The 72,089-nt window shown below is 42.1% G+C and overlaps 1 long non-coding RNA gene and 2 pseudogenes across 2 annotated transcripts in view; 1 reads left to right on the forward strand and 2 right to left on the reverse strand.

Moving 5' to 3' along the window:
- Positions 1-1,267, reverse strand: part of LOC145421595 (zinc finger protein 277-like) — a 7,372-nt pseudogene extending 6,105 nt beyond the window's left edge. Inside the window, exon 1 of the transcript XR_013902976.1 lies at positions 1,240-1,267. The product of XR_013902976.1 is annotated as a zinc finger protein 277-like (transcript). The remainder of the gene's footprint in view (positions 1-1,239) is intronic.
- A 25,976-nt stretch (positions 1,268-27,243) lies between these two features.
- On the forward strand, positions 27,244-34,607 carry LOC145421596 (zinc finger protein 277-like; annotated as a pseudogene).
- An 11,199-nt stretch (positions 34,608-45,806) lies between these two features.
- On the reverse strand, positions 45,807-47,220 carry LOC145421599 (uncharacterized). Its single transcript, XR_013902977.1, has 2 exons — positions 46,950-47,220; positions 45,807-46,326 (listed from the first exon to the last, which is right to left on the reverse strand). It is a non-coding gene; the product is annotated as an uncharacterized LOC145421599 (long non-coding RNA).
- Between the last annotated feature and the right edge of the window lie 24,869 nt (positions 47,221-72,089).

Genomic DNA, 72,089 nt, shown 5'->3' on the forward strand with positions numbered 1-72,089 from the left:
TCATTAAAAATTAATAAACTATCATCTTGTCTTTATTTTTAGTTAGCACAAACACTTCAAGCTGTAAGCTAATGATAGTTATATAAGACCAGATGCTGCCGGTGCAATAAGCAGTACGCTGTACGTCCAATGGATGATGATCTGATTAGTCGACTAATCGCAAAAATAATCGATGACTAGTCGACTATCAAAATAATCGTTTGTGGCAGCCCTAATGCAGACGCTGCACCGGTCCGTCGTGGTGAAGAGGGAGCTGAGTGTAAAAGCGAAGCTCTCAGTTTACCGGTCGATCTACGGCCCTACCCTCACCTATGGCCACGAGCTGTGGGTAGTGACCGAAAGAACGAGATCGCAGATACAAGCGGCAGAAATGAGCTTCCTCCGAAGGGTGGCTGGCCTCTCCCTTAGAGATCGGGTGAGAAGTTCGGCCATCCGGGAGGGGCTCAGAGTAGAGCAGCTGCTGCTCCACATGGAAAGGAGCCAGCTGAGGTGGTTCGGGCATCTGACAAGGATGCCCCCTGGGCGCCTCCTGGGTGAGGTGTTCCGGGCATGTCCTACCGGGAGGAGGCCCCGGGGCAGACCCAGGACACGCTGGAAAGACTATATCTCTCGGCTGGCCTGGGAACGCCTTGGTGTTCCCCCGGATAAGCTGGAGGAGGTGGCTGGGGAGAGGGAGGTCTGGGCCTCTTTGCTTAGGCTGCTGCCCCCGCGACCCGGCCTCGGATAAAGCGGACGAAGATGGATGGATGGATGGATGGACACTCTACTCCAGACCAGGTGAGTCAAAACCAAGCGGAAGCGAGAATGTACAGCCTGGCATGAAGAAGCATTTCCCTCTGATCTACAAAAATCTGTCTGTATACAATTATTTTCATCACCCGTGGGGACAAAACTATGATCTAAAAGTTAAAAAAAAATTAATGAATTAATTAAATAACTCATTAATCGAGCTCAGACTTTACACGCTGTTAAATCCTGAATAAACTTCGCAGCTGTCAGACTGAGGATACTGACTGAATATAGAGATTGCTGTATAATCAGAGTTAGCAGCCCAGCTATTTCCTAGCCTGCTAGCTTAGCCGGGCGGGTTCCCGCCTGCTTTTCTGATTTTTTTTAGCCTTTTTTCTGCTGATTGTGAATTCCCACAGACTCGGAGAGTCACCGACACCCAAAGCTTTGCACGCAGACCACCAGATATCAGCAATAAAGCCGCGGACACGTTTAAAAAGTCACACTTACCGTCTTTACTCGGCTCGCTGGCGGCCATGTCTGGTGTCACGTGGTGCAAATAACACAAATCGAACCAATCGGAGGCCGTAAAATGCCAACGAAGCGCCTTCGCGGACCCCTGGTAAAACGCGAATTAGAAAAGGTGCATTCAAGTGGTTAAAGGAAATATGAAAACTTACGTTTCGAAAGCTGAAGGTTAATTAATGTGAATGAAGTTGACTAACATGTAACATTGGACGTTGTTGCATATAGGTGCTGTGCTTTTTGGAAATCGAATTTCCCAGAGGAACCCACCCGAGGGATTAATAAAGTTCTATCTTATCTTATCTTATCTTATCTTATCTTATCTTATCTTATCTTATCTTATCTTATCTTATCTTATCTTTAGCAAAGAATATAAATCACATGAACACTCAGATCCTCCAGATATACCTGAGCGTGTTCTCTGAACATGAAAGTTTAGTGTTCATAAATCCCCATTTATTAACATTGCATTAGCATATGTTTCCTCTCCTCTATTACAAATTTTTAAATGAAACGTTATTTGTGAATGTGTACCATGTGTACAGGTGTAAGGTTCCTTAAAATAAAAGTCTGAAAATAACATTTGAGTTTCTGTACAGGGGGGGCACAAGAAGGCTGGATATGGTGCAAATTCTTAAATAAATGACCCAAGTTTTATACGTGAAGTCCGTTTTAAGGTGGAGTGGCTGCTGATGACACACAGCTCATCATCCAGCTTGGATTCGGGAATTCACTGGAAGCATGTTGTGGTCAAAGACCACTGGGGGGCACAAACAGCTCAGTGTTCATCCTGCAGTCTGACTCACTCTCAGGTTTGGTGCTGTTATTCTCAAAAAAACAAAAAAAACAAACTATAGATAAAAGCAATGACAGCAATACTGCATAAATTATAAACCTTTCTCCCTTTAAGCACAGAATGAAAATATGAAAACACACTGTCAGCTGTTTTTATTTTTAATATTGCAAATACATACATGATGTGATGTCATGCCATGGTGATAATCTCATATATGACATGTTATTATGACTCTGTAATCACCGAAAAGTGCTCAGAGTCAGTCTTTGTGACTGCAGTTTTTTAGTCCAGCATAAAAACCAAAGTATTTCACAAATACTTTGAACCAGTATATAAAAAAACATTTTGAGTTTTAAAAGTTCATGTTCACTGGCGCACACACTACCAGACACTCCTTCTCCATGCTTCATGGTGGGAACCATGCATGTAGAGACCATCGTTCACCTTTGTGGAACCAAAGATCTCAAATTTGGACTCATCACACCAAAGCACAGATGGTCTAATGTCCATTCCTTGTGTTTCTTGGCCCAAACTAATCTCTTCTGCTTGCTATTTGACCATAAAGGCCCGATTCACACAGTCTCCTCTGAACAGCTGATGTAGAGATGTGTCTGTTACTGGAGCTCTATGTGGCATTTATCTGGGCTCTGATCTGAGTAGCTGTTAACTTGTGATTTCTGAGGCTGGTGGATGAATGTATCCTCAGCAGTGTTGGGACTAACGCGTTATTAAGTAACGCGTTACAGTAACGTTATTATTGTGGTAACGAGCACGGTAACTAGTTATTATGCCAAAATCAGGAACGCGTTAGTCGTTACTGGGATTTAGATAGGGTCGTTACTCGTTACTTCGTGTGGTGGCTATCGCGGAGCTTCCACAGATTCAGTAACATTAGCAAGTGGTGGAGGCCAGCAGGTGGATGAAGGAAAAGGGGCGCAGAAGGAGCAGAGACCCGAGGCGGCCGCCGGTCCGAGTGTGAACTGAACTTCAGGTAAGAAGTTATGACCTGCAGTCTCTCTGGGTCAGATATGAACCAAGTTTAGGTGGAGTTTATTTTCGTTATTCTGACTTTTTCCGTACTGCGTGCTAGCTAGCATGACGGAGTTTCTATACAGCTGGGTGGTGCTATGATGTTACTGATGTTGAACTTTATTTTGTTCATAAGTTATTAGAGTTGCCAACCGTCCCGTCTGGTATTCGCGTTTCTTATTGAGCTGAAAAGGAACAGTTTGTCCCGTAATTCAGCTACAATGAAAAAGGCACAAAGCTGGAGTTATTCTGTCTTTACGCTGCACAGCTGCCTCTTCTTTCATTCTCCCCCCTCCCTCTCCCGTTTCTACTTCAATCATGAAACTGATCAATGATCAGCTGATCGGCTCTCTTGTTTGTTTATCGCCCACTTTGCGCCGAAAGAGGAAACCAGCGGATGTCGCGCTAAACAACAGCAGCACGTTTAAGCTTGATCAGCTGTTGTTAGAATTTATTTAACATTAATTTCTAGTATCAGCTGATGTTTGCTGGAGCCACAGCTGTAAAGCTGCTGGTCATGATATGGTTTGGTTATCTGGTGAGAGGGAAACATGAAGATGAAACCAGGAGATGTCCTTACTGAATCATCAGAGCTGTGATGGAGAAACAGGTTTACCTTTTAGGTGACATGAATGAGTTGAAGGGAAGTTATGAACTGTTTCTGAGAGACAAATAACACCAGGGTCCTTTTTTTAGGTAGCTGACAGCTGGTAACTGTGCAGGGGCGGGTCTAGCAAAGTGTTGCCAGGGGGCCAGGTAGGACATTAACAGGGAAAGGGGGGCACAAGGAAATACTTTTCTTTCTTATTCTCATTTTACTACATGCATTACTGACTATATTAATTTCTGTGTGGATAACACCGTACCTACCAGGACTGTACAGTGTTTCTCCAACAACAAACCTTGGATTACCCCAGAAATTAAAGCTGTCCTCAAGCAGAAGAGGAGGGCCTTCAAATCCAAAGACAAAGAGGAGTTGTAAAGGGTGCAGAGAGAGTTGAGGAGACTGATAAGGAATGGGAAGGATAGCTACAGGCAAAATATGGAGAACCAGCTTCAGCAAAACAACGTTGGTGAAGTCTGGAGAGGCCTCAGAACCATCTCAGGCCACAAACAGCAGAACTCTCTGCCTGGGAGGGACGTGAGGTGGGCAAATGAACTGAATCATTTCTTCAACAGATTTGACTCAGCCATGAGGCAGTCTCCAACATCGGCTGCAGACTCACCCACCCCCACTGCTGCTGTTCCACCTCAGACCCTTCACACCTCCTCTATTCACCCTGCTCACTCCTCCCCACCCCCAACAACAGCATCCAATACACACTCAACACAAGGCTCCAGCCTGTCTCTCTCAACCACCCAGGTTAGGAGGGAACTGAGGAGGATTAATGGCAAGAAGGCAGCGGGCCCAGATGGCATCAGCTCGAGGGTCGTCAGGTCCTGCGCGGACCAACTGTGTGGGGTGATGGAGCACCTCTTCAACCTGAGCCTGAGGTTGGGAAGAGTCCCACAGCTCTGGAAAACCTGTGTTGTACCAGTGCCAAAGACTTCACGCCCCAAGGACCTCAACAGCTACATCCCACCTGATGAAGACCCTGGAGCGGTTGGTCCTGGCTCAGCTTCGGCGCCTAACAAGCTCATCACTGGACCCACTTCAGTTTGCCTACCAGCCTGGCATTGGAGCGGATGATGCCGTCATTCACCTCCTACATCGTTCCCTCGCTCACCTGGAGACCGCTGGAAGCACTGTGAGAATCATGTTCTTTGATTTCTCCAGTGCCTTCAACACTATTCTTCCCTCGGTTCTGAAGGACAAGCTGGAGAACTCTGGAGTGGACCATCACCTCACTACCTGGATCCTGGACTACCTCACCGACCGACCACAGTATGTGAGGACTCAGGGCTGTGTGTCGGACAGGGTCGTCTGCAGTACGGGGGTCCACAGGGAACGGTTCTGGCTCCGTTCCTCTTCACCATCTACACTGCAGACTTCTCCCACAACTCCACCCAGTGCTTCCTGCAGAAGTTCTCTGATGACTCTGCAATAGTCAGCCTCATCACTGATGGGGACGACAAGGAGTACAGAGGACTGACCCAAGACTTTGTGGACTGGTGCCAGCTGAACTACCTCCAGATCAACGCCAGTAAACCCAAGGAGCTGGTGGTAGACTTCCGCAGGCACAAGCATTCTCCACTGCAACCACTGAACATCCAAGGTATGGACAAATTCAAATTCAAATTTTATTTGTTACGTACACAGTCATACACAGTACGATATGTAGTGAAATGCTTGGACAACTGCTCGTGACCTAAAGGAAACAAAAAAGGAAAAGGCTATGAATAAGATAGGAAATAAATATGAAAAATTAAAAAGGGTAAATTTTACTAGGAAGGAATAAAATATAAATTAAGGTTAAAAATGAAATAACTGTACAACACAAATTAGAATGAAGGGTAGATTTAACTGGGAAAGAATGAGATAAAATATATAAATTAAAGTTGAAAATAAAATAACTGTACAACAAAATACACAATATAGAACTATATAAGAATGTATAAAGAAATATAAATAAATATATCCACAATAACAGCAGCTGTACAAGTATTAACTGGAAATGAAGAATATAATGACCAGTGTTGTGCAATCCACATTTGTAAGTGTCTTGTGCAGTGCAAATATGCTTAAAGTGATTTAAGTGATGAAGTGAAAACAATGTCCAGAATGTCCAGTGTGTGTGTAAGAACCAGGACTCTGTATTCCTCGTCCACGCGTAAACGCAAAAAAGGAGTTTTAAAAAATCTCCGTTTTCGGTGATTCGAGACGCCGTTTACATGTGGACGAAACAGCTGCGTTTCCAAAAATCCCCGTGTAGGTGTGGACGCAGCGTAAAAGAGTTAGTAGTTTATTTCCTTACTACCTGTAATTTATTGCATATTACTTGTATTTGCTTAATTTTTTACTAAATGTTTGAGGTGTGAAATAAACCGCAATGGAGCAAAATATGGGCGTGTGTGGTTGGAGGATTTGTGCGCGCATGCGGGGAGGGGGGTCGCGAACATTTTTCTTGTAAACAAAGGGGGGCCCAGCAAGGCTGGACTGGGACAAAAAATCGGCCCGGGCATATGAACTAGAGACCGGCCCACCAGGATAAAGATTGAAAATGTGACGTCATTCAGGGGTAAAACCGCAAAGGATTCTGGGAACTTGTGGCAAGAGGTACTAGCGCACGCAGGCTTTCAATTGAACTCAGTTACACAGCGATAAAAAGAAACCCAAAAAATGTCAAGAAGCTGTTGTATTATTAACTGCAATAGCCGGTCGCATGACAGCCACGGGAAGCCGACGGGTAAAGAGATCGTTGTTTTTTTATCGGATTACGTCGTTGAAGAGAAATTTTTTAAGCCATGTTTCCGAAGTAAGAGCCGACGGATGGTCTGGATATACCAAATATAACGTCCCAGAACACTCCAGCTCACAGGTTAGTCTGCTCCAAGCATTCCCACAAAGGTCAGAGTTTTTTAGTTGTTAATGCGTCATTTTTCTTAACATAATTGGTGATATATGTTACCAGCAAGTCTGGCGCTGAACAGAAATGGTCGCGCTATGCTCCTTTGTTTATTGTGCATAAATAGTGAATTGTCCTGACACAATATTGCGTTTCGCTTCTGTTATTACCATGGTACACTGACAAAAACATATACTTTTATTCACAGGATAAAACAGTTGTTTTGTATCACTAATTGTCCAGTGCGATTACAACATACAATATTATTGTCACTGCTACATTTCTGTGATGCTACCAGAAATTATTTTCACTACTAATTAATTACCGCTGAGCTCAAAGGTCCTATTAATAAACGGTTAACGAATGTGTGTTTATGACGACGATTTGTGAGACTGGTAAACTTATGATGTGTACGATGGTCTTGCGTTCTACACGTGCATTTCAAGGTCCTGTACCCATCCGTCGGTAAACTGTACCTGGGCTTGTTGCAGTGACCTGAAGTTACTAAACTTCATGAGTGTATGCACTCACTCCAAGAACCGTGTAATTATAAATATGAGCGTGGTGAAAGTTGGGCAGCACGCTAACGTCTTTTGTCCCGTGTGCCCGTAAGGGTCTGACCTAGGGTTGCCAACTCCCTGAAAAATAAATAAGGGACACCTCGTGGCCAGGGCCGGGCAACCCAGTTCACCCTTCCCAGTGTGGTGAATTTTGTAGCTCTTTTTTTTGTGTGTGAAATTATTTTTTAACCATTTGACTTGAATTTGATTTAAGCAGATGCATATTCTTTGTGATATGACCATATGGGAAACAAATGATCATTTAGCCATTTATTTTTAGCTCAAAATGAAAACATTAACACAGTAAAACAGGTCTCTTTCTTAAACAGAAGCCTGTCATGCTTAACTTTTGAGAATATAAGTAAATCTTTCTTTAAAAGAACTGTCCTGCTTAACTTAAAATTATATAAATTAATAGAAAACAATAGAACGAAAAATATTCTTGTAACAGTGCACATATGCATTTAGTACAAATGGCTTCAGTTGAGGTATTATTTCAGCTTTTCTAATGCTAATCAGCTGCTCCTGTTTGTAAACCCACTTGTTCCCATGATTACGCATCATAACTCATCATCATTATTAAAATATGTATTACTTTTATGTATTAGTCATCTATTCGTTGTAATCATCTATCCTTGCAGTTGTTTATTACACAAAATAAATGATATTATCACACTTCTGGCCACATAGCGCTGATCAATCAACCTTTATTTATAAAGCACTTTTCATACACAAATGTAGCACAAAGTGCTTTACCTGGTTAAAAGCAGCCCACCCCACCCCGCCCTCCAACTCACTGCCAACACAAACAACACGACACAGGAACCTAATAAATGAAAAGAATGAGTGTATGTTTTACTGCACATTGTTATTATTATTGTTGTCCCCTCAAAAAGTCCAGGGACTTCTCGTGCCTGAAACATCTGTCCTACTTGGCGTTTCTGTTGTTTTTCTGCGTCGCGTTGCCGAGCGACACCTGCCGTATGGTGGAGCCGAACTGCAGCAGAGTTTCCTTCGCGTCCGGGCTCACGTTCACGAACATGCAGCACTGAGGAGAGAAACGAGAGGTCGCTGCAGGAACTCACTGCTGTCAAACTTCCTGTTTTATCCTCATTTCTGACTCTGGCAGGCCCAGGCTGTGTCCCAATCCAGCGACCGCACGCGTACTACGTACGGCGCGTACTATAAGTACGAGAAGTGCGGAAGTGAGAGGCTTGTGAAATGGGACGGTCTAGCCTTCGTCGCGCTGTTCAGGTTGCCTAGCAACCATGATACTAACCGCGAGAAACGTGTCATACAGCTTTGTGTGACAGAAATGAAGGAGAACATATTTTGTTCATCTGAGACCAAAGGACTGTAAACATGATTGTTGGGCTTCATTTCTGTGCTGAACAGTCATTTAAGATTAGCTAGTAAATAACAATTAGCTAACGTTGTTCATGAGACTGAAGTCATCTCACTGTGGTAATGTAAATATAATATGGCCAATATTATATGTATTGTCAGATTATTATGATATATATATATATATATTACAGCAGTGAGCTTGAACTCTGGGTCAGAGATTCAAGTTGCAGTTATTTATATTTCCTATCACCTTAAATCTTCACTCAAAGACAAGTATCTGTGACAGTGTATCTACAGATGTATTATACATAAGAGACAAATATTGTTTGTTTAATATGTTAGAATTATTACATTTGGCTCAATGCTTACATATATGAGTACATGATGACAATAATCACGACCCCACAGAGCGGGACATTCGCTTCAGCCGAAAATCTTAGAGGCGACCCAGAAAGCTGCAGGAAGAGCAATGACACATCCGGCAGCAGTTAAACCTACTTTAAGTAGGTTTAGACCCCACGAACCAGGCGATTCTCTTTCTGTTGTCTCTTGTTCATGTACCGCTGGGCGCTGAAGATTTTCCACAGTTTGTCTGAGTTCTGCCATCTCTTGCCTCAATTGTGCGTTTCCTTGCCCGAGTTGTGCGTTTTCTTGATAGAGTTGTATGTAGTTTTCACTGAGTTGTGTGTTTTCTCCACTGACTTGTCCGATATATTGACTGAATTCTATGCACGTTTCACTGAGTTGTATGTGTTCTTCCCTGAGTTCCTCTGTCGTACGCTGCAGTCGATCTGACTGATCACCGTTTCCCTGTGACATTTCTTTAAAGGTTTAAAGCTCAAAAGTGTCAAAAAAGTTAAATCTCTGAATGATTTAAATGCAAAGGTCAGCTTTGTCTAAACTGTTAAAGGACCTCCTCTATTTAAGGACTTAGTGAGTGTAGCAGAGAATGTGATGTCGCCGTGACGTCACAATGACGTCACAATGACCGTTCATTGATCTGAGCATGCTCAGAATGATCCACAGCGCTCCTTTGATCCTTTGATCTTCTCGAACGATCATTGTGACGTCACGGTGACATCACAATGATCCTTTGAGAAGATCAAAGGATCATTGTGATGTCACAGGGACATCACATTCTCTGCCACACCCACCAAGTCTATAAATAGAGGAGGTCGTTTAACAGTTTACATCAGAAAGAGCCAGTTGTTTTAGACAAAGCTGACCTTAGACAAAGCTGACCTTTGCATTTAAATCATTCAGAGATTTAACTTTTTTGAGCTTTAAACCTCCAAAGAAATGTCACAGGGAACGTCGAATAATCCATCTGGAAGCAGAGATCAGTCAGACCCAGTGCAGCGTACGGCAGTTGAAATTCTACAAATTGTTGTTAGTCAAAACTTAGACATCGCTGCATTAAACACACGCCTCACGGAAGAAAACAGACATCACAGGCAAGAGATCATTCAAATCAATCAAGAAAACGCACAAGTCAATCGAGAAAACATAGAACTTGGGCAAGTGATCACACGCCTCACGGAAGAAAACAGACATCACAGCCAAGAGATCATTCAACTCAATAGAGACAACGCACAAGTCACTCGAGAAAACATAGAACTTGGGCAAGTGATCACACGCCTCACGGAAGAAAACAGACATCACAGCCAAGAGATCATTCAAATCAATCAAGAAAGCGCACAAGTCACTCGAGAAAACATAGAACTTGGGCAAGTGATCACACGCCTCACGGAAGAAAACAGACATCACAGCCAAGAGATCATTCAACTCAATAGAGACAACGCACAAGTCACTCGAGAAAACATAGAACTTGGGCAAGTGATCACACGCCTCACGGAAGAAAACAGACATCACAGCCAAGAGATCATTCAAATCAATCAAGAAAGCGCACAAGTCACTCGAGAAAACATAGAACTTGGGCAAGTGATCACACGCCTCACGGAAGAAAACAGACATCACAGCCAAGAGATCATTCAACTCAATAGAGACAACGCACAAGTCACTCGAGAATACATGGAACTTGGGCAAGTGATCACACGCCTCAGGCAACAGAACGAAGAACTGAGGCAAGAGAGAAGACGACTCTGTGAAGAGATCAGACAACTCAGGGAAAGGAACGAAGAACTCACAAATGTCGGATGGTTCATTGTTCTTTCTGCAGCTGCTATCTGGGTCGCCTCTAGGTTTTTCGGCTGAAGCGAATGTCCCGCTCTGTGGGGTCATGATTATTGTCATGAACCCACAGAGCGGGGATGGCTTGCGTGTGCTTGCATGCACACGTCCCATCGACAATTGTGGACCAGTTACCCTTTAAAAACAGTAATGATGTTTTCCAGCCACAGTCCACCTTCATCCTGGCGTTGTTCCCGCTGGTGCAGGGTCCGCTCCTCAGCAAAGGTTTCTCCGTTTGGTTCTGTCCAAGGCGTCCTCAGGTGACGCGTTGATGGTCTTAATGTCTTCCTTGATTTTGTCCATCCACCGTTTTTTCGGTCTGCCTCAAGGCCGGCGCCGTCTGGGTCGATCCTTAATAGTCGTTTTTGCTGAGTTCTCATCGCTTCGAATCACGTGTCCATACCACCTCAGGCGGGATTCGAGCATCTTTTAAACTCGAGCCACAGTCCACCGACCTGTGCTCTCCTTTATGTTTGATTTTATTTTGCCCCTCACCTCCCAACCAGTCATGGCAGAAGACCGCCCCTCCCTGAGCCTGGTTCTGCCAGAGGTTTCTTCCTGTTAAAAGGGAGTTTTTCCTCTCCACCGTTGCCAGAGTGCTTGCTCATAGGGGATCATTTGATTGTTGGGTTGAATTTTTGGATTTCATTTCATTGGCTTGAACTGAAAAACCTAAAAATTCAGCTGAGGGGTTCACATAGTGGAGAGCACTACATTTGTTAACTGCACTTTGTTTATTTGTGGATTTTGTAGTTCTTCCTACTACAAAAACTACAAATGAAAACAAGGCAGTTAGCAGCAAATGAAAATAAATAAAACACATTAAAAAAATCTGCTACTGCTCTGTGTGTTTACTTTAGTGAACAATTCAGGTGAGGGGTTCACATAGTGGAGAGCACTACATTTGTTATATATATTGTGTGTGTATATATATATATATATAACAACTAAAATACAATATATTGTATTTTAGATTAGAATTGAGATGGATATATATCTGGTCAAAGAATATAACTAAATTTATATTTAACTTACAATAAATCACTAGTTGTTCAGTCCTAGCTGTCGTTATCAGTTACTGCCAGTTATTCCTCTGCTGCCCATGGTTTACAGTCCACATAAACAGGACTGAATCATCAGCAGAAGAAACAGAAAACAGGTCTCTTGCCACTGTTTGCTACTTTTGTAATTGCTGATAGGAATTTGTGACAGGTCGGAGGCACGACACGACCACGACTCAGCATTCTGTGGCATTTCCCTTTTATTCTCGTTAGCTGTACACACACTGATGGCTCAGCTTTCCAGCCAAACACATACCAACAACAAACACACAACAGGCCCTAGTTCATTTAAATGAGAGTACGTTTTGCTCTAATGAGTTTGCATTCAGTGTTTAAAATTCAAACTGTTAACATAAAATGTTATTGTTAATAAATTGTTATTGTTTACCTTTTTGTCTTGTATTGTTGATGTGTATGAAGTATATGTATATCTGTATGTTGCCCTGTCTTAGTTTGTCTTGTCCCGTGTTCCCACTCGTGGCCCGCACCTTGTCGTGGTGAGTGGGCTTTCAACTAAGATGGGCTGTCCTTCTGTTGTCATATGTTGAAAAGAAAGCAAAATGCTACTTTTTACTACTCGGATCAAATGTATTCATGTTTAAATACTGTGGGTAATGTAATCTAAAGAAGTAGTCAGGGTGTGGTCCTTCTCAAATTTCCTTCATCCGAGTTTTTGTGCTCGTCTGTCTGCCTCTGTTCTAGGTTCACAGGACATGCAGATGAGATGCTTCTCTTGGGTTTCATATATAAGCAACACACGTCCTGGTTTATGTCACAGTCTTTGGTAAGTTTTACAGTCCAAATTTATTGACTGGTGTTAAGGTTCAAATATTAAGGAGGGATATAGGAGGTGTTGCGAGATCGATCAACTTTAGACCAGACAACAAACGACGGAGGCTCCGGAAAAGTGCAATCAAACGATGAGTTTTATTAACACAGGAGAACCACCAACCGTCAGCATACGGATTGTTTTGCTCTGACAAGAATACATTGGGTTCTGGTTTTATAGGACAAAATATCACCTACGTCAATACAGTTCAAAAATACATGGTGACAGACGGGCAAAAGTTCAATTCGTGCAGACAAGGGTACATCACGTACATATAACCTTACACCGACATATAACTTCTCCTTTCTACATTACTTGCCTTTTAAGGTAATAACTTCAGGTCTTAGCATCTCTGAGATCTAATAATGGACCCTCGTCATTAATTACTAAGTAGAGTACTTTGCAGCCAGTCTCAAACTGAAGCAGAAGACGCTTAGGCCTTCGCTCAGACCTGCTACTAGATTAATATGTGTATTGTAAGCATGCATGCAATTAACCTGCTATGTTCTCATCTCCCCTCAGCATGTATCATCTGGACACTCTCACCAGTGAAGCTTAAAACCTTCTAGAATGGAACATCAACTCTAACCAAGCACATTTATGCATTGTGTATAGAATGAACTCAACCTGTAAAAATAGAAAGGTCAATGTGATGACAGACATATTCAATGCAATATAAACCCTGTAGGAAATATTACTGATAAATGATACTGTGAAACATGTTATTAATACATTCTTCATAAGGCAGATTATATGGTAGCAATAAAAGAATCTCTGAATCCCAACAGAGGGCAGGGTCAAGGTTTGGCCCAATACTGGTTACTTTTTAATGTTAGATTTAACTAAATATAAAGCGTTTTAAGATAAAGGACAAGTTAAGTCTTGTTTTGTGCAGGGCTGATCAAATTTTGTCAGTACCATACTAATTAATCTAAGCCTCTGGACTTCTTTAAGTTTCTTGAAGATGTTTCACCTCTCCCACATGGCTTATAAGTCTGGGACTCTCCACCATTTGATCTTAGAACTGAAGAAGCTTCTCGGACGAGACGTGAAACGTCTTCAAGACACTTAAAGAAGTCCAGATGCTTTTCTTTCCAAGCTCCTTAGACTACGATGACCTGGTGGACTGAGAAACTTCACAGACACACTAATTCCTCCTTGCCAATTATCAGCTTACTAGAATTGTGTAACAAAATGTGCTGAATGTCATATAATTAACAGGAAATCAGAGAAACTAAGGACTTATGGTTTGAGGCATAAACTTCTTAACAAACTGATTTGAATTATTCTCTCCTCTGTTTGTGATTTTTAGGAGCCGTCTTCAGATTGAGACCTCAGTGGCAGTTAATGACATGATGGACATGCCATCTATTTGAAATGCTGATTTATTTTTTTAAATATATTTGGCACGCAGACTGGGGGGAGCCAGGATCAAACCACCAACCTTCCAGTCAGAAGATGACCCGCTGCACTTCCTGAGCTACAGCCACCCCAAATTAACAATATAAGTCTCTTTAGTAATTAATCAAATAACAATGAATTTCACAAATTCCTCCTTTTTTTTTAACGCACCAAAAGCTCACGATTAATAAAAAGCAGTTATGTGAGTAATGCGCAGGTGCTCATCACATCCATGAACATGCTTGGACTTCTGTGCCGCTCCTCTCCACCTGTACTGAAATTCACCTGCCCTGCTTCAGGTGTCTCAGTGCAGCAGCTCCACCTACTGGTCAGAGCAGTGAATCTCAGTGTAAAGAAACAGAGTGTTACTGAACAGGAGATCAGCCTCCTCATCATCATCATCACCTCCTTCTTCTTCTTTGTTTTAATTTCAAGCCATTCCCTGGTAAAATCTTCTGACCCGTGATCTCCTCTCACTTTCCACAGGTACACCTGATTGGCCAGCCTCTACGCCTCTCCAAGTCATGTGACTGGATCACGTGAAGAAGCGTTTCTGTTTCCGTGACATCAGTTCAGTGGTGTTCTGTGTATGTTTGATATCTCTGCCTGGACGTCCAGCCAACTGCTCCGACCCTCGCTGGACCGGATCCTGGTCCCGTTGGGTTTTGCTGGTTCTGGGCGGTCCCGTTGGCCAACAGGTGCTGCTGGGATGCAAGTGGGCAGAGCTCACAGTGACGTACCTGCAGGGACGACTAGGTGACCTCTGACCTCTTTCGGAAGGACGGGCTCAGCTCCGGATGACATCACACCGTTACCTGGATGCGTCTCAGCTTCACCTGAAATAAAGAGAACACTGGATGAAGGAGTGCCAGCCAATCAGAGGGCAGTATTCAGACTGCTTCATTGTACTGACTGAGTGACAGGCTCCTCCTCCTCAGTGTGTGTGTGTAAATACTGTACAGAGGAACTATTTTAAAGAGCCTGTTGGATGATGTTGGATTTCCTATTCTTCTTTTTGTCTGGTAGTCTCTGTCTCTGTTTTTCTACTGTTGTTGATCTGATATTAAACCTGTAGCTGGTGGAGCAGCGCTCGAGCTCAGTGACACTGATCTCAGAGAAATTATTTTACTGCTATTGTTCATATTACCATGGCATTAATAACATAATCTACAAGTATTGATAGTGCATTCAGAGGTTTAAACATATTGGCACCCAATTAATTAGCCTTTAGTACAGGAGCAGTGATAACCACTTTAAACTGTTGAGTTGGATCTATAATCTTAAATGCTTTTTATAATCTTGAATGTTTATATGCAGAGTGTGAGTGACGTGGAGCTTAGAAGGTTAGTCTTACAGCAAGAATAGTAGCTGAGCAGAGACCTGAGTGTATTCAGCAACCTGCTGTGTTTGAGTTTGCTTGGTAACAGTTGACTGAGAATAAGTCAGGAAGTATACTTCTAAAGTGTCTTTGTTTCCTCTGTAAAGTGTGCATTTTGGTTGCTATTTTGAGGAGTGGTGTTGGATGATGCTACTTGAATAACCAGGTTATTCATTATTATCTTTTATATTCTTTTATTAAGTTTTAAGTAGTATCATTTGATTAAAACATTTATTCAATATATTACACATATAGTTTCAGTTGTGCTGGCCTTCTGTCTGGGGAAAAGGTTACAAGGTTTAGCTGGTGAGGGGAGAGGTGAAACTGAGTGCATGTCAGGTTGACACACATAAGTAGATAGACTCATTTGTAGGTAAAAGTTTAATCATGTTATGCCTGTCGCTGCGAAATTGAGTTTGCAAAAGAACAGTTTGTTGCAGAACCGCTGCTGATGTTCCAAGACGATAAACGGGCGTCGGGCAGCGACAGGATGCACCTGCCGTGGAGACGGAGACCATGTTCTTTCAAACTGTGTTAAAAGTCATTGTGGTTTTGATTTGACGTATGCATGTATTGTATCTGCTTGAGGCATGAGGGGGCGTCAGTAAACATGCCCTGATGCCATAAAACCTTTCCTGTGTAGTTTTTTGGGCGGAGATCTACAGCTGATGTTATGCGGTGTACATCTCCCCACGCTGCGCGTGTTCATTAAAATCATCGTTTTGACTACTCCGGCCGGACCAGTGTTGTTATTTGGATTTCCTCCTATATCCCTCCTTAATATTTGAACCTTAACACCAGTCAATAAATTTGGACTGTAAAACTTACCAAAGACTGTGACATAAACCAGGACGTGTGTTGCTTATATATGAAACCCAAGAGAAGCATCTCATCTGCATGTCCTGTGAACCTAGAACAGAGGCAGACAGACGAGCACAAAAACTCGGATGAAGGAAATTTGAGAAGGACCACACCCTGACTACTTCTTTAGATTACATTACCCACAGTATTTAAACATGAATACATTTGATCCGAGTAGTAAAAAGTAGCATTTTGCTTTCTTTTCAACATATGACAACAGAAGGACAGCCCATCTTAGTTGAAAGCCCACTCACCACGACAAGGTGCGGGCCACGAGTGGGAACACGGGACAAGACAAACTAAGACAGGGCAACATACAGATATACATATACTTCATACACATCAACAATACAAGACAAAAAGGTAAACAATAACAATTTATTAACAATAACATTTTATGTTAACAGTTTGAATTTTAAACACTGAATGCAAACTCATTAGAGCAAAACGTACTCTCATTTAAATGAACTAGGGCCTGTTGTGTGTTTGTTGTTGGTATGTGTTTGGCTGGAAAGCTGAGCCATCAGTGTGTGTACAGCTAACGAGAATAAAAGGGAAATGCCACAGAATGCTGAGTCGTGGTCGTGTCGTGCCTCCGACCTGTCACAAATTCCTATCAGCAATTACAAAAGTAGCAAACAGTGGCAAGAGACCTGTTTTCTGTTTCTTCTGCTGATGATTCAGTCCTGTTTATGTGGACTGTAAACCATGGGCAGCAGAGGAATAACTGGCAGTAACTGATAACGACAGCTAGGACTGAACAACTAGTGATTTATTGTAAGTTAAATATAAATTTAGTTATATTCTTTGACCAGATATATATCCATCTCAATTCTAATCTAAAATACAATATATTGTATTTTAGTTGTTATATATATATATATATACACACACAATATATATAACAAATGTAGTGCTCTCCACTATGTGAACCCCTCACCTGAATTGTTCACTAAAGTAAACACACAGAGCAGTAGCAGATTTTTTTAATGTGTTTTATTTATTTTCATTTGCTGCTAACTGCCTTGTTTTCATTTGTAGTTTTTGTAGTAGGAAGAACTACAAAATCCACAAATAAACAAAGTGCAGTTAACAAATGTAGTGCTCTCCACTATGTGAACCCCTCAGCTGAATTTTTAGGTTTTTCAGTTCAAGCCAATGAAATGAAATCCAAAAATTCAACCCAACAATCAAATGATCCCCTATGAGCAAGCACTCTGGCAACGGTGGAGAGGAAAAACTCCCTTTTAACAGGAAGAAACCTCTGGCAGAACCAGGCTCAGGGAGGGGCGGTCTTCTGCCATGACTGGTTGGGAGGTGAGGGGCAAAATAAAATCAAACATAAAGGAGAGCACAGGTCGGTGGACTGTGGCTCGAGTTTAAAAGATGCTCGAATCCCGCCTGAGGTGGTATGGACACGTGATTCGAAGCGATGAGAACTCAGCAAAAACGACTATTAAGGATCGACCCAGACGGCGCCGGCCTCGAGGCAGACCGAAAAAACGGTGGATGGACAAAATCAAGGAAGACATTAAGACCATCAACGCGTCACCTGAGGACGCCTTGGACAGAACCAAACGGAGAAACCTTTGCTGAGGAGCGGACCCTGCACCAGCGGGAACAACGCCAGGATGAAGGTGGACTGTGGCTGGAAAACATCATTACTGTTTTTAAAGGGTAACTGGTCCACAATTGTCGATGGGACGTGTGCATGCAAGCACACGCAAGCCATCCCCGCTCTGTGGGGTCATGACAATAATCATGACCCCACAGAGCGGGACATTCGCTTCAGCCGAAAAACCTAGAGGCGACCCAGATAGCAGCTGCAGAAAGAACAATGAACCATCCGACATTTGTGAGTTCTTCGTTCCTTTCCCTGAGTTGTCTGATCTCTTCACAGAGTCGTCTTCTCTCTTGCCTCAGTTCTTCGTTCTGTTGCCTGAGGCGTGTGATCACTTGCCCAAGTTCCATGTATTCTCGAGTGACTTGTGCGTTGTCTCTATTGAGTTGAATGATCTCTTGCCTGTGATGTCTGTTTTCTTCCGTGAGGCGTGTGATCACTTGCCCAAGTTCTATGTTTTCTCGAGTGACTTGTGCGCTTTCTTGATTGATTTGAATGATCTCTTGGCTGTGATGTCTGTTTTCTTCCGTGAGGCGTGTGATCACTTGCCCAAGTTCTATGTTTTCTCGAGTGACTTGTGCGTTGTCTCTATTGAGTTGAATGATCTCTTGGCTGTGATGTCTGTTTTCTTCCGTGAGGCGTGTGATCACTTGCCCAAGTTCTATGTTTTCTCGATTGACTTGTGCGTTTTCTTGATTGATTTGAATGATCTCTTGCCTGTGATGTCTGTTTTCTTCCGTGAGGCGTGTGTTTAATGCAGCGATGTCTAAGTTTTGACTAACAACAATTTGTAGAATTTCAACTGCCGTACGCTGCACTGGGTCTGACTGATCTCTGCTTCCAGATGGATTATTCGACGTTCCCTGTGACATTTCTTTGGAGGTTTAAAGCTCAAAAAAGTTAAATCTCTGAATGATTTAAATGCAAAGGTCAGCTTTGTCTAAGGTCAGCTTTGTCTAAAACAACTGGCTCTTTCTGATGTAAACTGTTAACGACCTCCTCTATTTATAGACTTGGTGGGTGTGGCAGAGAATGTGATGTCCCTGTGACATCACGATGATCCTTTGATCTTCTCAAAGGATCATTGTGATGTCACCGTGACGTCACAATGATCGTTCGAGAAGATCAAAGGATCAAAGGAGCGCTGTGGATCATTCTGAGCATGCTCAGATCAATGAACGGTCATTGTGACGTCATTGTGACGTCACGGCGACATCACATTCTCTGCTACACTCACTAAGTCCTTAAATAGAGGAGGTCCTTTAACAGTTTAGACAAAGCTGACCTTTGCATTTAAATCATTCAGAGATTTAACTTTTTTGACACTTTTGAGCTTTAAACCTTTAAAGAAATGTCACAGGGAAACGGTGATCAGTCAGATCGACTGCAGCGTACGACAGAGGAACTCAGGGAAGAACACATACAACTCAGTGAAACGTGCATAGAATTCAGTCAATATATCGGACAAGTCAGTGGAGAAAACACACAACTCAGTGAAAACTACATACAACTCTATCAAGAAAACGCACAACTCGGGCAAGGAAACGCACAATTGAGGCAAGAGATGGCAGAACTCAGACAAACTGTGGAAAATCTTCAGCGCCCAGCGGTACATGAACAAGAGACAACAGAAAGAGAATCGCCTGGTTCGTGGGGTCTAAACCTACTTAAAGTAGGTTTAACTGCTGCCGGATGTGTCATTGCTCTTCCTGCAGCTTTCTGGGTCGCCTCTAAGATTTTCGGCTGAAGCGAATGTCCCGCTCTGTGGGGTCGTGATTATTGTCATCATGTACTCATATATGTAAGCATTGAGCCAAATGTAATAATTCTAACATATTAAACAAACAATATTTGTCTCTTATGTATAATACATCTGTAGATACACTGTCACAGATACTTGTCTTTGAGTGAAGATTTAAGGTGATAGGAAATATAAATAACTGCAACTTGAATCTCTGACCCAGAGTTCAAGCTCACTGCTGTAATATATATATATATATCATAATAATCTGACAATACATATAATATTGGCCATATTATATTTACATTACCACAGTGAGATGACTTCAGTCTCATGAACAACATCAGCTAATTGTTATTTACTAGCTAATCTTAAATGACTGTTCAGCACAGAAATGAAGCCCAACAATCATGTTTACAGTCCTTTGGTCTCAGATGAACAAAATATGTTCTCCTTCATTTCTGTCACACAAAGCTGTATGACACGTTTCTCGCGGTTAGTATCATGGTTGCTAGGCAACCTGAACAGCGCGACGAAGGCTAGACCGTCCCATTTCACAAGCCTCTCACTTCCGCACTTCTCGTACTTATAGTACGCGCCGTACGTAGTACGCGTGCGGTCGCTGGATTGGGACACAGCCTGGGCCTGCCAGAGTCAGAAATGAGGATAAAACAGGAAGTTTGACAGCAGTGAGTTCCTGCAGCGACCTCTCGTTTCTCTCCTCAGTGCTGCATGTTCGTGAACGTGAGCCCGGACGCGAAGGAAACTCTGCTGCAGTTCGGCTCCACCATACGGCAGGTGTCGCTCGGCAACGCGACGCAGAAAAACAACAGAAACGCCAAGTAGGACAGATGTTTCAGGCACGAGAAGTCCCTGGACTTTTTGAGGGGACAACAATAATAATAACAATGTGCAGTAAAACATACACTCATTCTTTTCATTTATTAGGTTCCTGTGTCGTGTTGTTTGTGTTGGCAGTGAGTTGGAGGGCGGGGTGGGGTGGGCTGCTTTTAACCAGGTAAAGCACTTTGTGCTACATTTGTGTATGAAAAGTGCTTTATAAATAAAGGTTGATTGATCAGCGCTATGTGGCCAGAAGTGTGATAATATCATTTATTTTGTGTAATAAACAACTGCAAGGATAGATGATTACAACGAATAGATGACTAATACATAAAAGTAATACATATTTTAATAATGATGATGAGTTATGATGCGTAATCATGGGAACAAGTGGGTTTACAAACAGGAGCAGCTGATTAGCATTAGAAAAGCTGAAATAATACCTCAACTGAAGCCATTTGTACTAAATGCATATGTGCACTGTTACAAGAATATTTTTCGTTCTATTGTTTTCTATTAATTTATATAATTTTAAGTTAAGCAGGACAGTTCTTTTAAAGAAAGATTTACTTATATTCTCAAAAGTTAAGCATGACAGGCTTCTGTTTAAGAAAGAGACCTGTTTTACTGTGTTAATGTTTTCATTTTGAGCTAAAAATAAATGGCTAAATGATCATTTGTTTCCCATATGGTCATATCACAAAGAATATGCATCTGCTTAAATCAAATTCAAGTCAAATGGTTAAAAAATAATTTCACACACAAAAAAAAGAGCTACAAAATTCACCACACTGGGAAGGGTGAACTGGGTTGCCCGGCCCTGGCCACGAGGTGTCCCTTATTTATTTTTCAGGGAGTTGGCAACCCTGGGTCAGACCCTTACGGGCACACGGGACAAAAGACGTTAGCGTGCTGCCCAACTTTCACCACGCTCATATTTATAATTACACGGTTCTTGGAGTGAGTGCATACACTCATGAAGTTTAGTAACTTCAGGTCACTGCAACAAGCCCAGGTACAGTTTACCGACGGATGGGTACAGGACCTTGAAATGCACGTGTAGAACGCAAGACCATCGTACACATCATAAGTTTACCAGTCTCACAAATCGTCGTCATAAACACACATTCGTTAACCGTTTATTAATAGGACCTTTGAGCTCAGCGGTAATTAATTAGTAGTGAAAATAATTTCTGGTAGCATCACAGAAATGTAGCAGTGACAATAATATTGTATGTTGTAATCGCACTGGACAATTAGTGATACAAAACAACTGTTTTATCCTGTGAATAAAAGTATATGTTTTTGTCAGTGTACCATGGTAATAACAGAAGCGAAACGCAATATTGTGTCAGGACAATTCACTATTTATGCACAATAAACAAAGGAGCATAGCGCGACCATTTCTGTTCAGCGCCAGACTTGCTGGTAACATATATCACCAATTATGTTAAGAAAAATGACGCATTAACAACTAAAAAACTCTGACCTTTGTGGGAATGCTTGGAGCAGACTAACCTGTGAGCTGGAGTGTTCTGGGACGTTATATTTGGTATATCCAGACCATCCGTCGGCTCTTACTTCGGAAACATGGCTTAAAAAATTTCTCTTCAACGACGTAATCCGATAAAAAAACAACGATCTCTTTACCCGTCGGCTTCCCGTGGCTGTCATGCGACCGGCTATTGCAGTTAATAATACAACAGCTTCTTGACATTTTTTGGGTTTCTTTTTATCGCTGTGTAACTGAGTTCAATTGAAAGCCTGCGTGCGCTAGTACCTCTTGCCACAAGTTCCCAGAATCCTTTGCGGTTTTACCCCTGAATGACGTCACATTTTCAATCTTTATCCTGGTGGGCCGGTCTCTAGTTCATATGCCCGGGCCGATTTTTTGTCCCAGTCCAGCCTTGCTGGGCCCCCCTTTGTTTACAAGAAAAATGTTCGCGACCCCCCTCCCCGCATGCGCGCACAAATCCTCCAACCACACACGCCCATATTTTGCTCCATTGCGGTTTATTTCACACCTCAAACATTTAGTAAAAAATTAAGCAAATACAAGTAATATGCAATAAATTACAGGTAGTAAGGAAATAAACTACTAACTCTTTTACGCTGCGTCCACACCTACACGGGGATTTTTGGAAACGCAGCTGTTTCGTCCACATGTAAACGGCGTCTCGAATCACCGAAAACGGAGATTTTTTAAAACTCCTTTTTTGCGTTTACGCGTGGACGAGGAATACAGAGTCCTGGTTCTTACACACACACTGGACATTCTGGACATTGTTTTCACTTCATCACTTAAATCACTTTAAGCATATTTGCACTGCACAAGACACTTACAAATGTGGATTGCACAACACTGGTCATTATATTCTTCATTTCCAGTTAATACTTGTACAGCTGCTGTTATTGTGGATATATTTATTTATATTTCTTTATACATTCTTATATAGTTCTATATTGTGTATTTTGTTGTACAGTTATTTTATTTTCAACTTTAATTTATATATTTTATCTCATTCTTTCCCAGTTAAATCTACCCTTCATTCTAATTTGTGTTGTACAGTTATTTCATTTTTAACCTTAATTTATATTTTATTCCTTCCTAGTAAAATTTACCCTTTTTAATTTTTCATATTTATTTCCTATCTTATTCATAGCCTTTTCCTTTTTTGTTTCCTTTAGGTCACGAGCAGTTGTCCAAGCATTTCACTACATATCGTACTGTGTATGACTGTGTACGTAACAAATAAAATTTGAATTTGAATTTGTCCATACCTTGGATGTTCAGTGGTTGCAGTGGAGAATGCTTGTGCCTGCGGAAGTCTACCACCAGCTCCTTGGGTTTACTGGCGTTGATCTGGAGGTAGTTCAGCTGGCACCAGTCCACAAAGTCTTGGGTCAGTCCTCTGTACTCCTTGTCGTCCCCATCAGTGATGAGGCCGACTATTGCAGAGTCATCAGAGAACTTCTGCAGGAAGCACTGGGTGGAGTTGTGGGAGAAGTCTGCAGTGTAGATGGTGAAGAGGAACGGAGCCAGAACCGTTCCCTGTGGACCCCCGTACTGCAGACGACCCTGTCCGACACACAGCCCTGAGTCCTCACATACTGTGGTCGGTCGGTGAGGTAGTCCAGGATCCAGGTAGTGAGGTGATGGTCCACTCCAGAGTTCTCCAGCTTGTCCTTCAGAACCGAGGGAAGAATAGTGTTGAAGGCACTGGAGAAATCAAAGAACATGATTCTCACAGTGCTTCCAGCGGTCTCCAGGTGAGCGAGGGAACGATGTAGGAGGTGAATGACGGCATCATCCGCTCCAATGCCAGGCTGGTAGGCAAACTGAAGTGGGTCCAGTGATGAGCTTGTTAGGCGCCGAAGCTGAGCCAGGACCAACCGCTCCAGGGTCTTCATCAGGTGGGATGTCAGAGCCACCGGCCTGTAGCTGTTGAGGTCCTTGGGGCGTGAAGTCTTTGGCACTGGTACAACACAGGTTTTCCAGAGCTGTGGGACTCTTCCCAACCTCAGGCTCAGGTTGAAGAGGTGCTCCATCACCCCACACAGTTGGTCCGCGCAGGACCTGACGACCCTCGAGCTGATGCCATCTGGGCCCGCTGCCTTCTTGCCATTAATCCTCCTCAGTTCCCTCCTAACCTGGGTGGTTGAGAGAGACAGGCTGGAGCCTTGTGTTGAGTGTGTATTGGATGCTGTTGTTGGGGGTGGGGAGGAGTGAGCAGGGTGAATAGAGGAGGTGTGAAGGGTCTGAGGTGGAACAGCAGCAGTGGGGGTGGGTGAGTCTGCAGCCGATGTTGGAGACTGCCTCATGGCTGAGTCAAATCTGTTGAAGAAATGATTCAGTTCATTTGCCCACCTCACGTCCCTCCCAGGCAGAGAGTTCTGCTGTTTGTGGCCTGAGATGGTTCTGAGGCCTCTCCAGACTTCACCAACGTTGTTTTGCTGAAGCTGGTTCTCCATATTTTGCCTGTAGCTATCCTTCCCATTCCTTATCAGTCTCCTCAACTCTCTCTGCACCCTTTACAACTCCTCTTTGTCTTTGGATTTGAAGGCCCTCCTCTTCTGCTTGAGGACAGCTTTAATTTCTGGGGTAATCCAAGGTTTGTTGTTGGAGAAACACTGTACAGTCCTGGTAGGTACGGTGTTATCCACACAGAAATTAATATAGTCAGTAATGCATGTAGTAAAATGAGAATAAGAAAGAAAAGTATTTCTTTGTGCCCCCCTTTCCCTGTTAATGTCCTACCTGGCCCCCTGGCAACACTTTGCTAGACCCGCCCCTGCACAGTTACCAGCTGTCAGCTACCTAAAAAAAGGACCCTGGTGTTATTTGTCTCTCAGAAACAGTTCATAACTTCCCTTCAACTCATTCATGTCACCTAAAAGGTAAACCTGTTTCTCCATCACAGCTCTGATGATTCAGTAAGGACATCTCCTGGTTTCATCTTCATGTTTCCCTCTCACCAGATAACCAAACCATATCATGACCAGCAGCTTTACAGCTGTGGCTCCAGCAAACATCAGCTGATACTAGAAATTAATGTTAAATAAATTCTAACAACAGCTGATCAAGCTTAAACGTGCTGCTGTTGTTTAGCGCGACATCCGCTGGTTTCCTCTTTCGGCGCAAAGTGGGCGATAAACAAACAAGAGAGCCGATCAGCTGATCATTGATCAGTTTCATGATTGAAGTAGAAACGGGAGAGGGAGGGGGGAGAATGAAAGAAGAGGCAGCTGTGCAGCGTAAAGACAGAATAACTCCAGCTTTGTGCCTTTTTCATTGTAGCTGAATTACGGGACAAACTGTTCCTTTTCAGCTCAATAAGAAACGCGAATACCAGACGGGACGGTTGGCAACTCTAATAACTTATGAACAAAATAAAGTTCAACATCAGTAACATCATAGCACCACCCAGCTGTATAGAAACTCCGTCATGCTAGCTAGCACGCAGTACGGAAAAAGTCAGAATAACGAAAATAAACTCCACCTAAACTTGGTTCATATCTGACCCAGAGAGACTGCAGGTCATAACTTCTTACCTGAAGTTCAGTTCACACTCGGACCGGCGGCCGCCTCGGGTCTCTGCTCCTTCTGCGCCCCTTTTCCTTCATCCACCTGCTGGCCTCCACCACTTGCTAATGTTACTGAATCTGTGGAAGCTCCGCGATAGCCACCACACGAAGTAACGAGTAACGACCCTATCTAAATCCCAGTAACGACTAACGCGTTCCTGATTTTGGCATAATAACTAGTTACCGTGCTCGTTACCACAATAATAACGTTACTGTAACGCGTTACTTAATAACGCGTTAGTCCCAACACTGCTGAGGATACATTCATCCACCAGCCTCAGAAATCACAAGTTAACAGCTACTCAGATCAGAGCCCAGATAAATGCCACATAGAGCTCCAGTAACAGACACATCTCTACATCAGCTGTTCAGAGGAGACTGTGTGAATCGGGCCTTTATGGTCAAATAGCAAGCAGAAGAGATTAGTTTGGGCCAAGAAACACAAGGAATGGACATTAGACCATCTGTGCTTTGGTGTGATGAGTCCAAATTTGAGATCTTTGGTTCCACAAAGGTGAACGATGGTCTCTACATGCATGGTTCCCACCATGAAGCATGGAGAAGGAGTGTCTGGTAGTGTGTGCGCCAGTGAACATGAACTTTTAAAACTCAAAATGTTTTTTTATATACTGGTTCAAAGTATTTGTGAAATACTTTGGTTTTTATGCTGGACTAAAAAACTGCAGTCACAAAGACTGACTCTGAGCACTTTTCGGTGATTACAGAGTCATAATAACATGTCATATATGAGATTATCACCATGGCATGACATCACATCATGTATGTATTTGCAATATTAAAAATAAAAACAGCTGACAGTGTGTTTTCATATTTTCATTCTGTGCTTAAAGGGAGAAAGGTTTATAATTTATGCAGTATTGCTGTCATTGCTTTTATCTATAGTTTGTTTTTTTTGTTTTTTTGAGAATAACAGCACCAAACCTGAGAGTGAGTCAGACTGCAGGATGAACACTGAGCTGTTTGTGCCCCCCAGTGGTCTTTGACCACAACATGCTTCCAGTGAATTCCCGAATCCAAGCTGGATGATGAGCTGTGTGTCATCAGCAGCCACTCCACCTTAAAACGGACTTCACGTATAAAACTTGGGTCATTTATTTAAGAATTTGCACCATATCCAGCCTTCTTGTGCCCCCCCTGTACAGAAACTCAAATGTTATTTTCAGACTTTTATTTTAAGGAACCTTACACCTGTACACATGGTACACATTCACAAATAACGTTTCATTTAAAAATTTGTAATAGAGGAGAGGAAACATATGCTAATGCAATGTTAATAAATGGGGATTTATGAACACTAAACTTTCATGTTCAGAGAACACGCTCAGGTATATCTGGAGGATCTGAGTGTTCATGTGATTTATATTCTTTGCTAAAGATAAGATAAGATAAGATAAGATAAGATAAGATAAGATAAGATAAGATAAGATAAGATAAGATAAGATAGAACTTTATTAATCCCTCGGGTGGGTTCCTCTGGGAAATTCGATTTCCAAAAAGCACAGCACCTATATGCAACAACGTCCAATGTTACATGTTAGTCAACTTCATTCACATTAATTAACCTTCAGCTTTCGAAACGTAAGTTTTCATATTTCCTTTAACCACTTGAATGCACCTTTTCTAATTCGCGTTTTACCAGGGGTCCGCGAAGGCGCTTCGGTGGCATTTTACGGCCTCCGATTGGTTCGATTTGTGTTATTTGCACCACGTGACACCAGACATGGCCGCCAGCGAGCCGAGTAAAGACGGTAAGTGTGACTTTTTAAACGTGTCCGCGGCTTTATTGCTGATATCTGGTGGTCTGCGTGCAAAGCTTTGGGTGTCGGTGACTCTCCGAGTCTGTGGGAATTCACAATCAGCAGAAAAAAGGCTAAAAAAAATCAGAAAAGCAGGCGGGAACCCGCCCGGCTAAGCTAGCAGGCTAGGAAATAGCTGGGCTGCTAACTCTGATTATACAGCAATCTCTATATTCAGTCAGTATCCTCAGTCTGACAGCTGCGAAGTTTATTCAGGATTTAACAGCGTGTAAAGTCTGAGCTCGATTAATGAGTTATTTAATTAATTCATTAATTTTTTTTTAACTTTTAGATCATAGTTTTGTCCCCACGGGTGATGAAAATAATTGTATACAGACAGATTTTTGTAGATCAGAGGGAAATGCTTCTTCATGCCAGGCTGTACATTCTCGCTTCCGCTTGGTTTTGACTCACCTGGTCTGGAGTAGAGTGTCCATCCATCCATCCATCCATCCATCTTCGTCCGCTTTATCCGAGGCCGGGTCGCGGGGGCAGCAGCCTAAGCAAAGAGGCCCAGACCTCCCTCTCCCCAGCCACCTCCTCCAGCTTATCCGGGGGAACACCAAGGCGTTCCCAGGCCAGCCGAGAGATATAGTCTTTCCAGCGTGTCCTGGGTCTGCCCCGGGGCCTCCTCCCGGTAGGACATGCCCGGAACACCTCACCCAGGAGGCGCCCAGGGGGCATCCTTGTCAGATGCCCGAACCACCTCAGCTGGCTCCTTTCCATGTGGAGCAGCAGCTGCTCTACTCTGAGCCCCTCCCGGATGGCCGAACTTCTCACCCGATCTCTAAGGGAGAGGCCAGCCACCCTTCGGAGGAAGCTCATTTCTGCCGCTTGTATCTGCGATCTCGTTCTTTCGGTCACTACCCACAGCTCGTGGCCATAGGTGAGGGTAGGGCCGTAGATCGACCGGTAAACTGAGAGCTTCGCTTTTACACTCAGCTCCCTCTTCACCACGACGGACCGGTGCAGCGTCTGCATTAGGGCTGCCACAAACGATTATTTTGATAGTCGACTAGTCATCGATTATTTTTGCGATTAGTCGACTAATCAGATCATCATCCATTGGACGTACAGCGTACTGCTTATTGCACCGGCAGCATCTGGTCTTATATAACTATCATTAGCTTACAGCTTGAAGTGTTTGTGCTAACTAAAAATAAAGACAAGATGATAGTTTATTAATTTTTAATGAAATTTGCAGATTGTTTCGGTGAAGTTTAATAAACTCCTTGCTTTCTAAAATATAACAGGACACCGGAGTATATTCTCCAGAGTCTCACACTTCTGATAATCAGCTGTCTGCTTGACAGTTTTAGCTGTGCAAAAAACTATAACTTTAATCTCAGCCAAACCGATTTACTCAGGAACAAATAAAATACTAAAGAAAGCCAAACAATAACATTGTTAAGTTATCTAAGTGACTTATATATCATGTTTAACCTGAGTAGCGAAAGACGGCGGTGGGTTTGAAAATGATTTGCCGGGAGTCCGGTGTTCTCACGGCTCTAGTTAGCCTTGCCCCCGCCTAGCTAACGAGCTAGTGGGTAACAGACGTCTCCGAAAACGTCGGAGCGCTTTTGAAAATATGTGGTGTCTTGATAAACTGAGCAGATATTTGAGGTTTACACAGCTACATTCTCGCCTGAAAATATGTTAAACGTAAGAGTAAAGTTAAAACTACCTAGCTGCCGCCATTGTTGACAGCTGCGCTATGAATTCTGGGACACAGCTTCTTCTTCGGGGTTTAACGGCAGCTGGCATCCTTGTACATGCAGTGCTGCCATCTTCTGTTTCAGTCCGTTATTACACTCTTAAATCCTACTACTCATTCCTGCGTCCTTTGTGATCTTACAAAGCTTCAAACGATGCGTCGACTATTAAATTAGTCGTCGACGATTTTAATAGTCGACATAATCGTGACTAGTCGACTAATCGTGGCAGCCCTAGTCTGCATTACTGCAGCTGCAGCCCCAATCCGTCTGTCGATCTCCGGCTCCCTTCTCCCATCACTCGCGAACAAGACCCCGAGATACTTGAACTCCTCCACTTGGGGCAGGAACTCATCCCCGACCCGGAGTGGGCACTCCACCCTTTTCCGTCTGAGAACCATGGCCTCAGATTTGGAGGTGCTGATCCTCATTCCCGCTGCTTCACACTCGGCTGCGAACCGTTCCAGTGGAGCTGGAGTAGAGTGTGTGTGGGGTATATAAAGTGTAGTCTCTCTTCTGCTTTCTCAGGTAAGGACAGCATTCTGGAGCCGCTGTGTTTCCCTGAGCAGCCGGCTGACACCTCCAGCCCTCCCGGTGTTCAATGTCCCGGCTCCGAGCCGCTGGTCTGCCTGTTCTGCTCTGAGTCCGTCCCACCGCCGCAGAAAGACGTCCTCCTCAGACACCTGCTGATGGAGCACAAGCTTGTCATCGCCGACGTCAAACTCATGGCAGACGTCCCAAAGTACGAGCCACACATGCTCCGGCTCACTCGTTTAACTCTCGGGAACACGTTTGGATGTTTTTAGCATTTGGAACTCGATCATTTCACCAAAGACTTCCTGTAATTATTTGGGGTGATGGGGGGAAACCCTTACCTTACAAGTATACATATATACAACAAGTCCAGCATGTCCACGCCTGTTAGTGTGCTGCCTTTATGAACCGTGACGAAGTGTTTCTGTGCGCCGGTAAACCTGGCTGTGAGTCGGTTTTACTGAGGAGTTTCCTCCATCAGGTACTTGCTGTACTGGAAGGGCAGATTCCTCGAGCAGCCGCTCACAGATTTCTGCAGCGTCATCAAAACCAACTCCACGGGCCCAGTCGGTGAGTTCACTCAAACCCACAGAGGACCTGACCTTTCAAAGTGAACCACGTACACTTCCTCCAGCTCTGATTAATGACTCATTAAAAACTCTTCTTCCTCGCTGACCTGACAGAGGAGCAGGAGGACTACTTCCTGCTGTGTGACGTCCTTCCAGAAGACAGAGTCCTCCGAGAGAAGCTGCAGCAGAAACGACTGGTGAGGAGACGTGAGACTCGGAGCATCCTGAGTGAATCTTGTGCTGCTGAAAGTTTCGTTTCTTTTAAACTTTATTTTGAGGCAAAGTCTGAAAATCAGGCAAAATCAGAAAAATTGCAGATTTGAGTGATGATTTGACACGCTTTGTGTCGTTGTAACCTCTGCACTTTAAATATCTGAGCACTCTGAGGTAGTTTTCTGAAGAATTCCTCTGAGCTCTTCTTCTGTGCTCCCACAGGAGGAGGTCCTGGAGCAGCAGCCGAAGGAGCGAGACGACAGCAGCTTCCATCGTCTCTGCATGTTCTGCAGCGAAGAGTTCACGGGAAACAGGTAAAGCGCCGCAGGATTCCCATCAGTCCTGGAAACCTCACGTGTGTTAGATTAAAGCAGACAGAAGGTAGAGCTTCCTGAAATCATGTGACTAAAAGCTTCTTTGCTTCCTGTAGTCATCTCTTATGATCCAACCCCCAAAAAGCTGCTTTGATGCATAATTCCATAAACATCATTCAGTGACATGTCTGAGCCTGAACCAAGAAGCTGATCTGAGACCAGTGCAGCTCCTCATCCTTCTTCCTCTCCTGCTAAGGGTCAGGTCTCAGACCTGTGCAGGTGTGTGCTGGTTCATGAATGGCATGAAGGTGTGACTGGCTTCTCACTGGTGTTTACCACAGTTCTTGTGTGGATCTGTGTCTTTACCTCCAGTTAAGCTTCCATCCATCCATTTTCAGTCACTGTGTTGGTTCGCAGATGCTCGGCCTCCCTCTGCACAGCCACCACCTCCAGCTCCTTGTGGGAGGACGCCGAGAGACATAACCCGCGTCCGCTCCGGGTCTCCTCACATTTGGACATGCAGCGGCCCATGGCGAGGGAGGCTGCTTCCCTCTGTCTGCCACTATGGGCACGCTGCATGGATCTTGAAGTCTTGTCCAAATGGGAACTTCTGGACGAAGCCCAAAGGACTGCAGCGCAGTGCTAACAGTGATGATGTCAGCTGATGTTTTCTGTTGTTTATTAAAAATGGCTCCACGTGCTGTTTCCAGGTGGTCTCTGCTGAACCACATGGCCAGAGAGCATTCCTTCAGCATCGGACTGCCGGACAACATCGTCTACTGCAGCGAGTTCCTCGACACGCTGCAGGACAAACTGGACAGGTTTGCTTTTTATTCACAGCGTTAAGTTTTGTTTCGCGCGCCTTTTCATTTTGCTCCCCTCGCTTCAGTCTGCAGTGTCTGTACTGCGAGAAAACGTTTCGAGATAAAACCACGCTGAAGGAAAAAAGCTCACCGCCGCATCAGCGCCAAAAACCACGAGTACGACCGCTTCTACGTCATCAACTACCTGGTAAAGCCCAGCGACACACTCGCCACACGCTTCCACGTCAGGATAAACGAAGCAGTTCTGTAGAAGCAAACGCACGACCTGAATGTATTGTTCCGATTTTAAAGCGTCCCTCCTGTCCTGTCAGGAACTGGGAAAAACGTGGGAGGAGCTGCAAAGCGAAGATGACCGTGAGCTGGCGGATGATGAGGATGAGTAAGTATCCTCATGTAGCTCTGTGAGGACGGCATTAACTAAAGTGTCCTGATGCATGTCATACACACTGCTCTGTGTCGTGTTAAAGGCAAAAACCGGGCCGGGCTGCACTTGCATGTAATACCAGTTTTTTACCACCAGATGGTGCAGTTACTGGGTGTAACGTTTATTTTAAACCAACACGACATCACCAGTCTGAGCACGCTTGATCTCCAGCGCTAACCAGGTGCTGAACCAGGTGCTGTGAGCTCGGGGTAGCTGTGGATCAGGAGGTGCAGCGAAAGGTTGGAGGTTTGATCCCCGGCTCGATCCCAGATACTGAACCTTGGGTTGTCCCTCCTGAGAATATTCTCATTTATTGCGTCAGCCTGGATACAAAAGTTTAAATCAAGTCCACTTCCTACTCCTCCTCTGATCCTGTGTGAATGCTTTCAGTCTTCAGCTCGTTTCATCTCCGTATCGTCCGCAGTGATTGGTCGGACTGGCAGGCTCATCCGGTCTCTGCAGTGTGTCTGTTCTGTGATCACCAATCGGAGACGTTGGAGCAGATCTACGCGCATATGAAGGTACGGGAACGTAGAAGTTTCAGAGAAGGAAAATATCGTTTTCTGCTTTTCATCCCTGAAACGATTCTGCAAAGCATTCTGGGAGAACGGAGACAGTGCACACTAACAGGAAACGATCTGCTTCCTGAGGTCTCTGCAAACGCATGAATCCATCGTAAGCACAAAACATGGATTTTACTCAAAAAGTGCCCTCACACACAGATGGACCGAAGCTGAAGAGCCTTTTATTTTGAAAAGGTTCCAAATAAATACATGATTGTCAAAACTTTAACAAGTGTGTGTGTGTGTGTGAGACCTCCTGCTGACCAAAAGGATCATAAAAGCAGGAAGCTTACAACAGAAGAAACAGATCTGTCAGGATGCATCTGCAATAAAAGCTCCCCCAGCACAGAGTGGCTGGAGAGGTCAGAGACAAAGGAACGTCTTGATCCTATAGGTTGAACTCAGACCGTACAAATTTAAGAAACACAATGACAACATTCAACAATTAGACTTAACACTCGTGAACAATAAATCAAATCTAGGATTGGACGTCGACTGCAGTCAGATTTTGTCGTTGATTAAACGTTCTGATGGTTTAAAGTTAGAACCAGTTTCCCAAACGTGACTCTAAGTTTCTGCTCACGAGTGACGAGTTTACCTGAGAGGCAGAAAAGTTTCTCTCTGCTTTCTGGTTTTGTTATTTATGAAGTCTGTAACCAGCGTCGCGGCGTTGCGTCACCCTGACGTCTTTCTGTTTCGTGATTGTTTTGCAGGAGGCTCACGGCTTCGACCTCCTTAAGACCGAGCTCGGTGAGTGAAATCTCCGTGGTCATTCGAGCGCAGTTTCCTTCTATTTCTTCCTTCTGAGTGTTTCTAATGTTCTGTCCTCCCTCAGACCTCAAGTTCTACCAGCAGGTCAAACTGGTGAACTTCATCCGGCGGCAGATCCATCAGAGCCGCTGCTACGGCTGCACGCGGATGTTCGACTGCCGGGCGGACGCCCTGCGTCACATCGCGGCTGAAGGTCACGTGATGAAACTGCCAGAGATGTCCGCCTGGGACCAGCCGCAGTAGGTTTAACGAAGCGCCTGCAGAATTGACCAATGAGAGCGCGGGCTTTAAAGCTGGCGTCCAGCTGCTGATGAACGTGGTCAACGCCACAGATGTTTACACTTCATTTGGAGTATTTTTATCAGCTGATGAAAATGGCGTCCTTTTTTAAGTTGGGACTAATTTGAGCCTGAGCACTAAACTTCGTCTCGCTCCGCAGGTATTACTTCCCCACGTACGAGAACGACGCTCTCCTGTGCACGCTCTCTGACAGCGAGGAAGGCGACGGTGGCGAGGAGCATCGCGGCGAGGAGATCCCGGTCATCGCGGAGGACATCTCTAACCTGAGAGTCCTCAAGCAGCTGCTGAAGGAGCGAGGAGGCAGCAGCTAGGACCACAGACGGACACGTGTCATACGTTTGACTCAAAGTCGTCTCTGACGTCGGCTGAGCTCAGCTCATGGTGACCACATCCCACATGGCTGGAACGCAGCCGCACGGGTTTGAGTCCGGCCCTTTCCCTCTCAACTATTTCCTGTACGTCTCTACTTAGTAGAGATAAGAAGGTTTAAAAGAAGAGTCCTCTCCACAGCAGGACACGCGGACGCCATGATGTCCGCTGAAACGTAATTGCTCTGCCTCGTGCAATGAAGCTGAAACATGCGTTTTCTTGAGTATGAATTTCAGTACTCGAGTAAAAATGATTTTCTTTTGTAACTTGTAACTGAGCTGGATTCAGTGCTGTGGTGGACGAGCAGCTCATCGTCAAGAGAAGACGAGAGACTCTTTATTGTCATTGCAGAGTCACACTAGGAACAACAGCACTACACAATTGGAAACTGTCCCGCGTCGGCACTACGCACAATCAATCAACCTTTATTTATAAAGCACTTTTCATACACAAATGTAGCACAAAGTGGCAGGGATAGCTCAGTAGGTAAAGTGGTCGCCCCATGATCGGAAGGTCGGCGGTTCGAATCCACTTAACGGCTACCCTGAGGTACCCCTGAGCAAGGTACCGTCCCTACACACTGCTCCCCGGGCGCCTGCTTAGTGGGCTGCCCACTGCTTCACTGAGTGAATGGGTCAAATGCAGAGAAAAACAAGTAATTTCCCCATGGGGATCAATAAAGTATCCATTATTATTATTATTATTATTATTATTATTACCTGGTTAAAAGCAGCCCACCCCACCCCGCCCTCCAACTCACTGCCAACACAAACAACACGACACAGGAACCTAATAAATGAAAAGAATGAGTGTATGTTTTACTGCACATTGTTATTATTATTGTTGTCCCCTCAAAAAGTCCAGGGACTTCTCGTGCCTGAAACATCTGTCCTACTTGGCGTTTCTGTTGTTTTTCTGCGTCGCGTTGCCGAGCGACACCTGCCGTATGGTGGAGCCGAACTGCAGCAGAGTTTCCTTCGCGTCCGGGCTCACGTTCACGAACATGCAGCACTGAGGAGAGAAACGAGAGGTCGCTGCAGGAACTCACTGCTGTCAAACTTCCTGTTTTATCCTCATTTCTGACTCTGGCAGGCCCAGGCTGTGTCCCAATCCAGCGACCGCACGCGTACTACGTACGGCGCGTACTATAAGTACGAGAAGTGCGGAAGTGAGAGGCTTGTGAAATGGGACGGTCTAGCCTTCGTCGCGCTGTTCAGGTTGCCTAGCAACCATGATACTAACCGCGAGAAACGTGTCATACAGCTTTGTGTGACAGAAATGAAGGAGAACATATTTTGTTCATCTGAGACCAAAGGACTGTAAACATGATTGTTGGGCTTCATTTCTGTGCTGAACAGTCATTTAAGATTAGCTAGTAAATAACAATTAGCTGATGTTGTTCATGAGACTGAAGTCATCTCACTGTGGTAATGTAAATATAATATGGCCAATATTATATGTATTGTCAGATTATTATGATATATATATATATATATTACAGCAGTGAGCTTGAACTCTGGGTCAGAGATTCAAGTTGCAGTTATTTATATTTCCTATCACCTTAAATCTTCACTCAAAGACAAGTATCTGTGACAGTGTATCTACAGATGTATTATACATAAGAGACAAATATTGTTTGTTTAATATGTTAGAATTATTACATTTGGCTCAATGCTTACATATATGAGTACATGATGACAATAATCACGACCCCACAGAGCGGGACATTCGCTTCAGCCGAAAATCTTAGAGGCGACCCAGAAAGCTGCAGGAAGAGCAATGACACATCCGGCAGCAGTTAAACCTACTTTAAGTAGGTTTAGACCCCACGAACCAGGCGATTCTCTTTCTGTTGTCTCTTGTTCATGTACCGCTGGGCGCTGAAGATTTTCCACAGTTTGTCTGAGTTCTGCCATCTCTTGCCTCAATTGTGCGTTTCCTTGCCCGAGTTGTGCGTTTTCTTGATAGAGTTGTATGTAGTTTTCACTGAGTTGTGTGTTTTCTCCACTGACTTGTCCGATATATTGACTGAATTCTATGCACGTTTCACTGAGTTGTATGTGTTCTTCCCTGAGTTCCTCTGTCGTACGCTGCAGTCGATCTGACTGATCACCGTTTCCCTGTGACATTTCTTTAAAGGTTTAAAGCTCAAAAGTGTCAAAAAAGTTAAATCTCTGAATGATTTAAATGCAAAGGTCAGCTTTGTCTAAACTGTTAAAGGACCTCCTCTATTTAAGGACTTAGTGAGTGTAGCAGAGAATGTGATGTCGCCGTGATGTCACAATGACGTCACAATGACCGTTCATTGATCTGAGCATGCTCAGAATGATCCACAGCGCTCCTTTGATCCTTTGATCTTCTCGAACGATCATTGTGACGTCACGGTGACATCACAATGATCCTTTGAGAAGATCAAAGGATCATCGTGATGTCACAGGGACATCACATTCTCTGCCACACCCACCAAGTCTATAAATAGAGGAGGTCGTTAACAGTTTACATCAGAAAGAGCCAGTTGTTTTAGACAAAGCTGACCTTAGACAAAGCTGACCTTTGCATTTAAATCATTCAGAGATTTAACTTTTTTGAGCTTTAAACCTCCAAAGAAATGTCACAGGGAACGTCGAATAATCCATCTGGAAGCAGAGATCAGTCAGACCCAGTGCAGCGTACGGCAGTTGAAATTCTACAAATTGTTGTTAGTCAAAACTTAGACATCGCTGCATTAAACACACGCCTCACGGAAGAAAACAGACATCACAGGCAAGAGATCATTCAAATCAATCAAGAAAGCGCACAAGTCAATCGAGAAAACATAGAACTTGGGCAAGTGATCACACGCCTCACGGAAGAAAACAGACATCACAGCCAAGAGATCATTCAACTCAATAGAGACAACGCACAAGTCACTCGAGAAAACATAGAACTTGGGCAAGTGATCACACGCCTCACGGAAGAAAACAGACATCACAGCCAAGAGATCATTCAAATCAATCAAGAAAGCGCACAAGTCACTCGAGAAAACATAGAACTTGGGCAAGTGATCACACGCCTCACGGAAGAAAACAGACATCACAGGCAAGAGATCATTCAACTCAATAGAGACAACGCACAAGTCACTCGAGAATACATGGAACTTGGGCAAGTGATCACACGCCTCAGGCAACAGAACGAAGAACTGAGGCAAGAGAGAAGACGACTCTGTGAAGAGATCAGACAACTCAGGGAAAGGAACGAAGAACTCACAAATGTCGGATGGTTCATTGTTCTTTCTGCAGCTGCTATCTGGGTCGCCTCTAGGTTTTTCGGCTGAAGCGAATGTCCCGCTCTGTGGGGTCATGATTATTGTCATGACCCCACAGAGCGGGGATGGCTTGCGTGTGCTTGCATGCACACGTCCCATCGACAATTGTGGACCAGTTACCCTTTAAAAACAGTAATGATGTTTTCCAGCCACAGTCCACCTTCATCCTGGCGTTGTTCCCGCTGGTGCAGGGTCCGCTCCTCAGCAAAGGTTTCTCCGTTTGGTTCTGTCCAAGGCGTCCTCAGGTGACGCGTTGATGGTCTTAATGTCTTCCTTGATTTTGTCCATCCACCGTTTTTTCGGTCTGCCTCGAGGCCGGCGCCGTCTGGGTCGATCCTTAATAGTCGTTTTTGCTGAGTTCTCATCGCTTCGAATCACGTGTCCATACCACCTCAGGCGGGATTCGAGCATCTTTTAAACTCGAGCCACAGTCCACCGACCTGTGCTCTCCTTTATGTTTGATTTTATTTTGCCCCTCACCTCCCAACCAGTCATGGCAGAAGACCGCCCCTCCCTGAGCCTGGTTCTGCCAGAGGTTTCTTCCTGTTAAAAGGGAGTTTTTCCTCTCCACCGTTGCCAGAGTGCTTGCTCATAGGGGATCATTTGATTGTTGGGTTGAATTTTTGGATTTCATTTCATTGGCTTGAACTGAAAAACCTAAAAATTCAGCTGAGGGGTTCACATAGTGGAGAGCACTACATTTGTTAACTGCACTTTGTTTATTTGTGGATTTTGTAGTTCTTCCTACTACAAAAACTACAAATGAAAACAAGGCAGTTAGCAGCAAATGAAAATAAATAAAACACATTAAAAAAATCTGCTACTGCTCTGTGTGTTTACTTTAGTGAACAATTCAGGTGAGGGGTTCACATAGTGGAGAGCACTACATTTGTTATATATATTGTGTGTGTATATATATATATATAACAACTAAAATACAATATATTGTATTTTAGATTAGAATTGAGATGGATATATATCTGGTCAAAGAATATAACTAAATTTATATTTAACTTACAATAAATCACTAGTTGTTCAGTCCTAGCTGTCGTTATCAGTTACTGCCAGTTATTCCTCTGCTGCCCATGGTTTACAGTCCACATAAACAGGACTGAATCATCAGCAGAAGAAACAGAAAACAGGTCTCTTGCCACTGTTTGCTACTTTTGTAATTGCTGATAGGAATTTGTGACAGGTCGGAGGCACGACACGACCACGACTCAGCATTCTGTGGCATTTCCCTTTTATTCTCGTTAGCTGTACACACACTGATGGCTCAGCTTTCCAGCCAAACACATACCAACAACAAACACACAACAGGCCCTAGTTCATTTAAATGAGAGTACGTTTTGCTCTAATGAGTTTGCATTCAGTGTTTAAAATTCAAACTGTTAACATAAAATGTTATTGTTAATAAATTGTTATTGTTTACCTTTTTGTCTTGTATTGTTGATGTGTATGAAGTATATGTATATCTGTATGTTGCCCTGTCTTAGTTTGTCTTGTCCCGTGTTCCCACTCGTGGCCCGCACCTTGTCGTGGTGAGTGGGCTTTCAACTAAGATGGGCTGTCCTTCTGTTGTCATATGTTGAAAAGAAAGCAAAATGCTACTTTTTACTACTCGGATCAAATGTATTCATGTTTAAATACTGTGGGTAATGTAATCTAAAGAAGTAGTCAGGGTGTGGTCCTTCTCAAATTTCCTTCATCCGAGTTTTTGTGCTCGTCTGTCTGCCTCTGTTCTAGGTTCACAGGACATGCAGATGAGATGCTTCTCTTGGGTTTCATATATAAGCAACACACGTCCTGGTTTATGTCACAGTCTTTGGTAAGTTTTACAGTCCAAATTTATTGACTGGTGTTAAGGTTCAAATATTAAGGAGGGATATAGGAGGTGTTGCGAGATCGATCAACTTTAGACCAGACAACAAACGACGGAGGCTCCGGAAAAGTGCAATCAAACGATGAGTTTTATTAACACAGGAGAACCACCAACCGTCAGCATACGGATTGTTTTGCTCTGACAAGAATACATTGGGTTCTGGTTTTATAGGACAAAATATCACCTACGTCAATACAGTTCAAAAATACATGGTGACAGACGGGCAAAAGTTCAATTCGTGCAGACAAGGGTACATCACGTACATATAACCTTACACCGACATATAACTTCTCCTTTCTACATTACTTGCCTTTTAAGGTAATAACTTCAGGTCTTAGCATCTCTGAGATCTAATAATGGACCCTCGTCATTAATTACTAAGTAGAGTACTTTGCAGCCAGTCTCAAACTGAAGCAGAAGACGCTTAGGCCTTCGCTCAGACCTGCTACTAGATTAATATGTGTATTGTAAGCATGCATGCAATTAACCTGCTATGTTCTCATCTCCCCTCAGCATGTATCATCTGGACACTCTCACCAGTGAAGCTTAAAACCTTCTAGAATGGAACATCAACTCTAACCAAGCACATTTATGCATTGTGTATAGAATGAACTCAACCTGTAAAAATAGAAAGGTCAATGTGATGACAGACATATTCAATGCAATATAAACCCTGTAGGAAATATTACTGATAAATGATACTGTGAAACATGTTATTAATACATTCTTCATAAGGCAGATTATATGGTAGCAATAAAAGAATCTCTGAATCCCAACAGAGGGCAGGGTCAAGGTTTGGCCCAATACTGGTTACTTTTTAATGTTAGATTTAACTAAATATAAAGCGTTTTAAGATAAAGGACAAGTTAAGTCTTGTTTTGTGCAGGGCTGATCAAATTTTGTCAGTACCATACTAATTAATCTAAGCCTCTGGACTTCTTTAAGTTTCTTGAAGATGTTTCACCTCTCCCACATGGCTTATAAGTCTGGGACTCTCCACCATTTGATCTTAGAACTGAAGAAGCTTCTCGGACGAGACGTGAAACGTCTTCAAGACACTTAAAGAAGTCCAGATGCTTTTCTTTCCAAGCTCCTTAGACTACGATGACCTGGTGGACTGAGAAACTTCACAGACACACTAATTCCTCCTTGCCAATTATCAGCTTACTAGAATTGTGTAACAAAATGTGCTGAATGTCATATAATTAACAGGAAATCAGAGAAACTAAGGACTTATGGTTTGAGGCATAAACTTCTTAACAAACTGATTTGAATTATTCTCTCCTCTGTTTGTGATTTTTAGGAGCCGTCTTCAGATTGAGACCTCAGTGGCAGTTAATGACATGATGGACATGCCATCTATTTGAAATGCTGATTTATTTTTTTAAATATATTTGGCACGCAGACTGGGGGGAGCCAGGATCAAACCACCAACCTTCCAGTCAGAAGATGACCCGCTGCACTTCCTGAGCTACAGCCACCCCAAATTAACAATATAAGTCTCTTTAGTAATTAATCAAATAACAATGAATTTCACAAATTCCTCCTTTTTTTTTAACGCACCAAAAGCTCACGATTAATAAAAAGCAGTTATGTGAGTAATGCGCAGGTGCTCATCACATCCATGAACATGCTTGGACTTCTGTGCCGCTCCTCTCCACCTGTACTGAAATTCACCTGCCCTGCTTCAGGTGTCTCAGTGCAGCAGCTCCACCTACTGGTCAGAGCAGTGAATCTCAGTGTAAAGAAACAGAGTGTTACTGAACAGGAGATCAGCCTCCTCATCATCATCATCACCTCCTTCTTCTTCTTTGTTTTAATTTCAAGCCATTCCCTGGTAAAATCTTCTGACCCGTGATCTCCTCTCACTTTCCACAGGTACACCTGATTGGCCAGCCTCTACGCCTCTCCAAGTCATGTGACTGGATCACGTGAAGAAGCGTTTCTGTTTCCGTGACATCAGTTCAGTGGTGTTCTGTGTATGTTTGATATCTCTGCCTGGACGTCCAGCCAACTGCTCCGACCCTCGCTGGACCGGATCCTGGTCCCGTTGGGTTTTGCTGGTTCTGGGCGGTCCCGTTGGCCAACAGGTGCTGCTGGGATGCAAGTGGGCAGAGCTCACAGTGACGTACCTGCAGGGACGACTAGGTGACCTCTGACCTCTTTCGGAAGGACGGGCTCAGCTCCGGATGACATCACACCGTTACCTGGATGCGTCTCAGCTTCACCTGAAATAAAGAGAACACTGGATGAAGGAGTGCCAGCCAATCAGAGGGCAGTATTCAGACTGCTTCATTGTACTGACTGAGTGACAGGCTCCTCCTCCTCAGTGTGTGTGTGTAAATACTGTACAGAGGAACTATTTTAAAGAGCCTGTTGGATGATGTTGGATTTCCTATTCTTCTTTTTGTCTGGTAGTCTCTGTCTCTGTTTTTCTACTGTTGTTGATCTGATATTAAACCTGTAGCTGGTGGAGCAGCGCTCGAGCTCAGTGACACTGATCTCAGAGAAATTATTTTACTGCTATTGTTCATATTACCATGGCATTAATAACATAATCTACAAGTATTGATAGTGCATTCAGAGGTTTAAACATATTGGCACCCAATTAATTAGCCTTTAGTACAGGAGCAGTGATAACCACTTTAAACTGTTGAGTTGGATCTATAATCTTAAATGCTTTTTATAATCTTGAATGTTTATATGCAGAGTGTGAGTGACGTGGAGCTTAGAAGGTTAGTCTTACAGCAAGAATAGTAGCTGAGCAGAGACCTGAGTGTATTCAGCAACCTGCTGTGTTTGAGTTTGCTTGGTAACAGTTGACTGAGAATAAGTCAGGAAGTATACTTCTAAAGTGTCTTTGTTTCCTCTGTAAAGTGTGCATTTTGGTTGCTATTTTGAGGAGTGGTGTTGGATGATGCTACTTGAATAACCAGGTTATTCATTATTATCTTTTATATTCTTTTATTAAGTTTTAAGTAGTATCATTTGATTAAAACATTTATTCAATATATTACACATATAGTTTCAGTTGTGCTGGCCTTCTGTCTGGGGAAAAGGTTACAAGGTTTAGCTGGTGAGGGGAGAGGTGAAACTGAGTGCATGTCAGGTTGACACACATAAGTAGATAGACTCATTTGTAGGTAAAAGTTTAATCATGTTATGCCTGTCGCTGCGAAATTGAGTTTGCAAAAGAACAGTTTGTTGCAGAACCGCTGCTGATGTTCCAAGACGATAAACGGGCGTCGGGCAGCGACAGGATGCACCTGCCGTGGAGACGGAGACCATGTTCTTTCAAACTGTGTTAAAAGTCATTGTGGTTTTGATTTGACGTATGCATGTATTGTATCTGCTTGAGGCATGAGGGGGCGTCAGTAAACATGCCCTGATGCCATAAAACCTTTCCTGTGTAGTTTTTTGGGCGGAGATCTACAGCTGATGTTATGCGGTGTACATCTCCCCACGCTGCGCGTGTTCATTAAAATCATCGTTTTGACTACTCCGGCCGGACCAGTGTTGTTATTTGGATTTCCTCCTATATCCCTCCTTAATATTTGAACCTTAACACCAGTCAATAAATTTGGACTGTAAAACTTACCAAAGACTGTGACATAAACCAGGACGTGTGTTGCTTATATATGAAACCCAAGAGAAGCATCTCATCTGCATGTCCTGTGAACCTAGAACAGAGGCAGACAGACGAGCACAAAAACTCGGATGAAGGAAATTTGAGAAGGACCACACCCTGACTACTTCTTTAGATTACATTACCCACAGTATTTAAACATGAATACATTTGATCCGAGTAGTAAAAAGTAGCATTTTGCTTTCTTTTCAACATATGACAACAGAAGGACAGCCCATCTTAGTTGAAAGCCCACTCACCACGACAAGGTGCGGGCCACGAGTGGGAACACGGGACAAGACAAACTAAGACAGGGCAACATACAGATATACATATACTTCATACACATCAACAATACAAGACAAAAAGGTAAACAATAACAATTTATTAACAATAACATTTTATGTTAACAGTTTGAATTTTAAACACTGAATGCAAACTCATTAGAGCAAAACGTACTCTCATTTAAATGAACTAGGGCCTGTTGTGTGTTTGTTGTTGGTATGTGTTTGGCTGGAAAGCTGAGCCATCAGTGTGTGTACAGCTAACGAGAATAAAAGGGAAATGCCACAGAATGCTGAGTCGTGGTCGTGTCGTGCCTCCGACCTGTCACAAATTCCTATCAGCAATTACAAAAGTAGCAAACAGTGGCAAGAGACCTGTTTTCTGTTTCTTCTGCTGATGATTCAGTCCTGTTTATGTGGACTGTAAACCATGGGCAGCAGAGGAATAACTGGCAGTAACTGATAACGACAGCTAGGACTGAACAACTAGTGATTTATTGTAAGTTAAATATAAATTTAGTTATATTCTTTGACCAGATATATATCCATCTCAATTCTAATCTAAAATACAATATATTGTATTTTAGTTGTTATATATATATATATATATACACACACAATATATATAACAAATGTAGTGCTCTCCACTATGTGAACCCCTCACCTGAATTGTTCACTAAAGTAAACACACAGAGCAGTAGCAGATTTTTTTAATGTGTTTTATTTATTTTCATTTGCTGCTAACTGCCTTGTTTTCATTTGTAGTTTTTGTAGTAGGAAGAACTACAAAATCCACAAATAAACAAAGTGCAGTTAACAAATGTAGTGCTCTCCACTATGTGAACCCCTCAGCTGAATTTTTAGGTTTTTCAGTTCAAGCCAATGAAATGAAATCCAAAAATTCAACCCAACAATCAAATGATCCCCTATGAGCAAGCACTCTGGCAACGGTGGAGAGGAAAAACTCCCTTTTAACAGGAAGAAACCTCTGGCAGAACCAGGCTCAGGGAGGGGCGGTCTTCTGCCATGACTGGTTGGGAGGTGAGGGGCAAAATAAAATCAAACATAAAGGAGAGCACAGGTCGGTGGACTGTGGCTCGAGTTTAAAAGATGCTCGAATCCCGCCTGAGGTGGTATGGACACGTGATTCGAAGCGATGAGAACTCAGCAAAAACGACTATTAAGGATCGACCCAGACGGCGCCGGCCTCGAGGCAGACCGAAAAAACGGTGGATGGACAAAATCAAGGAAGACATTAAGACCATCAATTGTGGACCACAATCCACAATTGTCGATGGGACGTGTGCATGCAAGCACACGCAAGCCATCCCCGCTCTGTGGGTTCATGACAATAATCATGACCCCACAGAGCGGGACATTCGCTTCAGCCGAAAATCTTAGAGGCGACCCAGAAAGCAGCTGCAGAAAGAACAACGGCCAATCCTGCAATGCCTACATACCACGAAACAAGGTATGTTGAAAAAAGGTTGTCAGCCTCCTCAGGTCTACGAGGTTCTCTTTCTGTTGTCTGTTGTACATGTACCGCTTGGCGCTGAAGATTTTCCACAGCTTTTCTGAGTTCTGCATTCTCTTGACTGAGTCGTGCGTTTCTTTGCTTGAGTTTTGTGTCTTCTTGCCGGAGTTGTGTGTTTTCTTGCCAGAGTTTTGTGTGTTCTTCACTGAGTTTTATATTATCTTGCCAGAGTTGTGTGTTTACTTGCCGGTATTGTGTGTTTACTTGCCAGAGTCCTGCGCTCTCTTGCCTGCATTGTGTAAATTCTTGATTCAATTCTGTGACAGCTCTGTCTTCTCTTCTGCGTTGTGTGTTCGCTTGTCTGAGTTGTCTGTTCTGTTGCCTGAGTTCTTCGTTCTGTTCCCTGAGTTGTCTGTTCTGTTGCCCGAGTTCTGCGTTACCTTCAATGACGTCTGTGATTTGTCTCTTAATGCTACATAGAGCTTCAACTGCCGTATACTGCAGCAAGTCTGACTGATCTCTGCTTCCAGATGGATTATTCGACGTTCCCTGTGACATTTCTTTGGAGGTTTAAAGCTCAAAAAAGTTAAATCTCTGAATGATTTAAATGCAAAGGTCAGCTTTGTCTAAGGTCAGCTTTGTCTAAAACAACTGGCTCTTTCTGATGTAAACTGTTAAACGACCTCCTCTATTTATAGACTTGGTGGGTGTGGCAGAGAATGTGATGTCCCTGTGACATCACGATGATCCTTTGATCTTCTCAAAGGATCATTGTGATGTCACCGTGACGTCACAATGATCGTTCGAGAAGATCAAAGGATCAAAGGAGCGCTGTGGATCATTCTGAGCATGCTCAGATCAATGAACGGTCATTGTGACGTCATTGCTAATTATTTGGCATTATTGCAGCAAACCAGCCCATGAAATGGATGAAACATCGTGACTGAGTTCCAGCGCTACACGAGGGACCTGCTTCAAACATACCACCATGCCAATCAGATTACTTCTTCCATGTGAGGGTGAAGAGGTGACCCTTCTGGATAAGATGGTGAAGGTTTGCTGCGTTTGGTGAACAGTGTGATAATAAAACCAGGGAAAATGAAACCTGCTCCTGTTAAATATTCTTTAGTCTTTTGCTGTATAAATAGCTGTATTTTTTCAAAAGACACAGTAAATAAAGTAATGTTAGTAGTGGGTGATATCATGTAAACACTGTCATGATTTTGTGTAAACATTTTGTCATTTGTAAACTATAAATGACATCATCATTGTAACTGATGTGATGTTCTATGAAGTGGTTTTAATTTTAAAAAAAGAGGCAAAAATTACTTTGTTTCTTTATTCAACTTTTGAACAGCGGGACTCAGTCAGTACATATTCAGTAAATGCAAATTATTTACACGGCAGTGCACTACAGGCATAAATCTAGACCCCTAGATAAAACATGATGGCATTATAGCAGTGACGACTCCTCCACAGTAGCAGGTGGGGTTTTTCTTTTTTGAGGACGGCTCCTTTTACCTGTCACTACAGATGGTCTGTGAATGTTTTGATCAAGAGCCTTTTTTGGGCAGCTGAAGAGGAGAAGTCTATCTTATGGCCAACCTCTGGCTGTATCTTGGTCACATTACCCAGCAAAACCCAGTATGGAGGTTCATCTGTAACAGTCCTTGTGCCACGGATCAACACTGTTGCTTCTACTTTAAACAGAAGAGCAGTGACGTGGGTCCAGGTCTCTGCGACTCCGGCCATGCAGGTGCAGCGGGCGGCTTCAACCTTCCCTGTGATGCTCACAGTGACCCATGGCTGCAATGCTGGTTCATTCAGTCTTTGAGAGTGCAGGACCTGAAACACACACAGACAAAGTTCATTTAAAGACAAGAACTATGAGCCAAGGCCGACACAGATGTGTTTAATCTACTTTATCATAAATGTAACAAAGTGTTTAGAAAGTTAGCACATACATGTCATTTTTCATTTCTTTATGTGTCCATCGCTGCAGGTTATAGTGTAAACCTGCCTGTTCTCTGTCAGAAACCTGCCTGCAGAAAATGAACCTAAAGTATGTAATGCAAGGATGCCATCACTGTAGAGATGGAGAAAGCATAAAGTGACAATTATGAGTCACTTAATATGATAAGGAGATTCTGCAGGTCATTAATCAATGTATAAAACTAAAATAAAATGTATTTTTAGTGACTCAAGATACAAATATTGACGCAAGATGTATAATTAGAATTATTTATAATAAACATTAATAAATCATTGCAATTTCTTTAACCATAAAGAGTAACTAAATCCTTCAGGACAGTGTCTCATCAATGCACTGAACTCACTATGTTATCCCTCTAACAGCCTCCACATGTTCTCACTGTAATTTCCCCTCATGAATGAATTTATGCTGCACTAATGTGAATGTTCGGATGGAAATCAAACGCATTTCACTCGCAGTACTCGAGCTGACTTACCTTTGTTTGAATGACGACTTGTACGCGCTGACTCCACAGATAAGGTACGAGAATATGTCAGGCTACGTCAATAGCGGTTGGTCTTCAGGGTTTTTACTCCACGGCCGTATTTCATACGGGTCCACATTTCCAATGCAGGCTATTTTCTGCAAGTACCGCCGCTTCGCCTCTGAACGAAATCGGTCTCTATGCAGTCCGTTCTCTTTTGAGCTGCTTTTAAGCATCTTGTAATCGTCGTTCCAACATTTGGAGCCAGAGTCTGCGCAGTAGTGACTTGAGGTGGAGCGACTGTGTAACACTCCCGCCCACACACCCGCTGGACGTGACCGCAAACACGCCCCCTACACTTTTTACGTAGCACCTGTGGCTCGAGTTTTTTGCTGGTTTCCCGCGACTGACGACTCGTTTAATTAAGGTAAAAATACAACCATGTCACTGTTATAAGAAAAGACACACAGCTTATCGTCTTATAGTTCTAAAATCGCTCTGTTGTTAATTCGTTTGCTAGATTAGCCGCTAGCATGCGCGCTGTGTTGGAGGCTTGTTGCTAGCTAGTTAGCGATGCTACACACTCTAATAGTCTGTGTTATTGAAGGATTCAGCCCTCCTTATGGTTTTTTTTATCCATTTTTAGACAGCGATGAGATCATCTGCACACTCTACACATGCCCAGAGTTACTGTTAATATCAGAAATATAATGCTGTCCTCTGGTTTTATACATTTTAAACATTTGGTTAAAATCTCAATGTTTTATACATTCATTGGTGCAGACCCTGAATTGGGACACAGCCTAGTGGTGCCGAGCTGGCGCACCGAGCAGTTCCTGTTACCTGCTGTGTGTCTGTTTTTACAGGTAAGCTGGGTTCCAAATAATACATATGTGATAGACAACAGTAGCAATCGAAAAGCTAGAGAGCCAATTCACGAGTTTAAGGGTTGATAACATGAATCACCACCAGCTGTTGCTAAAAGCACCTTTATGATCTGAGCATGCGCAGAATGATCCACAGCGCTCCTTTGATCTTCTCGAACGATCATTGTGACGTCACGGTGACATAACAATGATCCTTTGAGAACATCAAAGGAGCATTGTGATGTCACAGGGACATCACGTTCTCTGCACACCCACCAAGTCTATAAATAGAGGAGGTCGTTAACAGTTTACATCAGAAAGAGCCAGTTGTTTTAGACAAAGCTGACCTTAGACAAAGCTGACCTTTGCATTTAAATCATTCAGAGATTTAACTTTTTTGACACTTTTGAGCTTTAAACCTCTAAAGAAATGTCACAGGGAAACGGTGATCAGTTAGACCCACTGCAGCGTACGATAGAGGAACTCTGGGAAGAACACATACAACTCAGTGAAACGTTCATAGAATTCAGTCAACATATCAGAACAATCACTCGAGAAAACAGGCGTCTCAATGGAGAAAACACACAACTGAGTCAAGAAAACGCACAACTGAGTCAAGCAAACGCACGACTCAGTCAAGAAAACGCACGACTCAGTCAAGAAAACGCACAACTCAGTCAAGCAAACGCACAACTCATGCAAGGAAACGCACAATTGAGGCAAGAGATGGCAGAACTCAGACAAACTGTGGAAAATCTTCAGCGCCCAGCGGTACATGAACAAGAGACAACAGAAAGAGAATCGCCTGGTTCGTGGGGTCTAAACCTACTTAAAGTAGGTTTAACTGCTGCCGGATGTGTCATTGCTCTTCCTGCAGCTTTCTGGGTCGCCTCTAAGATTTTCGGCTGAAGAGAATGTCCCACAGGATGGCTTGCGTGTGCTTGCATGCACACGTCCCATCGACAATTGTGGACCAGTTACCCTTTAAAAACAGTAATGATGTTTTCCAGCCACAGTCCACCTTCATCCTGGCGTTGTTCCCGCTGGTGCAGGGTCCGCTCCTCAGCAAAGGTTTCTCCGTTTGGTTCTGTCCAAGGCGTCCTCAGGTGACGCGTTGATGGTCTTAATGTCTTCCTTGATTTTGTCCATCCACCGTTTTTTCGGTCTGCCTCAAGGCCGGCGCCGTCTGGGTCGATCCTTAATAGTCGTTTTTGCTGAGTTCTCATCGCTTCGAATCACGTGTCCATACCACCTCAGGCGGGATTCGAGCATCTTTTAAACTCGAGCCACAGTCCACCGACCTGTGCTCTCCTTTATGTTTGATTTTATTTTGCCCCTCACCTCCCAACCAGTCATGGCAGAAGACCGCCCCTCCCTGAGCCTGGTTCTGCCAGAGGTTTCTTCCTGTTAAAAGGGAGTTTTTCCTCTCCACCGTTGCCAGAGTGCTTGCTCATAGGGGATCATTTGATTGTTGGGTTGAATTTTTGGATTTCATTTCATTGGCTTGAACTGAAAAACCTAAAAATTCAGCTGAGGGGTTCACATAGTGGAGAGCACTACATTTGTTAACTGCACTTTGTTTATTTGTGGATTTTGTAGTTCTTCCTACTACAAAAACTACAAATGAAAACAAGGCAGTTAGCAGCAAATGAAAATAAATAAAACACATTAAAAAAATCTGCTACTGCTCTGTGTGTTTACTTTAGTGAACAATTCAGGTGAGGGGTTCACATAGTGGAGAGCACTACATTTGTTATATATATTGTGTGTGTATATATATATATATATAACAACTAAAATACAATATATTGTATTTTAGATTAGAATTGAGATGGATATATATCTGGTCAAAGAATATAACTAAATTTATATTTAACTTACAATAAATCACTAGTTGTTCAGTCCTAGCTGTCGTTATCAGTTACTGCCAGTTATTCCTCTGCTGCCCATGGTTTACAGTCCACATAAACAGGACTGAATCATCAGCAGAAGAAACAGAAAACAGGTCTCTTGCCACTGTTTGCTACTTTTGTAATTGCTGATAGGAATTTGTGACAGGTCGGAGGCACGACACGACCACGACTCAGCATTCTGTGGCATTTCCCTTTTATTCTCGTTAGCTGTACACACACTGATGGCTCAGCTTTCCAGCCAAACACATACCAACAACAAACACACAACAGGCCCTAGTTCATTTAAATGAGAGTACGTTTTGCTCTAATGAGTTTGCATTCAGTGTTTAAAATTCAAACTGTTAACATAAAATGTTATTGTTAATAAATTGTTATTGTTTACCTTTTTGTCTTGTATTGTTGATGTGTATGAAGTATATGTATATCTGTATGTTGCCCTGTCTTAGTTTGTCTTGTCCCGTGTTCCCACTCGTGGCCCGCACCTTGTCGTGGTGAGTGGGCTTTCAACTAAGATGGGCTGTCCTTCTGTTGTCATATGTTGAAAAGAAAGCAAAATGCTACTTTTTACTACTCGGATCAAATGTATTCATGTTTAAATACTGTGGGTAATGTAATCTAAAGAAGTAGTCAGGGTGTGGTCCTTCTCAAATTTCCTTCATCCGAGTTTTTGTGCTCGTCTGTCTGCCTCTGTTCTAGGTTCACAGGACATGCAGATGAGATGCTTCTCTTGGGTTTCATATATAAGCAACACACGTCCTGGTTTATGTCACAGTCTTTGGTAAGTTTTACAGTCCAAATTTATTGACTGGTGTTAAGGTTCAAATATTAAGGAGGGATATAGGAGGTGTTGCGAGATCGATCAACTTTAGACCAGACAACAAACGACGGAGGCTCCGGAAAAGTGCAATCAAACGATGAGTTTTATTAACACAGGAGAACCACCAACCGTCAGCATACGGATTGTTTTGCTCTGACAAGAATACATTGGGTTCTGGTTTTATAGGACAAAATATCACCTACGTCAATACAGTTCAAAAATACATGGTGACAGACGGGCAAAAGTTCAATTCGTGCAGACAAGGGTACATCACGTACATATAACCTTACACCGACATATAACTTCTCCTTTCTACATTACTTGCCTTTTAAGGTAATAACTTCAGGTCTTAGCATCTCTGAGATCTAATAATGGACCCTCGTCATTAATTACTAAGTAGAGTACTTTGCAGCCAGTCTCAAACTGAAGCAGAAGACGCTTAGGCCTTCGCTCAGACCTGCTACTAGATTAATATGTGTATTGTAAGCATGCATGCAATTAACCTGCTATGTTCTCATCTCCCCTCAGCATGTATCATCTGGACACTCTCACCAGTGAAGCTTAAAACCTTCTAGAATGGAACATCAACTCTAACCAAGCACATTTATGCATTGTGTATAGAATGAACTCAACCTGTAAAAATAGAAAGGTCAATGTGATGACAGACATATTCAATGCAATATAAACCCTGTAGGAAATATTACTGATAAATGATACTGTGAAACATGTTATTAATACATTCTTCATAAGGCAGATTATATGGTAGCAATAAAAGAATCTCTGAATCCCAACAGAGGGCAGGGTCAAGGTTTGGCCCAATACTGGTTACTTTTTAATGTTAGATTTAACTAAATATAAAGCGTTTTAAGATAAAGGACAAGTTAAGTCTTGTTTTGTGCAGGGCTGATCAAATTTTGTCAGTACCATACTAATTAATCTAAGCCTCTGGACTTCTTTAAGTTTCTTGAAGATGTTTCACCTCTCCCACATGGCTTATAAGTCTGGGACTCTCCACCATTTGATCTTAGAACTGAAGAAGCTTCTCGGACGAGACGTGAAACGTCTTCAAGACACTTAAAGAAGTCCAGATGCTTTTCTTTCCAAGCTCCTTAGACTACGATGACCTGGTGGACTGAGAAACTTCACAGACACACTAATTCCTCCTTGCCAATTATCAGCTTACTAGAATTGTGTAACAAAATGTGCTGAATGTCATATAATTAACAGGAAATCAGAGAAACTAAGGACTTATGGTTTGAGGCATAAACTTCTTAACAAACTGATTTGAATTATTCTCTCCTCTGTTTGTGATTTTTAGGAGCCGTCTTCAGATTGAGACCTCAGTGGCAGTTAATGACATGATGGACATGCCATCTATTTGAAATGCTGATTTATTTTTTTAAATATATTTGGCACGCAGACTGGGGGGAGCCAGGATCAAACCACCAACCTTCCAGTCAGAAGATGACCCGCTGCACTTCCTGAGCTACAGCCACCCCAAATTAACAATATAAGTCTCTTTAGTAATTAATCAAATAACAATGAATTTCACAAATTCCTCCTTTTTTTTTAACGCACCAAAAGCTCACGATTAATAAAAAGCAGTTATGTGAGTAATGCGCAGGTGCTCATCACATCCATGAACATGCTTGGACTTCTGTGCCGCTCCTCTCCACCTGTACTGAAATTCACCTGCCCTGCTTCAGGTGTCTCAGTGCAGCAGCTCCACCTACTGGTCAGAGCAGTGAATCTCAGTGTAAAGAAACAGAGTGTTACTGAACAGGAGATCAGCCTCCTCATCATCATCATCACCTCCTTCTTCTTCTTTGTTTTAATTTCAAGCCATTCCCTGGTAAAATCTTCTGACCCGTGATCTCCTCTCACTTTCCACAGGTACACCTGATTGGCCAGCCTCTACGCCTCTCCAAGTCATGTGACTGGATCACGTGAAGAAGCGTTTCTGTTTCCGTGACATCAGTTCAGTGGTGTTCTGTGTATGTTTGATATCTCTGCCTGGACGTCCAGCCAACTGCTCCGACCCTCGCTGGACCGGATCCTGGTCCCGTTGGGTTTTGCTGGTTCTGGGCGGTCCCGTTGGCCAACAGGTGCTGCTGGGATGCAAGTGGGCAGAGCTCACAGTGACGTACCTGCAGGGACGACTAGGTGACCTCTGACCTCTTTCGGAAGGACGGGCTCAGCTCCGGATGACATCACACCGTTACCTGGATGCGTCTCAGCTTCACCTGAAATAAAGAGAACACTGGATGAAGGAGTGCCAGCCAATCAGAGGGCAGTATTCAGACTGCTTCATTGTACTGACTGAGTGACAGGCTCCTCCTCCTCAGTGTGTGTGTGTAAATACTGTACAGAGGAACTATTTTAAAGAGCCTGTTGGATGATGTTGGATTTCCTATTCTTCTTTTTGTCTGGTAGTCTCTGTCTCTGTTTTTCTACTGTTGTTGATCTGATATTAAACCTGTAGCTGGTGGAGCAGCGCTCGAGCTCAGTGACACTGATCTCAGAGAAATTATTTTACTGCTATTGTTCATATTACCATGGCATTAATAACATAATCTACAAGTATTGATAGTGCATTCAGAGGTTTAAACATATTGGCACCCAATTAATTAGCCTTTAGTACAGGAGCAGTGATAACCACTTTAAACTGTTGAGTTGGATCTATAATCTTAAATGCTTTTTATAATCTTGAATGTTTATATGCAGAGTGTGAGTGACGTGGAGCTTAGAAGGTTAGTCTTACAGCAAGAATAGTAGCTGAGCAGAGACCTGAGTGTATTCAGCAACCTGCTGTGTTTGAGTTTGCTTGGTAACAGTTGACTGAGAATAAGTCAGGAAGTATACTTCTAAAGTGTCTTTGTTTCCTCTGTAAAGTGTGCATTTTGGTTGCTATTTTGAGGAGTGGTGTTGGATGATGCTACTTGAATAACCAGGTTATTCATTATTATCTTTTATATTCTTTTATTAAGTTTTAAGTAGTATCATTTGATTAAAACATTTATTCAATATATTACACATATAGTTTCAGTTGTGCTGGCCTTCTGTCTGGGGAAAAGGTTACAAGGTTTAGCTGGTGAGGGGAGAGGTGAAACTGAGTGCATGTCAGGTTGACACACATAAGTAGATAGACTCATTTGTAGGTAAAAGTTTAATCATGTTATGCCTGTCGCTGCGAAATTGAGTTTGCAAAAGAACAGTTTGTTGCAGAACCGCTGCTGATGTTCCAAGACGATAAACGGGCGTCGGGCAGCGACAGGATGCACCTGCCGTGGAGACGGAGACCATGTTCTTTCAAACTGTGTTAAAAGTCATTGTGGTTTTGATTTGACGTATGCATGTATTGTATCTGCTTGAGGCATGAGGGGGCGTCAGTAAACATGCCCTGATGCCATAAAACCTTTCCTGTGTAGTTTTTTGGGCGGAGATCTACAGCTGATGTTATGCGGTGTACATCTCCCCACGCTGCGCGTGTTCATTAAAATCATCGTTTTGACTACTCCGGCCGGACCAGTGTTGTTATTTGGATTTCCTCCTATATCCCTCCTTAATATTTGAACCTTAACACCAGTCAATAAATTTGGACTGTAAAACTTACCAAAGACTGTGACATAAACCAGGACGTGTGTTGCTTATATATGAAACCCAAGAGAAGCATCTCATCTGCATGTCCTGTGAACCTAGAACAGAGGCAGACAGACGAGCACAAAAACTCGGATGAAGGAAATTTGAGAAGGACCACACCCTGACTACTTCTTTAGATTACATTACCCACAGTATTTAAACATGAATACATTTGATCCGAGTAGTAAAAAGTAGCATTTTGCTTTCTTTTCAACATATGACAACAGAAGGACAGCCCATCTTAGTTGAAAGCCCACTCACCACGACAAGGTGCGGGCCACGAGTGGGAACACGGGACAAGACAAACTAAGACAGGGCAACATACAGATATACATATACTTCATACACATCAACAATACAAGACAAAAAGGTAAACAATAACAATTTATTAACAATAACATTTTATGTTAACAGTTTGAATTTTAAACACTGAATGCAAACTCATTAGAGCAAAACGTACTCTCATTTAAATGAACTAGGGCCTGTTGTGTGTTTGTTGTTGGTATGTGTTTGGCTGGAAAGCTGAGCCATCAGTGTGTGTACAGCTAACGAGAATAAAAGGGAAATGCCACAGAATGCTGAGTCGTGGTCGTGTCGTGCCTCCGACCTGTCACAAATTCCTATCAGCAATTACAAAAGTAGCAAACAGTGGCAAGAGACCTGTTTTCTGTTTCTTCTGCTGATGATTCAGTCCTGTTTATGTGGACTGTAAACCATGGGCAGCAGAGGAATAACTGGCAGTAACTGATAACGACAGCTAGGACTGAACAACTAGTGATTTATTGTAAGTTAAATATAAATTTAGTTATATTCTTTGACCAGATATATATCCATCTCAATTCTAATCTAAAATACAATATATTGTATTTTAGTTGTTATATATATATATACACACACAATATATATAACAAATGTAGTGCTCTCCACTATGTGAACCCCTCACCTGAATTGTTCACTAAAGTAAACACACAGAGCAGTAGCAGATTTTTTTAATGTGTTTTATTTATTTTCATTTGCTGCTAACTGCCTTGTTTTCATTTGTAGTTTTTGTAGTAGGAAGAACTACAAAATCCACAAATAAACAAAGTGCAGTTAACAAATGTAGTGCTCTCCACTATGTGAACCCCTCAGCTGAATTTTTAGGTTTTTCAGTTCAAGCCAATGAAATGAAATCCAAAAATTCAACCCAACAATCAAATGATCCCCTATGAGCAAGCACTCTGGCAACGGTGGAGAGGAAAAACTCCCTTTTAACAGGAAGAAACCTCTGGCAGAACCAGGCTCAGGGAGGGGCGGTCTTCTGCCATGACTGGTTGGGAGGTGAGGGGCAAAATAAAATCAAACATAAAGGAGAGCACAGGTCGGTGGACTGTGGCTCGAGTTCAAAAGATGCTCGAATCCCGCCTGAGGTGGTATGGACACGTGATTCGAAGCGATGAGAACTCAGCAAAAACGACTATTAAGGATCGACCCAGACGGCGCCGGCCTTGAGGCAGACCGAAAAAACGGTGGATGGACAAAATCAAGGAAGACATTAAGACCATCAACGCGTCACCTGAGGACGCCTTGGACAGAACCAAACGGAGAAACCTTTGCTGAGGAGCGGACCCTGCACCAGCGGGAACAACGCCAGGATGAAGGTGGACTGTGGCTGGAAAACATCATTACTGTTTTTAAAGGGTAACTGGTCCACAATTGTCGATGGGACGTGTGCATGCAAGCACACGCAAGCCATCCTGTGGGACATTCTCTTCAGCCGAAAATCTTAGAGGCGACCCAGAAAGCTGCAGGAAGAGCAATGACACATCCGGCAACAGTTAAACCTACTTTAAGTAGGTTTAGACCCCACGAACCAGGCGATTCTCTTTCTGTTGTCTCTTGTTCATGTACCGCTGGGCGCTGAAGATTTTCCACAGTTTGTCTGAGTTCTGCCATCTCTTGCCTCAATTGTGCGTTTCCTTGCCCGAGTTGTGCGTTTGCTTGACTGAGTTGTGTGTTTTCTTGACTCAGTTGTGCGTTTCCTTGCCCGAGTTGTGCGTTTGCTTGACTCAGTTGTGTGTTTTCTTGATTGAGTTGTAGGTAGTTTTCACTGAGTTGTGTGTTTTCTCCACTGACTTGTCCGATAAGTTGACTTAATTCTATGCAACTTTCACTGAGTTCTGCGTTGTCTTCCGTGAGTTGTACGTGTGCTTCCCTGAGTGCATCTGCCATACGCTGCAGTGGGTCTAACTGATCACCGTTTCCCTGTGACATTTCTTTAGAGGTTTAAAGCTCAAAAGTGTCAAAAAAGTTAAATCTCTGAATGATTTAAATGCAAAGGTCAGCTTTGTCTAAGGTCAGCTTTGTCTAAAACAACTGGCTCTTTCTGATGTAAACTGTTAACGACCTCCTCTATTTATAGACTTGGTGGGTGTGCAGAGAACGTGATGTCCCTGTGACATCACAATGCTCCTTTGATGTTCTGAAAGGATCATTGTTATGTCACCGTGACGTCACAATGATCGTTCGAGAAGATCAAAGGAGCGCTGTGGATCATTCTGCGCATGCTCAGATCATAAAGGTGCTTTTAGCAACAGCTGGTGGTGATTCATGTTATCAACCCTTAAACTCGTGAATTGGCTCTCTAGCTTTTCGATTGCTACTGTTGTCTATCACATATGTATTATTTGGAACCCAGCTTACCTGTAAAAACAGACACACAGCAGGTAACAGGAACTGCTCGGCGCGCCAGCTCGGCACCACTAGGCTGTGTCCCAATTCAGGGTCTGCACCAATGAATGTATAAAACATTGAGATTTTAACCAAATGTTTAAAATGTATAAAACCAGAGGACAGCATTATATTTCTGATATTAACAGTAACTCTGGGCATCTGTAGAGTGTGCAGATGATCTCATCGCTGTCTAAAAATGGATAAAAAAAAAACCATAAGGAGGGCTGAATCCTTCAATAACACAGACTATTAGAGTGTGTAGCATCGCTAACTAGCTAGCAACAAGCCTCCAACACAGCGCGCATGCTAGCGGCTAATCTAGCAAACGCATTAACAACAGAGCGATTTTAGAACTATAAGACGATAAGCTGTGTGTCTTTTCTTATAACAGTGACATGGTTGTATTTTTACCTTAATTAAACGAGTCGTCAGTCGCGGGAAACCAGCAAAAAACTCGAGCCACAGGTGCTACGTAAAAAGTGTAGGGGGCGTGTTTGCGGCCACGTCCAGCGGTTGTGTGGGCGGGAGTGTTACACAGGATACGACAAGATGGCGGAGTGAGCAGCAACTTTACTGCAGGCGTCCAAACTTTTTGGCTTTTTTTTGTCCTGAAACTCTGAATTTATTAAAAGCAATAACCCGTTTTTTGCGCTTTTTGTGCACTTCAACCAGCCACTGGAGAACTAACTGTAAACCAGCTTTAATTTGTAATTTGTCCGGGGTTAATTTTGATACTTGTCCTATGATCGCGATGGATCATAACTACAACGTTTCGGTATTGAGAGAGGCGTGTGACGAGGAGGATATTCAAGATTTGGAGATCACTGACATGACTTCCAAGGACTCCAGAATCAACTGGGCTCACACTCTGACGAAAAGCCCTAACCCGAAGAAAGCAAGAGGGGTGCGAGCGCAGCCGCTGGAGGAGGAGGACACCGCCGCAGCTATCTTGCAAGCATTCAATGTGTTAACGCAAAAGATGGATGAACAGACGGCGTTGCTGCGTAAGTTTGAAAAGCGCATTGACATGAACACGGCGGAAATAAGAAAAAATAAAGAAAGTATAGTAGAACTCCAGGAGAAAGTTGGTGAGCTGCAGAAAGAAAACAAATCCCTGCGCAGCTCCTGTGAGGAACATGCTCGATATAAGAGGAGATGGAACCTAAGGCTGACTGGTCTTCCTGAGAAAGATGATGAAAACACGAGAGAGTCAGTTATCGGGATTCTCACCAGAGTTGTGCCCTTGTCTGTGGATAAACTGAGAGAGACTGTTGATACTGTTCATCGGCTGGGAAAGAAGGGGAACGCTGCATCTTCCGGGTCCCCGAGAGCCATAATTATCCAGTTTGGCATGAGAACGGTCCGGGACGACGTCTGGAAGAAATCGAGGCATGCGAGGGTTTGCAAGGAGATGAACATCCACTTCAAAGAAGACTTCTCCAAGGAAGATCGGGAGGCTCGAGTTAAGCTGTGGCCGCTGGTCCAGGGTTCCAGGAGTAAAGGAAAGAGCGTTTTTGAAGGACGGCTACGCTCTGATTGATAACCAAAGAGTGGACCCGAACTGATTTTCTTTTGTGTGACCTTTTACACCTCTCGGGTATGCTGCTGTTGATTAAGCCTATTGCTTAGCATGTCATTTAATTTAAAATTTCCCGGTTGTTAAGGGTTATTGCACTGAATAGTTATTTTATACAGGACACGGCTGCTCGTTCCTGCGTGTCTTCTTAAGTTTCTTTTTCTTTTCCCCAATACTTTTGTAATAGTGTTATATGTTATCTGTTATTTCCTTGAACGTCAGGGGGCTAAGAAACATTGTGAAGCGTAAGGCTATCTTTCTTTTTTGCAAGGAGCAACAGGCTAACTGTGTCTTTCTACAAGAGACCCATTCGGCAGAGGCAGACACAAAGTTCTGGAAAACACAGTGGGGTGAATCTGTTTTCTTTAGTCATGGTACGTCTCACTCAGCTGGAGTGATGATTTTATTTAATAGGTTTCCGGGAAATGTCATAGACTGTAAAAGTGATTCTGATGGTCATTGGCTGATGATAGTGTCAGAGATTAATGGTTCAAAATACATTCTGCTGTGTGTATATGGTTATACTAAGAGAGCTCAGAATAAGAAACTTCTAACCTTCCTTTGTGAACAGTTAGAGCAATGGAAATTGAGCTATCTTGTTGACAAAGTTGTTGTGGGGGGAGACTTTAACGTAGCTCCTGATCCCTCTGTAGATCGTCTTCCATCCAGGACCTCATGCCACAGTTACGATGAAAGTATCCTTAATTTGGTCAACAAAGTTAGTCTCTGTGACGCTTGGAGGCTGAAAAATCCATCTGTATCTCAATTTACTTGGTTTAATTCATCTAATAATGGTCAGTGTTCCAGGATTGATTACTGGTTAGTCTCTAACAATTTGATCAATGACATTTCTAAGTGTGAAATCTCAGCTTCCCCTCTAACTGATCACTGTTTGATTTCCTTATTCATCTCATTAACCAAGGTGAAACATCAATCCCTTATTTGGAAATTCAACAACAACTTTCTGCATAATGACAACTTCTGCCTTGAAGTGAGAAATTTAATTGTGGAAATTGATAAACTAGATATGTCACATGTGAGCAAATGGGAATGGTTTAAATTCCAAGTTAAACAGGTAGCAATTCAAATTAGCAAATCCATTGCTAAACAGAAAAGACAGGAGCACCAAAGCATTATTGAAAGAATTAACAGGCTATGCTGCAAACAGGATTTATCTCTGGACGAACATATACAACTAAACACTTTTCAATCTCAACTAGACAAAATGTTCTTAGAGAAAGCCAATGGTGCCTATGTTCGTTCAAGAGCCCGGTGGATTGAGGAGGGTGAGAAAAACTCTTCCTACTTTTTTAATTTAGAAAAATACAGACAATCAAATAAGAAGATTCAATCACTGAATATCAAGGGGGTTTTGACTGAGGACCATGACAAAATAAACGTGGAAATACTTCATTTTTACAGTAACCTTTACAAGTCAACCTATTCAACGGAGAATGGCACTGTGTTTCTGGAAAGTCTTAGAGGCCTTAATGGGACATTGGATGTGGATATAAAGGTTCGTATGGAGAGTAAACTTGCAATCGAAGAGCTGGACAAGGCAATCGGACAAATGCCCAGGGGCAAATCACCAGGTATTGATGGGCTAACAGTGGAATTTTACTCCTTTTTCTGGCATGACATTAGATTAACTCTTTACAGTGCTTACTTAGAATGTATCTCATCAACTAATCTTTCACCTACAATGAAACAAGGTTTAATCACTTTAATTCCAAAACCCAACAAAGACAAACTACTTCTGGATAATTGGAGACCCAAAACCCTTCTGTGTAATGATTATAAATTACTGGCTCATGTATATGCGAACCGCTTAAATGATTGTTTAACACATTTAGTGGATGAATGTCAGTCGGCGTTTATAAAAGGAAGACATATACACAATCACATTAGATAGATTTTTGATATGCTTGATTATCGCCAGTATATAAAGACAGAAAGCTTAGTGTTGTTTTTGGACTTTTATAAGGCTTTTGACACGGTTGAACATCCCTTCCTGCTTAAAGCCTTGAATTTCCTGGGTTTTGGGGAAAACTTTTGTAATGTGATCAAAATGTTTTACAGTAACATTTCTAGCTCTGTCTCGCTTAACCCTGGAATGACACCTAGGTTTGAAGTGCAGAGAGGTATCCGTCAGGGATGCCCTATTTCCCCCAAATTGTTCATATTAACCACTCAACTGCTGGCACTTATCATCCAAAAAGACTCTGATTTGTATGGTATTAACATTTTTGACAAGGAATTCAAAAGAAACCAGTTTGCTGACAATACTGCATTGTTTTTAAGAGATAAATCCATGGTAGCTAAAGCGCTTAACACTATCTCATTATTCTCCCAGGCGTCAGGACTATGTCTGAATATTAACAAATGTGAATTGTTACCTATTCACACGTGTTCTGATTCTAATATAGCTTCTATAAGAGTTGAACTGGAAGTTAAATATTTAGGTATAGTGATTTCTAAAAATATGTCCCGAAGAGAAGACGACAACATCTGCAATCGTATCGTCGACATGAAGAAATCCCTTAGTCGTTGGTTGACCAGGGATATCACTATATTTGGCAGAGTCATCCTTTCCAAAGCTGAAGGTATCTCTAAATTAATTTACCCATGTCATTCTCTTTATGTTTCTCCCCAAAATATTAGGAAAGCCAACTCAATTATTTTTCAATTCCTATGGAAAAACAAAACCCACTATATTAAGAGATCACAGTTGGTTAAAGATTATGAGAAGGGTGGTGTCAGAGCCTTAGACTTTGAATCAATGATCGGAACCTTTAAGATCAACTGGCTCAGAGCTTGCTTATCTCAGTCTGATTCCATGTGGTTTCATATACCCAGATCTTTATTTAAGGAACTAGGAGGAATTGATTTTCTATTAAAATGTGACTTTGAGACTAGTAAAATACCTGTTACACTCTCTAATTTTCACAAACAGATTCTTCATTTTTGGAAAATGATGTTTACACACAACTTTTCTCCTCACATGTCGACCCTATGGAACAATAGAGTGATAACTGCTAACAAAAAGACATTATTTATCAGGAACTGGTTTGAGAGTGGTATCTTGTTTGTAACTGACTTGCTGGATTTGAGTGGTGCTCTATTGGATTACGTGCCTTTCTCAAAGAGACACAACTTTAATTGTCCATTAAAAGAATACAGAAAAGTTTGCTGTGCTATCCCTTTGGCCCTAAGGCAGCTGATACGCAACACAATGCTACACTCTGAGGTCAATCCAGCGCTGCCAAACCTAAAAATTGGTAACTGGCATCCTAAATGATAGTAAATGTAACAATAAATTTATCAGTGTGAATTTTAAATCTATTCTTTTCCAGGGGTTTAACTCAGGTAGATATTTGCAGGCCCTTCATGGGGACCAGTCACTCATGGAAAAGGCGTTCTCAAAATTCATTCAGTGGCCTGTCTCCCCAAAAGTAAAAGAAACTCATTTCAAGATAATTAATAATATATATCCTGTGTCTGAATTTTTAAAGAGGAGGTTTAAATTTGAGGTTAACCAGTGTGCATTTTGTGATTCAGCCTGTGAAACATTACACCATTTGTTTTTCTCATGTCCTGTGTCAGCTGCCTTTTGGTTAGAACTACACAGCTGGTTATCCCTCAAGATCAATGATATTCCCCAGTTTAGTATTTCTGATATTATTTTCTATATGGCTAAACAACATCCATCTGTCTCTACTGTGATTAACATTGTCATCCTGTTAGGTAAATACCATATACATTGTTGTAAATGGAGGAATAGAAAACCATCCTTTACTTGGTTCATCAATGACTTTAAACATTATTTCATGTCACTTAAAAAACTGAAGTCAAGCAGATTTGCCGCAATCTATGATGACATTTCCCATTTCCTACTGTTTTGATTATTACCTATATTGTGCTCCTTTTTTTTTTTCTTTTTTTTTTAATTTCTTCCCCGTTAATACTGTGGATCTTTTGTCTAGCCCTCTCCCCCCATATCCTTGCTGTTAGTTTTGTTGTATTGACTGTGTTGTTCTTCTTTTTTTTTTTTTTTTTAATCCTCCACGAGAGTTCATTTGCACTATAATGTGTTATTTTGTTTGTGACTGTATTGTTCCAATTGTTAATAAAAATTTTTTTAAAAAAAGTGTTACACAGTCTCTCCACCTGGTGGCGGTATCCTCGTACACCATTAACCGAACAGAAGAAGAAGAAAACCCCTGCACATGCGCAGTAAGGATCGGGAGTCCCGATCTGTCACTATCTTTTTATCTTTTTTTTTTTGTCTACATTATATTAAATGTTTCATTATCGGAAACATTTTAAGAGATACTTGTTATTCTTAACATCTTAACAGATACTATCGTAAAATGCTTCGACCGGAAGTAGACACCTTTCGCGCATGCGGGGTACCGATCGGGTTTCCGGTACGGATCGGTTAGTGACAGTCTCTCTCTTTTTTCTTTTTTTTCCATACTTTAATTAAATTTATGCACATATTACAATCTCTCGTTGGGAGACAACATTAGTGCAACAACATCTTGAAAAGGTTGAATAAGAAACCAAACGAAAAACAAAACAAAAAAACAAAAACACATATATACATATACATAAATATATGAAGGCCATTTTTATGACATATAACAGTTTCTTTTCTGTGAACACTTTAACATATATGTGGCTTACTTAGTACACCAAAAACACAATCATTAAAAGGATAGAGATTGAGTCCCATTGTCGCATATCAAAGCAGCCTCTTTACATGAATCCCTCAGTAATTCTAAAGATGACAAAAAAGATTTTAATTCAATTTTCAATACAGTTAGGGAAGGTCTTTTACTTTGCCATTTGCATTTGTGTATGTGGTATTTGCCCATAATTATCACCACCTTGTGTAGCATGGACAGTTCCTTAGATGGATCACCATTATTATATAAAACTTGTGTTAGAGTCAGTGGGGTCATCCCATCTATTCTTATACTCAACCAGTCTACTAGATCTTGCCAAAAGTCAGTTGTTACTGAGCAGGAAAAAAACAAATGATCAATACTTTCCACCTTTTGTGAACAAAATCCACATGGCTCTACCTCAAACCCAAACCTTTTTTTAAGCATTTCAGCTGCTGGGTAATATCCATTAATTATTTTAAATTGCATTTCTTTGACTTTGGGGGGGATAGGCCATTTTAAAAAAGTGCGTATATTTGTTCGTTATTTTAATATTACTCCCTTTTAGTTTTGTGTTACTGTTAAAGTCGTGAAATAATTTGATTTTAAATATCTTGTTCATGGTTTTATTATTACAGTTTTTATCCGTCAAAGGAATCTGGTTTAGATGTAAAGAAGGTAGACTAATTTGTGCCTTAGAGTAATACAAATAACCTTGAATCAAACTCAACAGAGGTAAGGGGATTGCCTTACAAACCTTGTCATATTCTCTAAGGGAACACTGAATGTTAAACTTCGTATTAAAAACACCCACTGAGAGAAACTGACCCCTTTCATCAAGTAAGTCTGTTATAAAGATTATGTTTTTTTCAAACCACTCTTCAACAAACAATGACTTCTTATTAATTGTAATTGTCCTGTTATTCCACAAGGTGGAGCAATGTGGTGAAAAGTTATGGGCAAACACCATCTTCCAATAAGACAAGACCTGCTTATGATATTCTGACAGTTTCACAGGCAACTTCAATATATCAAAACCACATTTCAGGAGAAAATCCAACCCTCCCACCTTTTTGAAAATATTTTTTGGGATATGGAACCATATGGAGTCAGGTTTCAAGAGGAAGGCTTTTATCCAGTTTATTTTAAATACTCCAACCATTGATTGAAAATCAATTGACTTTATACCACCTTTAGCGTAATCTTTGACAAGTTGTGATTTTTTAATGTAATGTGTTTTATTGCGCCAAATGAATTGATAGATTATAGAGTTAATCTTTTTAATACTTTTTGGGGTAATGTATAGTGAGTATGCTGGATAAACCATCTTTGAGACGCCCTCTGATTTGGATAATAGATTGCGTCCAAAAATTGTAATATCTCTCGTCAACCAATGATTTAGTGTTTTGGACATGCCATCAATTTTGTCTTTTAGGTTTTTTGATTCTCTAGTGTTGATGTCTTTGTCTAAATAGATGCCTAGATACTTAACTTCATTTTTCACTGGAATCGTCCTCATGCTATTTTCCAAACAATCATAAAGTGGCAAAAGTTCACACTTCTTTAGGTTCAGACACAAGCCTGAAGCTTTAGAAAAAATTGAAATGACATTCAATGCTTTCTCGAGTATTGATTTATCCTTTAAAAATATTACTGTGTCATCTGCAAACTGACTTATTTTCAGTTCAATATCAAAAATGTTTATTCCTTCGATGTCTGAATGGTTCACAATGAGGTAAGCCATTAATTGAGTGCAAAGAATAAATAATTTTGGAGAAATTGGGCAACCCTGTCGAATTCCACAGAATATGTCTATCCTAGATGTTATGCCTGGATTGAGCGAAACATAACTATAAATTTGCTTGTAGAACAGTTTGATCACTTTGCAAAATTTGTTTCCAAATCCAAAAAGTTCTAAAGATCTAAATAAAAAATTATGGTCTATTGAATCAAATGCTTTAAAAAAGTCAATAAATAGTATTAGACTTTCTGAATTAATAAAGGATCGATAGTCAATCATATCTAATATTAATCTTATGTTATTATGAATCTGCCTTCCTTTAATAAACGCTGATTGGCACTCATCAATCAATTTGGTTAAGACGCTTTTAAGCCTATTTGCATATACTAAGGCTAATAATTTGTAGTCGTTACATAAAAGTGTTATGGGTCTCCAATTGTCTAGCATTTGTAAATCTTTGTTTGGTTTGGGTAATAAGGTTATTAATCCTGTTTTCATTGTTGGGGATAGTTCTTCATTTTTTAAACAATCCAAAAAGCCATTAAATAACAAATCTTTAATGTCTTGCCAAAAGGTTTTATAAAATTCAATCGTTAGACCATCAATTCCAGGCGATTTTCCATTTTTCATTTGTTTTAGAGCTGTATCTAATTCGGATATTTTCAAATCTTCTTGTAACCATGTTTTATCATCCTCTTCCAATTTTTTTACCTGATCTTTAATCATATCAAAAAAGATATCTGCATTTTCTTTTTCAGTTCTTGATTTATACAGATTACTATAGAACATGTTAATGTTCTTGTAAGTTCTGTCGGTGCTGTGCTTTTTTGGAAATCGAATTTCCCAGAGGAACCCACCCGAGGGATTAATAAAGTTCTATCTAATCTAATCTAATCTAATCTAATTTCCTCACTTATTTTGTTTGGTTCCTCAATTATAGTACCATCCTTACTCAATTTAGTTATTTTTTTCTTTGTTTGTCTACGCTTCTCTAGACTATAGAAATAAGATGAATTTTTTCTCCATGTTCAATCCACTTGGCTCTAGACCTTACATATGCTCCTTTAGCTTTAATCAAGTACACCTCATCTAGCTTATTTTGTAAAGATTGTAAGCGTTCTGACTCTTCCGCAGTCCTACAGGGTTTACCACATAATAAATGAATTTGTTCAATTAGATTTTTCTGTTCACATACGCGTAGGGCAGACACTTTCTTTCCCGTTTCTATAGCTAATTGTTTCACACTATATTTAAACCATTCCCATTTACTGACATTAGTCATGCTCATATTGTTAATTTCTGATTTAAGTTCTTTAACTTGTTTACAGAAGTCTTCGTTTTGTAATAAACTATTGTTAAATTTCCATATGTTGTCAGATCTTTGTTGTTTACGTAGCGATAATAAGAGACTTATCAGACAATGATCAGTAAGTGGGGTTGACTGGGTCTCACATTTTAGGAACGTGGTGGGTAGCCGAAAACGTAATATGGTGACGATTTGTCACCTAGCGTAAAATGTTACGCTTTGGGAGTGAGAACGGGTTGGTTTGGGAGACAAGCCAATAATCTAATCTTGAACATACGTTTTTATTTGATGGACTAAACCAAGTATATTTCTTCGTATTTGGGTTTGTCATCCTCCAATAATCGATCATATTAGTTGTCGTACAAAAGTCACAAATAATGCTATCGTGTTCTGGTTGATTTCCTCTTTGTGGTTGTCTGTCAAGCCATGAGTTAGGAGCCAGGTTAAAATCGCCTCCAGTTATCACCTGGGTAGAACCATATGTAGTACTCCACTTTGCAATTAATTTACTTAAGTTAGACATCATATTTCTATTTAGCGACCTGTTATTGTATCCATACACGTTAATAAGAATAATTTTCTGTTCACAGACTTCTACCAACACCATGATCCAATGCCCCATTCCGTCGCTTTTATGATCAATAACTCTCCCTGCAAATTTGTTGAATAAGATCATAACTCCTGCTGAGTGAGTAGTACCATGTGAATAAAGAATACTATCTCCCCATTGATGTTTCCAAAATGTTTCCTCTTCCTTACCAGAATGTGTTTCTTGTAAAAACAAAATGTTTGCCTTAAGTTCCTTGCAGAATAAGAACATGGCCTTACGTTTGACATTGTTTTTTAAGCCTCGAACATTTAAGGAACTTAATAGAACAGCCATCTATAAGATAAAGAAAAAACAAAAACAAAAAACGCAAGAACAAAATACAAAACAAGAACAGTAACGGCTTCCTTGGCACTTACTAGAAGAAAAAAAAAGTGCTTGAAGCAGGAATAAGCCTAGTGTCCTACCCATGTAATCATAACAGTACTCCGACCCTATCACAGTACTACCCCTTTATATATGCGGCAATTTTAGCTCTGGATAGCCCACGTTTAACTACGGCTTTGCTTTTTGACCCTCTCCTATTTTTTATTTGTGTATTTTTAACAGATATGTATATATAAACATATATACACACACACATTTTATGGTTAACTTGTAGTGACTTCTTCAAGTGCATCTCACAGATCGATCCTTTTACCGTCTATTATTGCATAACCCTCCTTTAGGAATGCTCTTTTGCCGTTGTTTCGAGCTTCCTGCACCTTGGGCCACAGCTTGATCCGAGCTTCACGGTCTTCTTTGGAGAAGTCTTCTTTAAATTTTATGTTCAGTTCTTTGCAGACCCTGGCCTCTTTGCATTTCCTCCATACTTCATCCCTTGCCGTCCTCATGCTGAACTGTATGATGATTGGTCTTGGCACCTTGTTGCTCACTGCATTGTCTTTCTTCCCCAGTCGGTGTACTGTATCAACCATGAGCTGCAGTTTTTCCACTGATACAGGAACCACTCTTGTTAGAATGCCGATCACTGTTTCACGTGTATTCTCGTTGTCCTTCTCTGTCAGACCCAAAATTCTGAGGTCCCATCTTCTGCGGTAACGTGCACTCTCCCGACAGCTCTCCTTTAATTCTTTGTTTTCCTTCATCAGCGACTCCACCTTCGTCGTCAGCTTGTCAATTTCCTCTCTGTTTTTTTGGGTCGCCTGTGTATTTACTTCAATGCGTTGTTCGAAGGCTTCCAACTTCTTTTCAGGCGAATCAAACCTTTCCTCGCATCTCTTTGTGAAGCCAAGTAAAACTTCATATACATTCTCGATGCTCACCTTTTTCTCAGTTATTTTGCTTTTCATTTTTTTGGGATTGGGACTTGGTAACGGAGTGTGGTCACCTATGGGTCTTCCGATCTCTTTCTGAAGTTCCATCTCTTCTATATCTTCATCCTCACATGCTTCTCGCATAGCAGCAAGGTTGTAATCATGGTCGGAGAGGCTACCTGTTAGCTTGGGGTTAGCCATTTTTATGACTCTAAGTTTATCTTTGTGTCTGCCTGAAGGTCTGTCAAAGTAACTTCCAGGGGGTTTCGCTTGCGTTCTACTTCCTTTGGAGTAACAGTTTGTCAGTAAAGTATTTTACAGGACATCAAAATCACGTTTCTTAATCAGACCCGCAGATTGTACAACCGCTTATTCCGCCATCTTTCTCTCCCCCCCTCAGTGACAGTCTCTTCTGTTTCTCTGAAAACCCACTGGAGGGTTGGAGTTCTCCGCTTTCACTCATTTTAAATCAAATAAGCTGGGACTTTAGTTAATGTCTTATTGAAATAGAAGAATAACAAAAATAATAAATATTAATAATAAAAATCGAGCTTTATAATCAGAGTGTGATTTTGAGCCCCATAAGTCCTAATATACTGAAATAAATGAATGTTTAAAACATACCCGTTTATGACTTAGACTCTGAAATATCCTTGAATCTAATTTTGAATCAGAAAGTATTCAGATCAGACATTTGTTTTTCAGTGATTTCATTCATCTGGATTATAACTATAATCAGAGGTCATTACATGTATTTTCTTAAACAATGGGCTCCTTATTATTAATATTATTATTATCATTACAAATAAAAAATATCCGTTTAACACTAAAACAATTTCTTGCTTCAGTTTAGAATTCGTGTTATAAACACGAGGGGCTTGTGTAGGTGTCAGACCCCAAAGTGTAATAAAATCCCTCAGATTCAATGTTCTCCTCACCCTGCTCCACTGTGGGTTTGGTGTCCTCCTATCTTTTCTTTGAATTTGTACATACATCAGTCTGAGACTTCGGTCTCAGCCCACACTGAGGGTTGGGGTTCCTCACCTGAGACATGCTTAACCTTTGTGAAGAAGAAGAGAGTAAACACTATGAGAAAAAGGAGTTGGCCAGTCTGATTGTAGTTTGGTGCAGAAGCGCAGTCTTCTTGAGTTTTCAGTCATATTTCAGTCATATTCTCATAAAAAAATCAACTTTGGACCCCCACTGTGAAAATAAACAGAAGCTTGTTTTTTCTTGTGTTCTTTACCTTTATTACTTTTACATTGTTGCTCCAACTTTATTTACAGTACATATAAACATATATATATATATATATATATATATATATACATATATATATACATATATATATATATATATATATATATATATAAAACACCCAGCACGCCCCTGCGGGTGGTCCATCCTTCCAGCTCGGGTCCTCTACCAGAGGCCTGGGAGCTTGAGGGTCCTGCGCAGTATCTTAGCTGTTCCCAGGACTGCGCTCTTCTGGACAGAGATCTCCGATGTTGTTCCTGGGATCTGCTGGAGCCACTCGCCTAGCTTGGGAGTCACCGCACCTAGTGCTCCGATTACCACGGGGACCACCGTTACCTTCACCCTCCACATCCTCTCGAGCTCTTCTCTGAGCCCTTGGTATTTCTCCAGCTTCTCGTGTTCCTTCTTCCTGATATTGCTGTCATTGGGAACCGCTACATCGATCACTACGGCCGTCTGCTTCTGTTTGTCTACCACCACTATGTCCGGTTGGTTAGCCACCACCATTTTGTCCGTCTGTATCTGGAAGTCCCACAGGATCTTAGCTCGGTCATTCTCCACCACCCTTGGGGGCATCTCCCATTTTGACCTCGGGACTTCTAGGTTATACTCGGCACAGATGTTCCTGTACACTATGCCGGCCACTTGGTTATGGCGTTCCATGTATGCCTTGCCTGCTAGCATCTTGCACCCTGCTGTTATGTGCTGGATAGTCTCTGGGGCATCTTTACACAGCCTGCACCTGGGGTCTTGCCTGGTGTGATAGACCCCAGCCTCTATGGATCTTGTACTCAGAGCTTGTTCTTGTGCTGCCATGATTAGTGCCTCTGTGCTGTCTTTCAGTCCAGCTTTATCCAGCCACTGGTAGGATTTCTGGATATCAGCCACCTCCTCTATCTGCCGGTGGTACATACCGTGCAGGGGCCTGTCCTTCCATGATGGTTCCTCGTCTCCCTCCTCTTTCTTGGGTTTCTGCTGCCTGAGGTATTCACTGAGCACTCGGTCAGTTGGGGCCATCTTCCCAATGTATTCTTGGATGTTCCTTGTCTCATCCTGGACTGTGGTGCTGACACTCACCAGTCCCCGGCCCCCTTCATATATATATATATATATATATGTATATATATATATATATATATATATATATATATATATATATATATATATATATATATATATCATACATGCCGATAATGTATCCAACTCGGGTCCAGCCATTCCATCCAAAGGGTAATCCAAGTACTCTTGGACTTCGAGCACCCTCTAGTGGTATCTTGAAGAACTGCAACGTTGATCAGCTGTAGAAAGGTCAAATTCCACAGCTCAGTTTAAAAATTGACGTAGGCGAAGCTGATTTATTAGCGACAGACTCATAATATCAATGGGGATGTAATCCACGAGCGTCCTCCAAGCTTTCTGGGTTCTTGTCTTCTTTCTTTGACGACTCACAGACGCAGTGATCCACAGTTTTATAACCGATTTCAAATGGTGCTAGAAGGCTTCAGCGGGCTCTAAGCACCAGAAGAAATCAGTTATCTTTTAGTGGCAACAGAAGAAGAGGAGGAGAGGAAGACGAGGCACTCGTGTACTGTCCTCCTAACACTCACTCACTGCTGCTGTCCTGCTCTCCCCAAGAACACTGATTTCAAATGGTGCTAGACAAGAGCAGCACACATCTAAACCACCACGTGAAACCAGCTTCTTGGAGAAGACGTTTGGTCACCACAGCTGCAGCGGTGAGATGAACTGCAGATCTCCGCCCTGATCTGTGCTTCGCCACTACATGCACCAACAAAGAGAGATAACTGCAGCTGATAGCATGGTTTTTACACAAACAGGAAGCTAACCACAACGTTTGTTGCCACTGAAGGTTAACAGCTAGTAGTTATATATAATTTGAATGTAGGCAATTTTATTCAGACATGTTATAAAGCAAAGCCAATACAACTGTAGGAAAGTCCCAACACGTACTTCTCAGGACAGATCAGAAGCACTGACCATAATATTTAGAAATTTCTTGGGTCACAAGTAAGTAGTGATTTATAGATATATATAGTTATGTTGTAGGAACATGAAAAAAACAACTCATTCACCTCCTAATAGAAAGACGATTAAAAGATCAATAAGTCAGATGTTGATCCAGAGTGCAGTGTTGTGTCGGACTGCTTCACGTGGACAAAACGACTCGATGAATAAATCAGATTCATTTGAAACCAAAGGTTGGTGGGAGAACAATGTCACCTTATTCTGCTTTAAAACTGCAGTTTAGAGATTTTAGAGATTAAAGTTTGGTTTCAGCACTTCTTCTTTGTGAAATAGTTCAACATTAAACCAAAGTGTGCTTTGCACTAGACTGAGTCGGGAATTGGACTCCAGCCTGGGATGCTCTGCACAGCAAATTCCTAATGTTCTAGACTAAACCATATTTACTGTCACAATATTACATTTTCACCCCACAACTATGAGCAACAACAAAGGAAATGTAAAGGTATCATTATCAAATCCACAGAAGCAAGGGAACTACACTGAACTTCCTATAACCACGTACAAAAAGAACAACTACATAGCTTTTCATTTATATTATTTAATTTTAAAATATTATTGCTATCAAAGCATATATCATACCTCTAGCACAGAAACCTGTCTACTCTTGTAATCCTGATTACAGATGCTAACATGTAGGAAAGGCAGGCGTGTCTGACGTCTGTGTGGATACCTGCAAACATTCACCTGCAACCATCAGCTTTCACTGCATGTGAACATGAGCTATAATCCACACAGGAAGTCAGCGAGCT

Source organism: Astatotilapia calliptera, chromosome 17, assembly GCF_964374335.1.
Source record: "Astatotilapia calliptera chromosome 17, fAstCal68.1, whole genome shotgun sequence".
Classification (NCBI taxonomy): Eukaryota; Metazoa; Chordata; class Actinopteri; order Cichliformes; family Cichlidae; genus Astatotilapia; species Astatotilapia calliptera.